The following is a 72,089-nucleotide window of genomic DNA, read 5'->3' on the forward strand; positions in this document are numbered from 1 at the left end:
GTGAGAGCAGCTCACGTCACATGGCCCACAAGAATTGATGGGAATTTCCTAGAGTTGATTGGTTCATGCAAGGTCTCGAGAAGCAACTCCCCAAACTATGGTAAAATTTTTCCAAAGGAAAACTTTCCAAACAAGGGAAAATCCTACTTTTCCCAATTCCTATTGAATTTCTCTGAGATAGATGCTTAGATTCTATTCACCCTTGGAGGTTGTGGCACTACCAATGGTTCTATACAATCTTGGAGGTTGCAACATTGCCAATGCCTTCTGCATAACTTGCAGTTGGAAATGCCTTATGTTCAATCATATTTCCAACCAAAATCATAACAAGATACAATGTACCACCATGAAGCCAAAAATGACAAAATGTATTTGTCAAACTCTGATCAAGATTGACACTATGTCCCAATACGTGCGACCTACTTTGCACATGCCCAACAACTACGGCTACAACAACAAACACACGTTGAGAACAGTATGCAGACGAAGGTCGAAGGTAAAGGCATACAAGATTTATAGAACCCACCTTTTTGGAGGAAATGGACACAAGACTTAGATAGACTAATTCACCATCTGTGTCACCTTGAAGGAAAATGGCCTCAACTCTTGGATGAGGTGTACGGATTTGAAGATATGTAGCCTAGAATAGAGTAATCAAACAAAGTGCTCCCTCTCAAACTAATCATCTAAGGAACATCAAAGAGCACTCATCGAGACATGGGAGTCTCTCACAGCTTCGCTTACAAAAGAGGCTTCCATCATGTCTTGTCTATATAAACCTTTTAATTTCTTGATTTTCTGCATTGAAAGTAAAAAGAGTCTTGCAGGTCTCTTGTGTATACATTTTTTAAATTTTGTGAATTTTCAGTTGCGTGGTTTTTCATGAATTTAAACTAATAGCTCGGAATTTTTAATTTAACAATATGATTCTTAAAAACAAGAAATACAAAATTAGGATTTAATAGTAGTTTTTGCATTATTAGTGCAACATTGTAGAGAGATATTTTGAAATGTATTATGTGGAAATGACAGTGCCAGACAGTAAACTTTTGTTTCTCGAATGACATTTTCATAAAGTAAACTTTTCATTTGGGAAATATTTTACAGAATAGTCCAAAAGTAGGCATATGAGTCCAAAATTAATGAAATAAGTGTTAGTGACCATAGGATTGATATGGACACCTACGACAATTTTATTTGCTCAGGAAGACACTCTCAAATATTTCAAAAAAACATTAATGCACCTCTAGCCCAATGGAGGTGGAGGATGGAAGCCCCGTATGGAGATGGGTGCCTCCTTTCAAAAAAGCAAGGACACTCAATGAGCCAACTTGGAGTTTGCAATTGGCTACTAGTTGGAAAGGACTCTGAGGTGCTATCTTTCTATCATTGGCTGTAGAAGACACCTCCCCAATGGAGCTGGAAAGAGTCTTTGCACGTATGTACTGGTTGAACTGAACTCTCTGCTATTGTAAGCTTATGCATGTTGTAAGTTGATGTCACCCATAGTAGCTAGCTTCAAGAAGGTCAATGTGAAAGTAGCTGCTTTTTTTGCTTGATAGCCGTATGCCTTGCACATTTTTTACTCAAGAAGGTCAAGAAAATTGCTTGATGGCCGTATGCCTTGCATCTATTTAAAATAGGTCAATTGTTGCTTCATGCCCCAAATTGTTTGAACTTCAGAATTATGGATACTAAACTGTTGAATTGTTTGTTGACAGTCCCAAATCTTGAGCATTGATAGAATTTCAGATCAAGAATTCCATTCCTACTCCCATTAAAGGCAGTTTTAGTATTTGCATCTATTTCGGATCTCTAGTCTTCTCTTGCTTCTATTTTGGATCTCTTTCTTGGATCTATGTCGAATCTTTTTTGGATCTCTTGCTTGCTTCTATTTGCGGATTTCTTCCTACTACACATGCGCATATGCCGATTTGCTTGATGGCCGTACGCCTTGCATCTATTCAAAATAGCTCAACCGTTTGCAAGGTATGGAAAAAAAAATTTAGCAGGAAAAGGATAGTGTCTATAGTTCTCATAATGCTGCCTGGTAATATGTCATTTGTGGAAAAATCACCTCGTTTTAGGAGGGCATGTGGGTGTATTTGTTGGTGTTCGATGAGGAGCTTGTCCAAAGATTTGACTACCTATATTTGAAAAGTGGTTCTTGATTTAAGTATAAGATGTCTCACAACCAATTACTAGATCCAATGTCCACGGATGATGATCTTGGGAGAGTGTGGATAGCCTTCAAAAGTGATTTTCTTACTATATTTTGTTATACTATTGACCCTCATCCCTCACCAATTGTTGACCAAGTAATCTCCCTTTCTTGTAGCCATTATCTTATTGCTGCTATAGCACACTCTTGTAGACGTTGTTCCATCCATCATATTTGGGATCTTTCTAGCCCCACAACCATCCCCTGAAGGCAATCTTCGGTAGCCCTTTCAGTTGCCCCAAAGCTTAAGTAAGAAGGAATCTTCTGTGCTACCCACATGGCAGCTCTCTTTCTAACCTCTTCTATCATTCTCTCAGGGTACATCATCCCTCCCCATGTCCTCATATGAGGGATCACAAGTGGGGAGGTGACCCTCATGTTCCAACAATTGAGCTATTTTGAATAGATGCAAGGCATATAGACATCAAGCATGGCATATGCGCATGTGTAGTAGGAAGAGATCCGCAAATAGAAGCAAGTAAGAGATCCGAAAAATATTCAACATAGATCCAAGAAAGAGATCCAAAATAGAAGCAAGAGAAGACTAGAGATTCGAAATAGATGTAGATACTAAAACTGCCTTTAATGGGAGTAGCAAATTATGGAATTCTTGATTTGAAATTCTATCAATGCTCAAGATTTGGGACTGTCAACAAACAATTCAACAGTTTAGTATCCATAATTCTAAAGTTCAAGCAATTTGGGGCATGAAGCAAAGGTATCTTTCTCTCTAATTTTTTGATTTCCATAAGCAATTAGTTTCTCATTTTCTAACGATCATGGCGAAGTTAAAGGAGAAGAATTTAGCAAAGCAATGTTCATCATGTGGAAGTGTTGATCATGGTCCGAAAGATTGCTATATGTATTTGTGCAAGCATTGTAAGCAATATGGGCATCAAAGGAAGTATTGCACTGATCTTTTGGAGAAAAAATTCTATAAAATATTTCCAGCTTTATGTGAAGAAAAAGCAATCCGAAAAGTCACAAAGCTCTTGGATAATTAGAATATTCAGTTTTGCTTGATAATGCAAAGGATTGGTATGCCAAATTTCATAAAGATGATCGTAAATCTTTTTTATATATTATTGATATCTTGGAACTTCAAGAAAGAGTTCAGATTTTGCAATCCGAATATTCTCATGAGGAAGATGATGATTTTGATTCCAATTTAGATTATGAAGATGATTCCAAAGATGAGCAAGGTATTTGCCATGTTTATTCAAATATTTTAGTTTCTAATCAAATTACAGATGTTTCAAATTAGATCAAATCAAAAAGTCATTCCAAACAGTCCGAAAGTAGTTTCAGACATTCCAACAGCAAGTATGTGTGAGGATTACCCAATGCCAATCAGTTATGGATTTTTTCATAGACAAATGGAGCAACATGATAAAGATAATTGCTTTCTGACAAAGAATGATGAGAATATTGAAGATTCATATGATGCTATGCCCATGTCCACTCTTCCCAAGGAGTCTATTCAATCATAGGGTAAGACCTACAACTATGTAGCTAATTACTCCTTCACTGGGCAAGTGTCCATAAAAGTAGGCACCTCTACAAAATTATTGGTTAAGCCATACCAAAAAATTTCAACCATTATCTTGTTTTACACCTTTGTTTTATATCTCAAGAGTTGTGGAGAATTATGTTAAAGTTGCAATCCATCTACTTTTTACAATATTTCAATGGGGATTATAGCTTGGCCTTTATGCTTGACTTTTGGCTCAGCAATGAGCTATGAGTTATGGGGCATTAGAGCCAAGCTACAATCCCTTAAAGTATTTAATTATCTTGGTCTTACAGAATGTAATCTGTCCATGGGAATTATGGCTTGAATTTTATGCTTGGCTTCTAGCTCATCATCAGCTAGGGGTTATAGGGCACTCACTTCAAGAAAGTTATCTTTGTCTTACATATTTCAATTTTCTTTGGGCTTATGACTTGGCCTTTATGCTTGACTTCTGGCTACATCAATGAGCTAGGATTTGTGGGGCATCAGGGTAAAGTTGCAATCCTTCTACTTGGTACAATATTTCCATATAGCTTGGCTTTTATGCTTGACTTTGGCTCAGCATTGAGCTAATAGTTGTGGGGCATCAGGGCCAAGTTGTAATCCTTTTAAGTATTCTAATTTTACATGATGTAATCATTACATGGAAGTTACGGATAGAACAATAAGAAATATATTTTGTAAAGGTACATATAGTGAAATCTAGATTGAGGACTGAAAAGGTTGAGATTTATTGATTGCTTGAAATAGCTTGTATCTTTTTTCAATTTTTAATATATTTTTATTAAGCATATAGTCCAATGTACAAGAGGATTTTCGATGCGGTGTTTCATAACTCCAACTATGTCATACACTTGATCCATTAGGATGAAATGCTGAAACCCAACAAATTAGAACGAGAGAAAACACTTACGGTAACACTTACAAAGAAGATTATAGCTAAGATTTTATGCTTGAATTTTGGGATACTCATGTTCACCTTCATGGTGCAATTTATATCTTCTCAAATTCAAGATTGCGTTTATAAAAAGACTTATGGGCCTTAACTTATGGGATATGGCAGAAGACTTCCTATCTCCTTCCTATACTCCTTTAGGTACATAGATTATCTTAACTTTTGCAATAATAAGCTTATATTGAAGTGCCTTGATCCACCATCTCAAGAAGGACACGTGATAACCCGTGGTGGGTTTATCCGCTTAACATCATTTTCTTAAAATCTACTTCAAATTTCATTGGGTCTACTACTCTCGACACTACTTTTCTCAATACTACATTTGTATTACAAAAACCTTTTATTGGAAATTATGTATCACCAATTACATGGAAGAAAGATAAACTACCAATCCCTAATGTATCCTTCATTCATCTACATAGCAATAGACCCAAGGACAACTGCTACAAAGTATGTTTGTCTCAGGTTGTCCCCATCATATATGCTACATCTAACCATGAAATGGCTTGGTTAGATTTGACTAAACTCATAAAACTATTTAGCGACAATGGGTTTCTCAAAAGCATGATTGAAAATCTAATTATTAAATTTATATCAGAGAATCAGTTTCCTGGTTGTCATATCAATACTTTTGCTTCATGCTCTTACGACCATTTTTGGCAATTCGGACACAATTAAGGACAATTGCAAAATATAAAACAGTTGCCAACTGAGTCACATTCACCTTGCCCCATCGCCCCCTCGTCTCTCATCTTCTCTCTTCCATGCCTTGCTCGAGAAAATCGTTAACTTCACTGGTGCAGACGTCAAGCTCCATAGAGTTTGAACGTACCGAGCAAGGTTCTCCGATGTGATCGCCACGCTCCCGTCTAAACTCATGCAATCAAACCATGCATGTGGCAAATCTCACGGCTCATCTCTCTGCCCGTCAGACATCACATTCTTGGCATCACTCCAAACCATTTTTTGGTACTATAGACGAGGACATCTATCTTTGGTTAGATCATTTCTCCAACCTCGCAGAATATCTTCACTATTCAAATGCATAGAAGGTTGAGGAGGTCGAACCTTCATTTCAAGGTAGGGTGCCACCAACTAGATGATGGCATTAAGCATTTTTGGCCACATTTGCTTCATGCTATTACAACCATTTTTGGCAATTCGGACACAATTAAGGACAATTGCAAAATTTGAAACAGTTGCCAAATGAATCCTGGTAGGTGTCTTGCTCTCTAGTATAAGTGATAACAAGTTGGGGTTTACAGGCATTACTTGTCTTCCCTCACAAAACTATGATGTTCTAACACATTGTTTTGTCTAGATGGTGGCAGGTAAGTGGACCCCAACCTTAGAGTGGAGATTACTGGATGGATTCGACACTTTGTACTTATTAGTATCCATATGTCAAATAATTTTGAAAATAAAGATTTTTCCACCCTTTTCTGAGCATCGTGTGCCATGTTGTTTAGAGGTTTCTTTTTTTAAAAACACACACACACACACGCATGCACACGCATAATATTTTTTGATTTATACCAATAAAATTTGAAACCAAATGCAAAATAAAGTAGAAAATAAAAGGAGAGTTTACAAAGCCATGTTAAAATGTAGCACTATTATTTATATTCTTATGACATAATGTGAACTCTAAATCAAATGCTATTTGCGTGCACACTTAATAATCAAATCTTACTAATTGAAGTCCCTTCTAGTACCCCAAAGAAGTCCCTTATGGTATCCCAAAAAGTCCCTTGGGGGACCCAAAAAAGTTTGTTATGTTATCCCAAAAAGTCCCTTATGGGATCCCAAAAGTTTTTCATGAGAACCCAAAAAGTTCCTTATGGTACCCCCAAAAGTCCCCTATGGTACCTAAAAAATTCCCTTGTGGTACCCTAAAAAATCCATTATGGTACTCCAAAAAGTCCCTTGTGGTATCCCAAAAGCTATCTTATAGTATCCAGAAAGTCTCGTGTGGAAACCTACAAATTACCTCTTGGTACCTCTTCAATGTACCTTTTGAAGTATCTTATACAGTCAAAGTGCCCCAACATACCATCCAAAGTACATTGTAGAAGTCAGAGTACCCCAAGGTATGTTTAATTGAACGTGTGAGCCTTTGATGGACATGATACTTTTGTGCATCTCATTTTCATCCACCTTAAAGACCGTGAAAAGTGTTATGCCCATCCGATATTGCCTGCATGGTCAGGGATGCATTATACCATGTTTTTCATGAGCCATCATACACAACAATAAAAGAACATGCATTGATCTGGCTTATTTATATGTGTGAGTTTCTGATGGACATGATATACTTTTGACATGCCTCCATGTTACCTACCCTAATGCACGTACAAAGTATCATGACCGTCAGATATGGCTTGCATGGTAGGGGATAGTACCATGTTATATACCACGTATCATGTACAAGGGTCAACTTTGAGGTTGCTTATTTGAAGATGAAAGTCTCCGATGGGCAAGATACTCTGCACATGTTTCCATGTCATCTACCAGAAGGGCCATGCATAATATCACATTTTCCATCATTTATGGTTTGCATGGTTCAAGATGCATTATACCATGATCTTAGCACCTGTCTACACAACGATCAAAAAACACGAGTCAAGGTGCCTTACTCAAGCATGGAGTCACCAATGGACACAATACTTTGCAAATGTATCAATTTCACCCATATTAAGACAATTTAAAAGTTATTTTTTCACTGGATATGGTTTGCATGGTTGAGGGTGTGTTATACCATGTTTTTCATCAACGGTCATGCATAAGGGTCAAAAAATATGTTTCAGGGTGTCTTATTTGAACACATGTCTTTGATGGGCACCATACTTTGCATGCACCTCCATGTCATTGAAATTAAGGCCTATACAAAATTTCACGCCCATGGGATATGGTTTTCATGGTCAAAAGATACATTATACCATGTTTTCCACCACCCATCATGCACAAGGATCCAAAAACATGCTTCAAGGTGCAATATTCAAACATTCGAGTCTCTGATGGACATGAAACTTTTTACATGCCACAAATTTGCACCCACTTTAGATCTAGTGCAAAATATCGTGCCCATCGAATATCATTTGCATGGTCAAGGACACATTATACCATGTTTTTTCCACTCATCATGCACAAGAGGGGGAAATTTTAATTGTGAGCTTTTTAATGAGAGCTTTTTTTGAAATTTATCAAAGTTTGTGAGCTTTTTTAGAGTCCCATAAAAAAAGGCCTACTAATAAAAAAATAACAAAGTAATTACTTATCTTGTATCTATGGATTTATCCTAGGAAACACCAAAGCAATTAGCAATTCTATGGACTAAAAAAGACAAAGCTATTAATCCAAGTAATTTATATTGCAAGTCAGTATCAAATGATATCATATATAAAAATGAGCCATCACAATACCAGCAAATATGTATTATGCATTCAAGTCTATGGATTGTTGCTAAGGCAATAAAGGTTTAATGAAACTTCAAGTAAGCATATGCCAATTTTCATGTAGTTCTATTATTTGAAAAGGCCAAAGAAATTAGTAAAATGTTCCACATTAAGAACATTGTGTTGACTCAACACAACAAATTTTGAGCAATATGTATTGCATGTCGATGCAAAAATAGTGTCACATCAAAAAGTGGGCTATCATAATACCAACCAAGTTTATATTTTGCATTCAGGTCTATGGATTGATCCTAGGTCGGCTAAGGACTTATGAAACATCAATAGTGGAAAGGGTTGGTTGATGAATAAGCATGTGTTGATTTGGATCCAATCCCAATACACAGATGAAGATGTAATAGATATGTTTGCATGCCAAGCAAGGTTTTTGACCCAACTCTCTTTTTTGAAAATCTGGACATGTACACATGGGTTCAGTCTTGATGTGCACATCATAAGACATCCGAGCCTTATCAGACCCTGTTGTTCTCTCAAATGGAAAATACTATGATGAAGAAGCTCCACTGTCATTTCTCCCATGACAACAGCATGCATAGATTGAGCACTAGCTATTCTTTATGCAGCCTCCTTAGATATGCCATGCCTCCATTTTGTGGTTCTTACCAATGTGTGTTGAGCTGGATTCCTTGGTATGGATGCCGACCCTCCATGTGCATCACAAAAATTAGTTGGCATCAGTGCCGATCCTTGAGGTACATTTGGTGTCCTCCAATTCACATGGGCTTGATCCACTATTTGCAGTCAAAAACCAACCTTGATGAGATTGCCTATCTCCTCACTTATGATGTTTGTTTCCACATCCACCTTCCACACAGATGAACGTTCAGGAACATGCATGATATTATGATCTGGGTGCCATGTATGAGTTATATCATCATTACAAAACCACATCCATTGTGCTTTTGGTCCTCCTACCCTTGGATGCCGCCATTCAGAGTAGAAACGGGGTGCCACCACTCCTTGTGAATTGCTTTGTATATATCGATTACAATTAACCTTTCCATTTATGAATCCAAGACACTTCACTTTAGAGTTTTTGGAGGTCCTTCGAATTGCCCAAAAGGTACGGTGGATAGGCACCTCAACAATAGAGAGGCCACTAGGAAGGCCTCCTTGTCTCATAGGTGGAGCCGTTGGGGCTTGTTCTCTTGTGGGCATGGTCTCATTCTGAGATCCTTCAGCTTCCCCTACAGTGCCCTCACAGTGCCATGTTTTCCCCATGATGTTTTTGTAGACTCCCCTTGAACTCCACCTTACTCCATTGTGGAAGCCCTAACATCCACTGGTTGGGTATTACCTTGCGGTTTTATTGAATGCCAATCTCCACCTTCTATCTCGAACCTAATTTTTCTCAGCCGCCCTCTTTTCTTACGATCTCTGGTCTCCATCACATACCCTGGCTTACGTGAGGTGTTTTCTAAATGTATACTTGATGACTTGCTTCTCTTTCTTTCAACTGTTACCTTATCCCCATGTAATGGTCTTGGTTCTTCATACATTGGTGTCCCTGCAACTGTTTCATGCACCATTTGTGCAACTTGTGCTGGTGAAGGTGTACTCCTTGAGGTCACTCTTTGCATTAAGGCTTCCAAGTTAGGACCATCCCCAACATGCCTGCCAATCATATATGCATATTGTTTGGCACTTTGTAATAGGGCATTTGCCATGTCCGAAATGCAACAATCATATAATTGTATCTTTGTCTTAAACCCTTCTCCTGCTAGACAACTACCATGCATGCTTTCAACTAGATTTGACCTTGGAGTGTGTGCCTCCTCCAAGGAACTCTTTGTTACCTATGGTAAAAAAGGAGGTGATTAGAATTGGCTTATTACATTTTATTTAGCTTACTACATTTATCTACAAAATACATATTGCACTCATGAGATTCCCCCAATGGGAAATCCGCACATCCCACCAACTAAACCATATGTCCATTGAAGGAATGTCAGCCTCACGGACATGTCTTGCATGCCACCACTTTTGAATGAGCTTTGCTTGGTTGGTTCTTGCTTTGTCTTACATAATCTCCAATTCTTACACATGGTGATATGCTCATTCCTCATATCCTCTTTGACGAATTTCCTTGTGTGCTTATGCAAGCTTTGTTCCCAATGGAAGAGACATGAGCGCTCTCTCCCAACAATTATATTGTTTGGACCCCCATTGAAAATAGTTCTCACAGCTATCGAATTCGCTCCAGCTTCATCAGCTTCATCAGACATGAAACCATGAAAATCTGCAGGGGGATACCCACATTGTTTCATTGTGGCATTCAACATCTCCCAAAATAGGATTTGGCTTTCAGCATCTTCATCTTTCATCTCACATGTGATGATGGTCATTAATTCCTGCACACTGGTAGACAAAGCCAACATTATTAAATATTATACCACAACTCTCTTGATGATAGCAACATGGATACATAAGGATGGAGGGAAGTTATACCTAGGATCATAAACATGACATGCCATTGTGCTCCACCCATGCAAAGAGCATCACTAATCGCATGATGCCCTGCATACATAGGTTCATCAAGGAGCTCATCATCACTCACTCAATGGGTGTGATCAAATTGTACCCATGAATTCCTCAAATCACCATTTCCTCGTCTTCTCATGTGATTGACAAGATCCACACCAGATGCTGGAACATTGGTTGACATTTTAAAAACAAAACATTTTTCATTTGGCAAGCCTTGCCCTGGAAAACGACTTCCATGGAAGAATGAATACATCGACCTTTTCTTTAGTAAAAGAAGGTTGTCATAGCCTTTCCCAACAGGTAACCTTGCCTTCTTCTCTTGTGCAACAATCCATTTGAATCAATAACATCACAAGTCAACTATTTAGAAGCTCCCTATGCCATTCTAAAGTTAAGTAAACTAAAAATCACTTAGCTACAAACAAACATACCGTTGATTCTCAACGAGGGGTACCAATTGCTCAAGAAAGTTGGTCAACTCTATATCTCCCACACTTTCCCCTTTGTTATTGTCTCCTCTCATCAAGAATGAATTCAAGAGCTCTTTGGCAACACTCATTTGAGCTTTGCGTGGTCCAGCATTTTTATCCACCTTCAAAACATCTGCAACAAGCTTCTTTGTTTTCTCTATCATTGCCTTAGATGTTCCTGGCTACACGGGGTGCTGATGTTCACCAACATGGACCATCAATCTAGTCATTGTTTCATCAAATGGCATTACATAATATACCATGCAATTACAAGTATCAATGCAATAAGCAGGGTTATGACAATAGTTTCTTGTTCCTTTCCTCTTCAGTCAAGAGTCCAAGAGCAATCTTCTTTTGTAGGTAGCCTCTAAAGAAGGATTTGTTAAACTTCTTATTGTTTGCAAAATAAGGGCAAGTAATCCTATGGCATTCTAATGAGCCAACACAATAGCTAAGCCTTACTGTACATGAGATAGCCATGTTTGTGGTTGATGGTTTGGTCCATATGTGGCCATCAAATTTTTGCTCAATGCCATTCATGCCATTGATGTTTCCAAAAGTTGGAGGAAATTCCAATAGCATACTTCCATTGTGTACCCTTGGTAATTCAGTGACTTGCTTCCTTTGCTTTATATTTGCAATTTGCGTTTTGAGTATATTGGCTTGCTTGTTCTCCATGATCCAAGGTATGATGCTTTTGCTAATGTGACATTCATCTTTTGACTAGTCCTCATTTGAGCCTTCAAGGTCAATGTGTGAAGTCTGCATCATCTCAATGTCAACATCAATCCTCGACTTATAAGAATTGTGGTACATACCAGGCTTCTCAATGGACATAACTCTTCAAGATCCACATAATGAGATGGTTGAGAGGTTTTCTTTCCTTCTTTGCCAAACTCTTCGGAGTAAACTCTACTAGCAACACAACGCAATGAACGAGGCTCTTCAAGATCACTAATAGTACTTGCTGCCATGATTGTATTATGGATGAGAGCATACCTTTTTGTCAAGGAGGCATCAATGACTGCCTTAAGGCAAATGAGCTTATGTGTATGGGGAAGAGGGCTTTGAAGGAAATGTGCACTAATAATCCTTCTTCCATCCTTGAGCAGGATAGAGTGTGATAGATTCTCTCCTTCAATAAGCCATTCAATAGAAGCCTCTTCTGTAGCCATTATGGATGACACAACAAAAGGTACCAAAGACAGATATATGTTAGGCCTTGCTTCAGTCAGACTGGTTATTAGTGGAGCTCAGAGAATATAGACAATCTTGAGAGCAGAGGGATGGTAATCCAACATGGCATTGAGAGCAGAGGGATGATAACCCAACACGGATCTTGAAAATAAGAAGGGATGAAAGAGAGAAATGCAATGTGATGCAAAGCTAGAAGGCAACCAAAGAGACTTAGAAAGTAATGGTGGGAGAGATTGAAGAGGAGAAAAGGACAAGAGAGTAGGTATATAAAAAGCTTTGATCAACTCAACGAAATTATCCTTCACCATGAAACACCAACTGGTTATTAACATCTTCATCCTCCCCCTGGAATGCGCAACCGTAAGCCTTGTCGTCCACTACCATATGAGTCCTAATACAATGTAGGAATTCATACTTACTTCAAAATGCTTCCGCCAAAATGCTTCTTCTCTATTCGACTGGCCTTCATGAACTGTAGGTTGCTATCCGTTGCCATAACTTCTGAACGTGTCCTGCCTCTATGGATGCGCCACAAAGTGAGGCCATGTTGGCTGGCCTTGTGTGTTTCGCTGGTCATGGTTCTTCAACATTGGCTACCTGACATTTGGCCGAGACTTTGAACCTATAGGACACTTGTGGCGAAATTCGATTGTATGCAAATGACGAGAAGATCTAAGAACGGTAAAGTACTAGAGCATACTGATTTGGACAAATCTTTAGCAAATCTTTGGCTAGCTTGTAGGCAATGACAGATGCACTACAACCCATACCACCCAAATGGATAGTCTTGATCGTCGATGATACTAGTTAATCTATCTGCGCTGTTAGTTCTCTCAGCAAGTCGTATTAAAAAAAAGGGGGGGGGCTCAACAGCCAACCAGAGTCTGCGCTAGCGCAGACTCTAGGGGGCTGCTGAGCCCCCCCCTTTTTTTGGTTTCATAGATGCCAGAGATCACAGAAACTGAAATTGAGACATCCCCTTTCTCTGGCATCCTTGGTTTCATGTCAAGAAATGGAACGTACTCATTGTGGTGGCGAGAAGGCCAATATTATTGACGGATGCCAATGGTGAGATTGGCACGAGTGAGGCTATTCCCATTTCGAAGGCCCTACTGCTTCACAGCGGTTTTGTGGTGACTGAAAAGAGTACCAGGTGTTGTGAGTTGGAAAAAGATAAGAAGCGCATGATAGAGCTAGAAGATAGTGCATGATGCTTTTTGTCTTTCAACCTTTCTCTGTAAGAAGCTCCAAGTATGTTGAGATTTCTATTAGCATTTTTTTCCTTTGAGTTTTTCTAGATCGAGAGGCATTTATTGCATATGCATGCAATGTGAGTACTTAAGTTCTTGATTTGTGCTGTTCTAATTCTCTTTGGGTGTCGTGCATGCGACTCTTATCTATCTCTATCCTTGGTATTTCTCTGCTTAAGATTGTGATTTCTATTCTTTTGAAAGATTGTCATTATTTATTTGCTGTTGTATGTTATATTTAGAAGTCCCATCGTCTTCACAATGGGATGCCTTTCTTGTATTCAGGGAGAAGGAACATGCATCAGATTATGTGCTCTAGGTGGGAGGCATATTTTGCCAGCAGACACAGACTCTGCAGTAATAGGATCTCTTAATGCAGTAGATTTAGGAGTCCTAGTGTCTTCACAATGGGATGCCTTCTTGTATTAAGGGAGAAGGAGCGTGCATTGGATTATGTGCTCTCTTAGGTTATTAGGTTGGAGGCATATTTTACCTTTACCAACTATGTTCACCATATTTGGGCTACCATCGTGAAAATGTCTCTCGAGGGAAGCCAAGGATATGAAACCAAGGATGCCAGAGAAAGGGGGGGTTTCATATGAAAATCTGCCCACACAGGAGATAGAAAATGGACAGCATGTACTGCTGAGATGTAGAGCCTACTCACATATCAGAGAAGGCTATGGGGTAGAAGAGATCTAAACAATCTTTTGGAGCACCAAAGTTTGGCAGCAGAACTCATAAGTAGTACTACATGCCCAGAGTGGAATAGATTCTCCCTCAAGCTCTCTGCAAGGGTGGCAGAGTTTGCCAATGACTTCGTAGCAGACCAGGGGTGGTACGTGACTTGCTCTCTCCCAGAACATTGGGGCTATATATTTGCACATGCGAAGAAGGTCGAGTTCAAGCTCCATCGATCATATATGGTGCTTCTTGACTTTGGTTATTTATGTGATGATGGAGAGGAGGTACATTAAATCACCTAAATGTTTGTTTATATTGGTCTAATAAGCACGATTTGGATGTATCTAACTTGAGGTGTCATCATCCACTAGGTTCGCAATCTACAAATGGGTATCTTTCGGCGTGGAAAATCTGACCTCCCACACATGGATCGACAGGCAGGTGCAAATGTCTCTAACAAGCTTTTTCCAGCAAAGACATTAGTGCTACATGAGTGTGACCGTAAACTTGTCGCAAAACGGACACAAGTTGCATCAACTTACTTACAAGGAGGGGCAGAAAGATCATATTACTTGCACGAGTAAGACCCTATACAAGCACAGATTGAATTTATGGGGTATAATTGAAGTTCTTTCAAGGAAAACAAATATGGATTGTCAAACATCCTCTGATCCCTTTTAGTGCTTCTTGTAGGTGGATACTCAGAACATTCATAGACCTTGGTGATTGCATCATTGATGTCTTTGCAGATTGTTGTGCTTGTATGACATCCCTAAAAGAGGGTCTTGTGACCCATGCTACCGTTGCTAGCAATGGATGGGAGTCAGATGTTATTGTGGGGAATGCCCTTGTCCATATGTATTGCAAGTGTGTGAACCTAAATGATGCAAGGGCAGTGTTCACAGAGATGTCATAGTGGAACGTGCTCTTGAAGTGACATAAATGCTGGTTGTGCTCAGAATGGGCATGGCAAGGCAGCCCTGCAACTGTAATCTGCAACTGTAATGCAGGTGAAAAAAAGTCTCTTGATCTCTTTATTTGTTGATAGTGCACTATGTGGATGGGAATTCTCTTCATGTTGGTTTTCGATTTCTCCTCATCTCCTTCCAATCTAAGCCGTGATACCTTCATTTTGATTTGAAACAAAGGTTTTTCCAAATTCCATGCACACATTATTGTACACACATAGTATTGCATGAGGATCCTTCCATTACTTCATAAGCCTTACTTTACGAAGTTGTCATGTGAGGTTCATTTATATCCATAAGCAAGGCCCTCTCTCTCTAGGTGACATCAGGAGATGTTGGCCTCTAACACCCCCTCTCAGCTCCTGGATGGAATAGAGATGCTAGGGAGATGGGTGAATGAAAAGCTCCCAATATTCATGAAAATTGAAAAAAAGCTCGTGACAAAAAGCTCACCAAAAAATCACACCCGCGCAAGAGTAAAAAAACACGCTTTGGAGTGCCTTATTCAAACATGAAAATATCTAATAAGCATGATAATTTGGACTTGACTCCATGTCAAATAAATTAAGAAGAATGAAAAGTATTGTGCCCATCAGATATGGTTTACATAGCTAGGGACGTATTATACCATGTTTTTCACCACTCGTCATGCACAATGGTCAAAAAACAAAGTTTAGGGTTGCTGATTTTGATGTGAAATTCTTTGATGAGAATGATATTTTTCACCCATCTCCATGTCACCTATCCTAAGACTCATGGAAAGTATGGTAACCATTAGATGCATGGTCATCGGTAACACGTTATACCATGCATTTCACCACCCATCATGCACAAGGGGGAAAAACATGCTTTTGGGTGCATTATTCAAATGTGTGTGTCTTTGATGGGGATGATACTTTGCAAGCATGTCCATATCACCTACCTTAATGCATGTGCAAAGTATCATGCCCATTGGATATGGTTTGCATGGTCAGGGATGCATTACACTATGTTGTTCACCACCCATCATGCACAAGGGTCAAAAAGCACACTTTGGGGTGCCAAGTACTTGAACGACCGAGTCTCCGATGGGCACAATCTTTGCATGAACCTTATGGTATCCAAAAACTTCTATTGTGGGACCTTAAAAGTTCTCTTATGGTATTCCCCAAAATGCTCATTTTGGGATACCAAAAGTCTCTTATGATATCCCAAAGAGTCCCTTGTAGTACCCCCACACATTCCTTATGGTACCTTAATAATTCCTTATGGTATCTCAAAAATTCCCTCATGGTACCCTAGAGACTCCCTTACGATACCCCAAAAAGTCCCTTGTGGTATTCCAAAAAGTCCCCTGTGGTAATCTACCAATAACCTCTTGGTACCTCTTCAAGGTGCTAGATTATACCTTTTGACTAACCTTATAGAATCAAAGTACCCCAACATACCATCTAAAGTACACTGTAGAAGTCAAAGTACCCCAATATATGTTGAACTAAAAGTACCATATTGTACTTGTGAAGTACCTTATGAAACTCAAAGTACCATAAGGTATTATTCAAACTACCCTCGGGTATGGCATTAGCCAGTCAGCCGGACATCCGAATTGAATTTTTGAATTTGATAGAGAATTTTATTCAAAAAAGATGTTTTAATAGTTTTTAATTACCAAATTAATTCCCATTGATTTAATTCGTCAGCCAATCCCTGCTCATCACGTACATGATACGACTTTATTTTCTTCTGCACAAAAATTAGTTTGGGACATGCAAATACAAACTCCCAGTCTACAAGGCTGATGTCTTTCAAACTTGTTCATATCTCCCTTGGATCTATTCCAACCGTACTGAGCCCATAGTCCTCATTAAACTCCCATATATACCGGCAAAATTTCTTTTATACTAGGACGTGCAATTGTGATATCTTCTTAGATGCCTTGCAAGCTGCATTAGCTGCCATGATCTCTACAAAGATACAAAGACTAAGAGTCAATATGATTCATTATGATTCACTACATGATCAATAGCAAAGAAATATAACAACCACTTTTTTTTTCCTTCATCTTAGTACTATGTATTTTGCTATATTTTCATGCTATATAGTGGAAAAAGAATTCCAAATTACATTGGTTTCACCCAATAACAAATGAAGACAATGAATGAATCATGTAAATATAACAAATGAAGATAATATAGAACTGATTTGTAAACATTATATGCACCTTTTTATTGTAGATAATGAGTGAGAATTATTTCAAAATACTGTCCTCTTTCTCCACATGAATGTCATGATGCAATTGGGCTAGCGTACAACACTATCCTATTGAGATTACACTTACCAATATTTCATCTTCATAGACCTTGATCTCCAATACTTTGTTTTCAGGGCCAAACAAGTTAAGGTCTTGGTCCATTGGAACTAATTTATTCACAATAGACCTACAACATTTGTTGTAAAAAGAAAATATAAAATTATGGCTTGCAATCATATACTTAATGGTAACCGTACTTGGCACCACCTCACAGTAGACCTTGTTCAATATTGATTTATCCCAACCATCATCCAAGAAGTCAAGGTTCTCTTCATTTCCAGTTGCTTTGTAGGTGAGCATTGTTTTGCACACCTTGAATGGATAGTTGTTAAACAGGTCAACAAAAACAGTGATTGGCATGCATACATTGATTTTTATAATTCTTGTAGCAATGCCTGGACGTAAATATTATTGAAATTTTGCGAATAGATTAGCCCTGTATGTCTCTGTCACACAACTGGGGGGCACTGGCCAGAGTCTATCATATTCCATGGCAGAAGATCTTGTTTCCTCAACACACCATGAGTGTTTGCTTTCTCCAACAATTCATTAAAATGGTCATAGAAGAAGATACCTATCTGTGCTAATTGAGTCACAGATCTACCTTGATATTGTAATTCTCCTATTGCTCCACGCAAGACATCCAAGAATCCCAAAATGCACTCCACTGGATGCAATTCTTCATATGATGATGGATACAGATCTGAAAATCAAAACATGTTTTAGTTTACATAGAAAATAGCAACGTTTGAACCATTCTGAAATTGAAAGGGTTAAAAAATCAAAATTGGGCCTGTGCCATGGAAGATAATCTGGCTAATCATGTAGCACAAGTTCAATATTGTGCATATATACATGCTCGACTAGTATTTCCTTTATACCTTTCTTACCATCTATTGTTATGAAATATTTGACCCTGCCTTTCCCAGAGGCCAAAAATATACTATTTGACCGTGGTTTTGTCCTCCTCGTTGGCTGCATTAGCACCCAAAGTCTTCCTTTTGACACAACCATCGTTTGCTAGTGACCATTTGCATTCACCCTATTGGCAAAATCTATAGATGATGTGCATGTTGTAGGTCGTTAAGAAATAACTATCACCTCTATGTCTTGGTCTTCTGCATCCTGAGTTACACACCGCTTTGCATTGGGATGCCTTTGGTTGCCTCTTGCCATGCAAGCAAGAGAACTAGGAGAAAAAATAGGAACAGAAATAACAAAGCTCGTTTAGGCATGAAAGATGCCCTAGGGTGCCTATTGTCATGGATGGAAAGTGCAACTGGGAGAAGTGGGGCGAAAAACATGCCCAATCCTAGACTCAAGAAAGAACATTTGAATCTTTGATTCGTACAAGAGGGAAAAGTTATTTAGGAGGGAAATCATATTTGAGTTCGTGATGTTTTTTGAAAATGACTCCTTGTCAAGTTTATACAGTTGTACATCCATAAATTTTTGTCTCTTTCTCTTATTATGTGAAACTATTTTGTATCTTCTCTATTTTCTCAATGTTACATCGGCCCTCTTGTGATTGGCGGAGAGGGATTTTTCATTTTGGCCAAAAGGCCCCAAAATGAGTTTCCCTTTTTTCTAATGTCTCTTCGGCATAGACAAAGTTCTTAGCACTAGGCACTATAGCATGACGGTTAAACTCCTTACTTTCCAAAGGAGGTACATTAGGGGTCTGAGTGATGTGGCATCCTCATCACTTTGTTTCCTATGAGAAGAATTAATCTTGCTTGCTGAAAGCACACAAATGCAGGCTTCTCAAGATTATAACAAAGAAGTTCACTCAGAATAATGTCACCACATAGACAATCCTTCACAAGTATTATGAACAACAAAGGGTCCTTTCAATGTCTTAAGCTTTCCATACAATCTTCCATTTGGTTCATTATGTATCTTGCCTTAAGAATGAAATCCATATTCTCATTGTACTAGGAGCATCGAAAATCATTCACGCAAATCAAGGTTTCAACGTAAGAAAGAAAAACAATGTGAGCAATAACTATTTCAGAAAGGTATAAGCACTTCTAAAAATATTGCAAGCAATAAACACATTCTGAGATCTCAACAATGCGCGGCAAGAATTAGGTGTGTTTATCTCTCCATGCCAAACAGTATAATTTCATTGACATTATGATTCTCAAAGAATGGACAATTCGTCGCAACGTATCCAGGGAAGGAAGAGTAGGAAGGGTCGCTTATGTTGTGCTGACTCGGGAGATGTAGACGAGTCAACACACTCACATCCCTACAGGTCTCCACTTGGTCCCGAGACCCAGTACCAGTCAGGTCCCTTGCCCTCTCCTACTCCCACTACTACTCCTCGCTCTGTAAGCGCTTGACTCTGCCACTACCATGAGTCCTCCTTACCCGGTTGAGGACCTGTCCTATGAAATCACGGTTGCTAGAGAGATAATAGAAAATAAAAAGGGCTTAGTAGTGCTGGCCACCATGAGGCTGTTGATGAGCTACCACTTCAGGAGTGGCATAGCTTTTACTGACTGGCGGTACCAAGATGAGGGAAAGAAGTAGGCAGCCATTGATGAATTTAAAAGACAATATCCTAACCCCCCAAATTGGGATTCATTCAGATTACATAAAAGAGCACATGGGGGTCCTCTTGAAGCATTGTAGGTCAACCTTGCGTACTTTCATCGCAAAGGGGAAGGCTCGGCAGACAAAACTGACATGAAGTTTTTCAAGAAGCAGTACAGGGACCATCCCGCATTGTTTGAGGGTCAGAGGAGGGCTGCGAGGAGATGGCTGGACTCCGTAGGTACTTCGCACTTTGGTGCAGGTGGACGGTTGGTGTTTGAGGCAACCGTGGTAAGTCTACTTCTTCTCATTTAATGTATTGTTCTTTTTTGTTTTACTACAAATTGCATGCACTTTATATAACTCTCGTAAATTGGACCCACAGCAATGAGCAGGAGGCGCTGGGAGCAACGGTCGATTCAGCTGAGGTGACTGCTCGCATGGTATAAGTCTACTCCTACTTGTAATCTCATTTTTCCCTCTGTTTTATTCTTTTAGTTCCAATCTAATTTCCAATTAACATGGTTTCACTCTTAGAATCAAAGCTCGAACGTCCCATCAGTAGAGGTGAGCGGTGATGATGAGGGATTAGGCTTACATGGCTTTGACGAGGGCCAACGATCAGGCGCAGCTCACGAGGGCCAGAGATAGGCCAACGCGATGAGGATGAGGACGAGGACGAGGACGACGATTCGGATGAGCAGTAGTAGTAGTAGTAGTATTAGTAGTAGTTTGCATATACTTCGCCATGTATATGCTTTTGTATGTCAGCTCGTTTGAGCGATTTTTCATCACCCTTTTCGAAAGGGTAATTTTGTAACAAACAATGTTGTATATCTTCGACATGTATATGCTTCTATCGCTTGGCTCGTTTGAGCAATTTTGTATCACTCTTTTCAGAAGGGAAATTTTGTAAGAAAAAACATTCTTTTGTAATTACTTAAAAAAAAACATTAGTGGGGCAAAACAGGGCTTGCTGTGGCCTTGTTTAGCCCCACTAATGTTTTTTTAAAGCTTCTGTTAATTGTCGCCATATAGCAATGTTTACCAGTGTCTCTATATAGCGACATTTACTAGTGTTGCTATATAGCAACATTTATTAGTGTTGCTATATAGTGATGCTTATATAGGGATCGTTCTTTTTTTACGCTTATAGCGACGTAAATACCGACCTTTGCGGCCGTCAAAAAAAAACTTTTTATTGTAAAAAAGGTTGGTATTTCCATCGGAAAAGGGCATGTGCCTTGTAGTGATATAGACTATTTAGATACTTATGTGATTTTGGATATTTACAGTCAGCATAAGAAAAAACTTTCATATCTCAATTTGATAAGACCCAGTCTCTTAACCAAGAGATTATGGATTAAAGTCGCCACTTGGTGTGCAATGGGTTTGCTATGCAATTGTGCTTAGGTCCAATGGATTTTTATTCATTCAACATGAGTGCCATTTTTGGCCATGTCGCGTGTGTAGATAGAATCTTAGAGATCATTATTTTCATTGTTTTAAAGAATAGATTTTCTACATGTGTTTCAAATCTTCTATCTTCATTAATTATTTTCCATTTTGCAATTGTTTGGTAGCTCTTCTCAGCAAGGTTAGAATATATTCATTTTTGGCTGAAGAATAAGTTTGGAAAAGATTCAAGACAGTTCCTCTAAACAAAAGGAAACCTTAAATAAGCCCAGTGGCCAATAGTCCCACCATTGGTAACCAGCAGCTTCAACCTAAGCCCACAATGTACCAATAGCAAAGATCTTGATCAAACAGTTATTGCGATAGTTGGTTATAACAACAATAGGAGCCTTAACAATTGTCCATTGGACTAACTTCTAATCTAAAGAATCAAATCCAACGTTTCTCATGGAGAAAATAAACTCGCAAATTTTTCAAGTAGCTCGAACCACAATGAGAGGAATGAACTGCAAAGTTTCTTTGTTGGGACCAATTGATGTAATGGGCCTATATCAAAGATTACAAGGTGTATGTGTACTTGTCTGTGACCACATGGTGTGTATGCATGGTTAGTGTGACTAAGTTAGGTGGTAAAAGGTTCCAATGGGTGTGATTGAGACAATATTGGACCTGATTGAGGAATCAGTGGAGAGATTAGTGGATCTGGAGATGCTCTCTCTCTTGGGCAAATGCGTTGTATCACTTGCCTACTTAAGGCAACTTCTAGTCATGAATAAACAACTCTTTCTATTAAGATTCCATTGATTTTCCTTCATATGATATCAAAGCCAGGTTGAGCCTTCATTCCTCACTATCCCACATCATCATCTCCCCTACCTCTCTCCTTATTTATTCCTTCTTCCTCTTTGCCTGATTTTTCCTTAAGCTTGTTCTCTCTCTCTCTCTCTCTCTCTCTCTCTCTTTCTCTCTCTCTCTCTCTCCCCCCCCCCTAGACCATACCGCAAGCCCTTTGACCTAAATACTCCTCGTAACTGGGCAAATCTCTAGTTTAGAGGAATTACGGAATGATATCATCTACTGCCCGTGCCACCACTTTTAAAGGTCGCTAATATTTTGCATAATTCTGCCAATTGGAGTCACCATTCCAAAATCAGTTCAAGCTACTATTGGGCGATAGTATGAGGAGGTTGAAAATGAATTTTGAGCACCAATGCTCTTGTATTTGAGGCGAAATTGACAAAATAACAACCAAAAAAGGCACAGTTCATACGGGTGACATTGCACAAATCCTTTCTAGGGGATCTTCTATGGTAATAGAGCTTCCTAACTGCTATAAAATCCCTTTGATTGCTTCTCTTTTTGGTAAAATTTCACCCTCCAAGCTCAGGTCTATTTTTGTAAGTATTTCTCCCATTTTTTGGTCTTTTGCAATTAACCAATCAACATAAATTTGGAACTCTTGACCTTGACTGCAAGTTTATTGTATCTTATCTGGAGCTTGAGCATTGTAACTTAGTCATTGAGCTCATGCATGTCATACTTGTTTGCATTTATGATACTACCATTGTAACTTAGTCATTGAGCTCATGCATGTCATACTTGTTTGCATTTATGATACTACCATTATTGGTAAGACCTTCCCTATGGCTACTAAAACAAAGATAGACAAGCTTGAGGGTGAGGGATTTCACATATGGCAAACCAAAATCAAATTTGTACTCATGAAAAGCAGGATTTGGAATGTTGCCAATGGAAATTAGAAGAAGTTTACCACTAGGGAAGGAGAAGAACAGCGAGTCATGAAAAACAACAATGAGTCATGAGTTGTCGTTTACAACAGGCTATTATGATTTTTCACTAGTCTTAAATATTGATCAATTTTACAATCTTTTGGAGACATTAATGAGAACTATTTTCATAACTTTTACAAAATAAGCATAGTTTCAAACGTCTTTTGAAAAATGTACATATTGCTAATTGAAAGATGAAAAGTTTCTACTTTTCACGTCAAATGACAAATTGAGAAAAACAAGACCAATGATACGATCTAATATTCTTTGAAACTACTAATAATTCATGCATGTCTAAGTAAAGTATAATTCATTATTTATTTAGTATTTTTTAGGTCATCTTTCACCTACATTTATTGAAGCTGCTTCTTTCCAACTCATATCAATGCGCTAGATAGAGCTCTAGCCTCAAATTGAGCTATAGGTGAAGCCAGCTTGTTGAAAATTCAATATCATATTTGATAATGTATCATAGCACAGAGAATGGAGGGCTTTACAGAATCAAGTCGTGTGGCTTCATCGACGATCACAACCTTCTCAACATATGCACGTCCATTTTGACTGCTCAACAAACTAATCATCTATAGGTTCTCTTAATTATGAGTTGCTCTTGCATCACTTGTGATAAAAATAGTGGTCTGGGCGACTAAAGAGCATGCAAGGATGACTCCACTAATTCCATCGTAATAGGAAAATTGATATTCAGGTTGACGAGGCATCCCATCAGCAACAATGGAGCCAAGAGGCAATCTCTACATGAGCTGAATGAGAAATCCATTGAGTATGAAAGTCTAAGTCCTCTAAAAATTTTGACACACATGTTCTGCAAGATCTTTACTCTCTAAGATACTAGCACTTTCCAGTTCTAGGAGGGAGGCTTCCTAGCTTTGGTAAATTCCCTACCAAATTCATCATCTTTTTAATTGATGTTCTAGATTGGGTGGAGGGTGTAGATAAGCTTATTATATAATTTTTTTAAAAAGATCTCAATAATGTAAATGTTTCAAGATTACCTTAAAGTGTAAGTAATTATGCCACTCACATTCTATACTTCACACACAAGACAACCTCGCAGACACTTGCTAACTATGGGTTGGAGTGCATCAGTACCAAGAGACTTGTTTGCAAGGGATTATATTGGCCTAAAAGGAAAGGGTCCTAGCAGGAGCACTCTAATGGTGATAAGCATGTAAAAATATGTGGTTAAAATACTCCCCTCTAAAGCTTTCAAGAATGTCACAAGACCCCTCAAGTTGCTTATTGTAGGCCCCTTTGTGATGCTTAACAACATGACATAAGTTAGCATCCTACCCCTAGGTCATTCCTTTTGTCATTAAGCTACATATCCTAGAATTTCATTCAATCTTAAGTGCTTACCTTCTCTTTGCCCTAAGAAACAAGGGCGACACCATATGGCTTGTTCCCCATGAAATTGACTAGTATCTCTGCCCATGTTGTATATTCTTATCATCAATTGCTCATGTTCTAGAATTATCACACACTAGCATCTACAATGGATTACAAGAGGATTGCCTGCTTTACAGATGTGCTCATTTTCATACTCTATATGGATTTTGTGTATTTCCATCTTAGCTGGTGCACTACTAGTACTATACGAGCACACAAAAATTTATTGTTTTGACATGCCAAGGTCTTAGATATTAGCTCATGTGTAGTGTACCCCATGGCATCTATGTATTTCCATATTTCATCTCAAGTGGAAGATGTCCTCAAGGGTCCAAAACACATTATACAGGTGTAGAAAGTTTGAAAATAGGTTAGAAGGCAACATCTTAGGTGGTGTACATTCCACTAAGGGTGCAAGCAAGGCAATTGCCCTCATAGAACCAATGAATCCTCTCATGATAAAGGGTGCTCCTACGTTCTTTTGGCAATTTGATATAAGAGTCAGCGTCAAGTTTCCTCCCAAGTCCTTGATTCTTGATTGCCTTCTATCATGTGAAAGGTTTTTCGCAAAGAAAAACTACAAGAAGGGGGCAAGCTACCTTAATCCCCCTCAATTCTTTTGCAACCTTGGTACTCACATCCACTTTCGTAGCCTCTTGCAACCCTATACTCCACCTTCTTGACGTTTTTAACCCACTTTCGAGAGCCTTACACTCTTGAATCTTAAGGATTCATGCGTGTAAGGGAAAGGCTTGGCGTTGAAGGTCAACCTTAAATGCTATGTTTAATCCACTTGCCATTCATGCAACACCAACATATTAGCAACCTTAAATACCTTCTTTAACCTTGCAGCTTGCACTAGCGAATGGAGGTATTAGAGTTCATAGCCTTAGATAGCACTCACCATAGCGCACAATATTTTAGACCCCTTTCTCTCTCCATTACAATTTACCCAAGCAATCCCATAAAGAACATTAGGTTGCAATTATTTATACTTCATTTGCAACAATGTCCTTGTGATTGGTGTGGCATATTGTTGGCAATGCCATATTTTTGTTGCTCAAAGTAATGTACTTTTGCTATAGCATGCCAAAACATTGGCTCTATTAGCCACAATCATGTGAGTGAGAAGGTGAGTATGGCACTGAAATTATGTCAATGGAGACAGGAAAGACAGATCTCTTGCACACTAGCCAATTGCCATGACAACCAAGTGGTTGACCAAATAAATCTACTTATCTCTCAAAAGTAGTGGAAGGTGGACGTTCGGTATATGGATGGATAGCAAGCTGGAAGGTTAAAATTGATTGCTATGATGTTGTTTCAGTATATTTATGCCATACATAAGTTATAAGAAAGGGCTTTCCTTGTGCATCTTGGGCTATGTAATATGAGGAAATTTTGTGGTGTTTGATGAATGATTTGAATTCCCAGGATGGATGATAATGGTTTGTTCTTTCCAAAATGTATATTTTACCCTTGAATTTTGAATGTCCCTTTTGATACGTATTCTTGCTTTTATGCGATTTCTCTTCTCATTTTTATAGATGTGGTTCATCACTTTGCTGAGGAGTCAAGATGGACTTGCCTATGTTGAGAAGGATGATAACCGTCGTCAGCGAAGCCACACGAAACAAGGTTGTTTTGGTTTTGCTAAGCCATCCATGCCTAAGCTATTTAACTATGTGATATGATATGCTATCAAATATGATATTCAATTGTCGACTAGCTAGCTTCGCCTACAGCTCAATCTGAGGCTGGTGCTTTACCGAGTGCGTTGATATGAATGGGAAAGAAGCAGATTCAATAAAAGTAGGCTAAAGACGACCACAAAAATAGATGTTCGAATATGATATCGTAGTAACTTTTCCATTCTACAATATGGAAGCGTTAGGGGGGGGGCCTTATGACTATTAAGTGCAAACAAAATATACCAAGAAAAATACTTGAGAATTGCTGTTTGTTGAAGAAAATTTACCTTGCAATGTAGCTCCACAATTGTATCTAGATTTGTCTAATATGACCATATTATTCTAAAAATCGCATTATTCAAATCACTTTTCGAATTATCTCATTTCCCTTATCCAAGCTTCACATCGTCGAGAGTGAAGAACATTTGGACAGCAGCTCAAAATACCTAGCATCATATGGTACACAAAAAATTGCCGACAATTGATGCTTTGTAAAACGCCCTTGAAAATTTGTGGAGAGAATTCTCTGTTCTAGGACCAACTTAATTTGGAAGGCATCTAGTGTTACAAATGAGCTGTATATTATTAAAGTATTAATTTCCATTATACCTATAAACAGATGTATCACATCCTGGCATCTCAAAAGATGAAGCAAATCTCTCAACATTTATTCTAAGCTCCTCAATTTCCTTATTGTTTTGCAGGCCTTTCAGAAACCCCTTCTGTGCATGCCCATACTCTTTCCGAACTTTCTGGGCTATTTGTAGAGCTTTCAAAAGATATCCAGCAATTGTTTCAAAATCATCCTCCAAGCAGCCTCTTGATGTCATGGCTGGAGTTCCTGTTAACAACATACATGAGCAATCTGTAAAATACCAAAGCAATCGTGTAGCAGAAAATAAGAAAGTAAGCTCTCCACTGACAAGGCGAAAAGTTGCAATGAAAACACATTCATTTAGCAAAACAAGTCACAAGAGTTCCCCATCCAAGTTTTAAACATAAGGTGAGAGTTCAGAGATGGAAAATCCTGTCAGCCCACTGCAAAAAAGGATGCTTTCCCATCAAATTCACTTCCCCAAAGTTTGTCCTTTTCTTAGGCTACATTTCATAGCTTGAGTGAGAAAAATTCAGCATGCTTAACTTGAAACCAAACGAGTTGTGAACATAAGCTTTCCTATTCAGCCCCATAAATCGTAGTAATGTGACATGAATATGAATACAACAGACTCTGGCGCCCTCTTAGGATTCAGCACGGGTGATGATGCTCGTTTCAGTAGCTCCACCCTTACTGTGATTTGTATCAGGTTTTCTTTCAGTCTCATAGACCCATCGGTCTTCCGAAGACTCTAATAAAATTTCTTTCTTTCTTTCTTTCTCCTATGAGCTTGCTGTCAATTTTTATAGGAGTTAAACATTCATATGTTTTTCTCGACAATTCTGATGACCAGCAGATGTAAACTCACCAATTCTAACACCACCGGGAGCCATTGCACCACTATCTCCATACACAGCATTTTTGTTCAACGTGATGCCACACATTTCACACACCTTTTCATATTGATTTCCTGCACAATATTCGAGAAAATTTAATAGAGGCCAAGGTTATATACTTCAAATTTGTAAACAGAAGAAAGATTTGGACTTCAAGTAGATAATTTCAGCAAGAGTGCCCTCCCAACATGTTAAAACCATCAACTCCATCCACGGAATATTCTTTATGTGGCAAACTTGCAATTGTTGGCACTGCACCCATAGTTAGGTGCATGTATAAAGACTTATCCACTTTGGATTTCTGACAGAATTTTCCAGACTTCTCAAAAATGGACAGCCAATACAACAAACTAGAGAGCCAAATGATGCCAAAAATAATTGACAAGTCACCTGCAAAAATGGATGAACAATCTATTAAATTCAGACTGCTAGTAAATATTTTATTGGGCACCATACATGTAAATCAGGATGGCAGTACGAAAAATGGGAGGGGCCGCAAGGGAAGCCTATGTGAGACACAAGCAAATAAATGCAAGTGCAAACACTTGGTTGAAACGAGCAGCTTTCCAGGATCGTATGATCAATGTGTTCATACAGGACATACGCACTCGCATATGCATACTGATACAAATATGATGTATTAAAGATAAAAAGTATATAAAGACTCTCAGCTATGAAAGAGAAGCAACAAGTTACTCAAACACGTAAAGTAACAAAAATTTGCTGACAGCTTCACAACAAGTTACCATTTCTTGGGCAAAAAAGCTGAGTCTGAAGCTCGATAAAAAGATTGTTTATAAAGCCTTTTCAAAATATATTCTCTGCAGATTGGTCACTTTGCTCAGAGCTGCTCCTCACCTTCATGTCAATCTAACAATGTGAAGGAAACTTTGCATTTCCCTCACATTCCTACTCCTGTCCAGTCTGATAAGCTGGAGCATCCCCAGCATTAAAAAGAATGGAGACGAGTGCACCCTCAAGGAAAATCTTCTATCACAGCGTCTCCTTTGGTTCCCTTGTCAAATCCGTTCCAGGCTCTCTCATTCCAGGATATCCTTCGAATCACAGTCTTTTTAACTACAGGTGGATCTATCTCCTTCAGATATAGTTAGTGATGGTAATGAGGGACCAAATGTGGATTTGAGAGAGCAAGATAAACAGGTATCTTCTCGTGAACCAGAAAGTAATATTTCACTTGAAGACATGCATTCTATCTATGTTGCAATAAGTTTTCAACCCAGTGATTCAAAGGTTGTCTTCCTGCTTATGTCAAGAAGAATCGCACGGGTCAAAGGAAATTGCATTTTATTGATGGTCTTTATGTCGCCACTTGCGGGCATGTAATCTATTTTCCTCGTTTTGCTTGTCCTTTTATCTTGACATCCTGTCTCCTTTGACAGATGAAATATTGTGTGTGTGTGTGTGTGTGTGCTCTCTCTCTCTCTCTCTCTCTCTCTCTCTCTCTTCTTACATCCACCCAGAGCCCTTATCTGCTCAATTAACTGATCCTACTGATGTATCAAACACCACTTCTGTGCCTCAACTTGGCAAGAAAAAAATATGTACTTAAGCATTTGTAAAAAATAGAGAAAGTCCTTATTGTAAGGCACAATAAAAACTACTGCAGAGTTATGGCATAAATCCCAAAGAAACCAAAAGATTTACAGAGCAATATTGCCCCTGATTTTCTACAACAGGGGATCACATTGGAGAATATTGTCTTTATGTCGCCACTTGTGGGCATGTAATCTATTTTCCTCGTTTTTCTTTTTGGTCCTTTTATCTTGACGGCCTATCTCCTTTGACAGGGGTTCTTTTGCCCTTTTACCTTTTTGTACTTCATGGTGGGTTTTTATCTCGTTTGAGGTTTCCCACACGGTAATATATAGTATTACCACAAAATCGTGTGTGTGTGTGCTCTCTCTCTCTCTCTCTCTCTCTCTCTCCCCTTACATCCACCCAGCCCTTATCTGCTCAACAAGAAGATCCTATTGATGTATCAAACACACTTCTGTGCCTCAACTTGGCAAGAAAAAAATCTGTACTTAAGCATTTGTAAAAATTACAGAAAGTCCTTATTGCAAGGCACAACAAAAACTACTGCAGACTTGTGGCAAAACTCCCAAAGAAACCAAAAGATTTACAGAGAAATATTGCCCCTTCGCAAGGACTCTCGTTCCTAATACTGCAACACGATATACGTGAACTAGAGATGTGCGGTCTACTATCCACAGAAGTCTCCGCATCAAATACATGAAACTTGCGAGGTATAGAATGGACTAAATGGCACAACATTCATAGTGACATCATCGAAACCAAAACCAGGGCTGCAGGTAACCCAGAAAAGATGTGTCTGCCATTTCTTTCACTTGTACGGAGGCATAGAGGAAGATTAAGTAATGATGAAGCTTGCCTTAGAAAGATGACCTTATTGCACTCAAGAAACATTGTAAACAGACACTTCGATTCAGCATGATTACTGAGGGATCTTGAAGGATCCAACTGGTTAAACGTGCTGCTAAGGATAAGAGAGAGACCATGAAGAACAGACCTCCTTTTGATGCAGATATCCAAAAAAGAAAAGTTAAATATGGGAAAAAGCATATATGCACATGTGCAGCTGTAAAAACATACAGCTCAAAATGCCTCACTATTCCATATTTGAACTAGATGTGTTGACTCTCATATTTAGAAGCACTTAATCCTATCTTTGCTTCAATCTTAGGCCTCTTAAAGGTTGATTCTTATTCATGCAGAGTGTCCCAAAAATATATGACACTTACTCTTCTTAATTTCAATCGAAGTATTCAAGAAGTGCATTAATCCTCAAAACATATAGCTCTCACGTGGAGAAAATGGATTTCTAGGTGTTGGTTCAAAAGGTAAGTGATGCATCCTTCAAGAACCCACTATGTAAAGGATGGGCATGGCTCAATATTGAGGCCGAATGAATTCAATATCCATCCCTTCTAGAGAGCTATTCTAGCTAGAAGCCAAATACAACGGAGCTCTATACACTTCGGAGCTACATTTTTTTTAACAGAAAAAGGAACTTTCTATTAATGCTTGGAAAAAACAGAAACCATACAAGTCGGCTGTCCACTGTCCCAAAGGCACCGACTGGAAAAGAAAACCCTCAAGCCTGGCAAAGGCCAGCCTGCCTCCCCAGAACCCAGCTCACTGCCTAGGGTATCTCAAGGACAGGGGCTAACAACCGGAAAAGGGGGGGGGGACTATACAACCAGCGTACCCTCGCAGCATGAGAATATAGAATATTCATGCAAGCCATGCCTTGCAAAAGCACTCCCGCCTTTAGGCAGCGGTCACTCTAGACTCCGATGCCCGGCACTTCCAGGTGGCATGCAGAGTACATATGATATCTTGCCAGATAGCCACCAGCATGGTTGTCGATGGAATCCGATGTCCCCCCATCACTAGGCTGCAACGCACAACCCATATGTTCCATGCCGTGATGCTGGCCACTATCTCCCACACAAGGCCACTCTGCAGGAGGAGCTTCCAAGGCTCTGCACTTGGGGTAAGGCCACGAACCACTAACTTGCCCAAAGGGGCTCTGCCCTACATCTCCGGGTCAATGATGCCCAGGCCTCCTCGAGCTTGTGGCATGATCACAATCTACCAAGCAACCTAGGCCCTAATGTTCCTCGTGCCATCCAAAATTGCGCACCAGGCACCTGAGTTGACCCATGCATCCCCTATGAAAACACCAGCACGGGGTGATGTACTAGGCTGTAGTTAAGAGAACATGGTTACCAGAGCCATGCCTGCTAAAGAGAATTTAGCTGAGCTCTAGTATAAGAGCTTTCGCCGAACGCTCTCTAGAGCTAGGGCGATCTGTTGCTCTACAGATGTCAATCCCTACTTGACAACCCAAATACCTCACTACCTCACCCTTGGGATCCACTGAAAACCAAAGGCGGCACCGCAAGCCTTGAGCAAGCCTTGAGCCTCATGGACCTCCTCTATCCTGGTGAAGAAGCTGGTCGACTTGGTCGAGTTGATCCAAGCCCCATAGGCCTCACAATAGATGGCTCATGCTCCTCTAACTGCCTCTAGGCTCGCTGTTGATCCCTCCACATATAGCAATGTGTCTTCTGCAAACTCCGAATCCAGGAGCTCCTCCTCTTGTCGAATCGGAAGTCTCATCCCAATCAATCCTGTTGCGTAGGAGCGTAGGAAGTAGCCTAGAGTCTCTACTACAAAGAGAAAGAGGGAGGCAAGGGGGCAGCCCTATTGTACAGAGAGGGAGAAAGAGAGGCCTTGATAGCAATGAGCACCTGGCTCGAGCTCCCTGCATAGAGAGCTGATACCCCCCGGATCCACCAGTCTGAGATGCCCACCCTACACATAGTGCCCTCCAAGAAGGACCACTCCAACCTATCATATGCCTTCTCGAAACCCAAGAGAAGGATAGCAAGTGGCTGTGACTCCTCACCTGCCCAGTGTATGGCTTCCCAAAAGGTGAAGATATTGTCCAAGATGCTATGCTCTTGGACAAAGCCGGTCTGCATGTCCTGAATGATGTCGGAGAGGTGGGGGCGTAACCACAAGCTCAAGACCTTAGCTAAGATCTTGTATGTGGTATCCAGAAGCATGATCAGCCTCCACTGGCAAATGTCGGATCTGTCTCCTCCCTTCAAGATCAAGCAGCCCCAACTCAATGAGTGAGGAATTGAGTCGGAGTCGAAGATCTCCTAGCAAGCTTGCCTCAGCGGCGTGACGATATGCTCCCAAAAACTTCGAAAGAAAGCTGGAGTCAAGCAATCCACCCCAAGACACTTCTAGGGAGGGAAGGCCTTGAGGGCCTTCCACAGCTCCTCATCCATGAATGGTGCCTCTAACTGCCTGCTCAGACTCGACAAGACCACTTTCAGAACCAGATCCCAAACTGCCTCCCAGGCTAAGAGGACCGTGGGAGTCTCCTCCTATCGATAGAAGTCCGCAGTCATCTCCAAGATCTCCGAGAGGTCGGTACGCATCCGCCCCTGCTCGTCTTGCAAATGCTAAAGCTGAGTCCCTACTGACCCGAGCCTCTTGGTCTAGAAGAACTACCTGGTCATCCTGTCTCCCCGCTACACCACTTGGCATGGGAGGAGTGGTACGAACACTTAGCTCGTTGTACCTCCGTAGATTGAAGGTTAAGCCTCACGCTCTCATATCTATCACTGAGCCACCAAGAGCCTGGATCCTGCTCTCTGGTCGCTTTATGGAAGCAAGATCCCGTCGTAACGCTCTCTCTCGCTCCTGAAGAGAGTGCCTCCTCGTAAGGGCTTGGGACTGCAACTCCATACTGCTCCTCCGTATAGCCTCCCCCATCCAGGAGGCCCGTTTCTCACTAGGCTCCTCATCTAGCTGATGCCAAATCTGCAACTACCTGCTACATATCCTCGTCCTGGAGAAGGACGCCTAGTATGTGAACCCCCCTTTGGCAAAGTCCTCTATAGGGCTGAAGCGCAATGGGGGCATGGTCTGACATCGTGGTACTTGCCAAAATCCCTATGGAGCTCCCTCTATGCATCGCCCAGTCTCCAACATAGAACCTATCCAGGCACTCCAATAAGCCGTCATGTCTCCACTGCCCAAAGGAGAAGCGAAGACTACCTAGGATTCCTTCTGAACTCCGCCTCTCTCCACGGGTCCCTACAGCTGACCGTGAAGATGAACTACTCCCACGTGCTCTCTTCTACTACCAGCATCTCTGCGTACGAGGCTCCTTCCTGTTTATCTTCTGCAAACTCTAAATTGTTGAAGTCACCCCCAACAATCTAAGAGTGAACATCTAGGAGGCCCTCTGTCAAGCGTCTCCGAAAAGCTGGCCGGTGCTGCCTGCAGGCTGGTGCATAAACGTCCAGGATGCCAATCCGGGACTCGCCCATGCGGAGGCCCATCCAAACTGCTTGACCTGGAATCAGCTCTTCTTGCTCAAAAACCCCGGAAGCCATTACTTGGGACGCCAAGATGCAAAGCCCCCCTACTGCGGCCTACTGCGGGAGACCATACCTCTCCCCAAAAGAAAATGATGACGGCGGTTGATATATCATGCTGAAAACATGTGCTCCTGAACCAAGAGGAAGTCCACTTACTCGTGCTACCGCGCCCCTACACAACTCCTGCCGAAGAAGCAAGTGTTATGGCTGACTCCTAGAAGAAGAGAGCGTGAACAAGGCTCGTCTATGTGCGGAACCTTGCACCATCGTCTCTGACTTCTATGACTTCAGGGGGGGTTTGGACGGGGAGTAGCTATATCTATACGCCTGCGTACCATGGGCATGACCGGCTCAATGCCAACCCTCCGTGCCCACTGCATCATGAAGGATACATCCACCCTAAACCTATCAGCACATTGCTGAAGCGACCAATAGGTCGGATGTGCGATCTCCACCTCTAGGGACAGACAGATCACGACCACTGCCAAGTCCTCTCCCGACCGTGCTGTTGAGAAGCCAAGCTAGTAGATAGCAATATCGTCGTAGTTGAGCCACAAGTCAATCCCTAGCAGACCCATCCACTGCTCCATCATGCAGTACATCTGCTCGCTCATCATGCAATCGAACAAAACCGAGGTCCATTGCTCCTCTCCAATCGTGGCCAAGTGGAGTCCCAGAAAGGACACGCACAAGAGCCAACCACACTGATGGGGCCCCCTTTGAGAGGCTGTAGAATCAGCACGGTCATCTCCAGAGCCAAAGGATATGCATCATGAACCACAAAAGAGTTTCAAGGCCCAACCTTTAGAACTCCCTCAGCAAGGGCTGCCCAGGACGCAGTCTCGGACACGGTGGCTGAAAGAACCGTCCGCTTGTCCCAAATGTGGTCCAGGAGGCAGTGTCGAGGGGAGAACTAGTCTGCTGCTAAAAGGCCTCAGCTTGGGAGGGAGGAGCGGGGGGTGAGACCCTTGCTTTTCCCTTGCCCGCAGGTGAAGGGGCCATTTCCATCCCGGATGAGAAACTGGGGACGGAGGAAGGGGCGGGGGGGCAGATAGTAACGGTGGCTGGGACGATAGGGGACTGGGAGGGAGGAGTGGCTAGCAGGGGGCGAGGGGGACTGGCGAGGGGGGGAGGGCAAGGCGAAGACGAACCTGATTGGTAGATCCACTGCAACTCCAGTGCTCCTAGGCTGCATCGGAGGCTGTGATCCCTGGACCCCTACTCTCCGAGGGGTGGGGGAAGTTGGGTAGGTAGGGAAACTGACACTAGAACCTCGGGGCGCACATAGGTTGCTCCCTGGCTGCTCTCCCTAAGCCTGGGAAGCCGCCTCACTCTCAGCCTTCACCTTCCTCTTGCGATTACGCTCACATTGCTTTCTTCGGTTTTTCTTTTTCTCTCCGACTTTGGCACACCTCTCTTTGGATGGCTCAACCCAAGGGGTCTGGGACTCCTGTTGGTGATGCAAGTGCTGCTATCTACGTGCATGTTGGGGTCTCTCTGCTTGTCCCAGACGCATCTGCGGAGGACGGGGAGGGACCCGTCTCTGGCCTCTGGGGCAATCCCATGCCACATGTCCCATCAGATGACATCGAAGGCACTGGCCCGGTAGCCCTAAGATCTCCACTCGCTAGCGAAGCTCCCCCCGTCTAGTGTCTCGAGATAGATCTCCTCTGGGAGAAACTCCAGGCTCTCCACCACTAGTCGAAGTCTGGGGACTCCATCATCCGCTACAACCGATGCTGTTGTATCTAGTGGGAACTCCAGCACCGTGCCAAAAGCTCGACCTACGGGAGGATGGCTCAGTACTTTCTTGGGAGGCCCAAAAGCAAAGCATCGCGGGGTACTCGATGCATCGTGTCCATGTCCTCTATTGTGACACCATGGTACCACGGGAAAAGATACACCATGTGCACGTCAAGGAAGATCAAGTTTTGCTCAACAAGGGTCCGGGTGGTCTCTGGTGAGCACAACTGCAAGAGAAAGACTCTTTTGCCATAGATGGTGACGTCCTGAGTGTGGTCATCTTCCAGTGCTAAGCTTGCCTAGATCCAATGGCACACATGCCGCCTCGTAGGAGTAAGACCCACAACCCTGCCTACCACTTCTTTATCCAATAGTGATTGAACTGCTTTTTGAACCTGTTGCTTATCTTCCAGTGAGAGGACCTTAACAGCCCTGGGATTCGAGGGTGCTGCCATGAGAGCCCCTCTGACCAAACTAGGGTCACCGCCAAGAAATCCTCTCCAAGATAGGCACAGAACCACCGCAGCTGTGAGAAGGGAAAGGAGAGCGCAAAAAGGTTGAAAAGAGGAGGGAAAGAAGGAGAGCCGCCTCCACTGACTAAAGCACAATCCAGCCAGGGCACGAGCTGTCAAAAAAGAAGAGGGGTAAAGGAAAAAAGTGACCTGAAACGGATGAAGAAAAAGGAGCTGCAAAAAAGTGGGTTGGTAAAGGAACTCCCCAGCGAGGGCAGCACCGGCAGCTCACGGCAATCCCATCCAATACACTTGGGAGCTACATAACCACACACACATATGTTTGCATATACACATTTACATTTAAACATATATGTATTTGTTCACACAACTCTCTTTTTTTTTTTGGTGAAATCTAGTTGTCGCTATATTACATAAAACAGTCCCAAGAAAAGGGACAGAAGATATCATTATACAACAAGAAGGCAGGATAATCTAAATCTTGTGCATGAAGACAATCACAAAATGATTGCCTTTAGGTGCCCGCAAGAGCTGATACTTAGCCAACGAGGGGCCACCGAAGACTTGATGATTACGGTCCTTCCATAGAGTCCATAGTGCCCAATAACGAACTTGGAAGAAAAGAAGATCATGGCCATGTATTTGTTCATACACACTTTTTTTTTTTGGTGAAAGTATTTGTTCATACACACACACACACACACACACACGCACGCACGCACGCACACACACAAAGAAGGAAAGAGTGTTTATTGAAATCTTCAAAAGACCGAAGAGTCTATGAGACTAAATAAAACCAAATATAATAAAGCTAAGGGATGGAGCAACTGAAGCGGGCATCCACCCCCAGGGCTAGTGAAGCACACTACGACGCCTATGTAGGAGGCTAGCAAAACTATTTGGATGAGAGCCATGGGCCATGGGAAATCCCTGCACAGGAACCAATCGGTCAAATGTCCACGAAGGTATTGGAACCTTTTTATGCTGCCTAGGACTCAGGAGACCAAATTTGTAGGCTGGGAACCTTTTTATGCTGCCTAGGACTTAGGAGACCAATTTTGTAGGCTGACGGAGGATACAAGAGAATATCTCGACCAATAGTGGCTATGGTGAAGTTGGCATGGTCAAGGGAGGAAGTTAGTGATAGGATGCCACTAATGCTACACCTAGGCAGCCTGCTTGGATCATTCTCTCCTCCTCTGTGGTCTTCATCGTTTTGGCAAGCCCCACCATCACTCCCGTCATCTATCTCCCCAAGTTAGCGAATAAGGAGGAAATAGCTATGGTCCTCATGTTTGGGTCAACAAGACGACGAATCTATCATGTCGTGCTCTTTGGATCTACACAACATCGTATGCCCTACGCCCTCCGGTTAGGGTCTCTTGAGTGAAAGAAACCTACGATCATCAACTGACTAGGCTACAACGGGCCCTCTTGGCCTTGCCTCTGCACTTGGAGAAGTCTATCTCTATGTTGTTAGGCCTCGAGTAAGAAGACTACCACGCATGGCTGATAGGGATAGGCCAAGAAAATTAATAGCAGTCCAAATCCGTTCTTAAAGAGGCAATGGTGTATTCTCCCCCTTTGTCGGTTAGAATGTTTTCAATTTCTTTTCTGATTCCTTCTCGAATTTGGCCTTTCATTCCTTAGTCAACAATGTGGCTTTACAAGGGTGGCATGTGTGTTGCGAGATGTGTGCAACTGTCTTGAATCCAAAAGAAGATCATTCTTGTCAAGTGTCTCACTACTAATAGTGAACTACCCCACTACCAAAGTACTAAGCAATGAGGTGGTATGCCAAATGTATGAATGTGAACACCAATGATAGATCCAAGGGGACTAACTCCATTGGGAATTAATCGTGTGTTTCGGACAATGACTCACTTTGATTGGTGGAGTTGGATCTCCTATAAGGATGTGCTAGTCTACAACTAGACTACATGTTGATACAAGAAATGCAACATAAGATTTTCTTCATTCAAATTTACGTGCTAGGTTGAAAAGGCTGCAATGGATTAGCAGGTGGTTCTGATTATAAGGCTTAATGATTGTGAACTATGGGTAAGTCAGAAATCAAATTGGATGTGACCAACATGTAGTGAATGAGTTGTTGGGCATATTTCTTTTTATAGCTATGCATGGATCAAAGGTTATGGCCATTTCAAGTTTCCTAAAATTTGTCTAAGGAGTGATCAAAATGATAATGTGACATGTAGGTGATGAATGTGTTTTGCCTTCAATTCGATATGGATATTTGGGGCAGATAGCCATTTCCGCTAGGAAATGGTGCGCTTTGCAAGCAACTGAGTGCTAGTCCTACCTAGTGAGGAACGAAATGTCGGGCAAGGGAGAGCACTTACTCAGAAACAAAATGGAAAGCAAGGAAAGAGAGAGTGCAAAACAAAATGGAAAAAAAGTATTTCTTGCATTACTCGGCCTCTATGGGCAAATGGAAATATACTCTTCAGCTTCATGCTATGCTAACTCCCTAACATCTACGACCTTATACACATGACTTTTGACAATGCGCTCTAAGTACTACCCACCTACGTTTACAACCATTTGTACCTACCCATCAAAAGGGTAGGTGCCATTAAGTGAGCATCAAAACTATCTTGACACCCTCCTGGCACAACCGTCGAATCTTAGAATTCGGTTTAGTGAAGACGATGATGATTTGTGCAAAGGGGTCGTCTCTTGCTTCACCTCAAGCAGATCCTTCATTCCTCCAATTGTTGTTCCCTGTGGGGCCTTTGTCCATTCATCTTGAGCCTTGGTTGAAGCCCACCTCGTTTTGCCCTAGAGGTCCAAAATTACCTCCAACTAATGCTCAAGTTGTGTCATCATAGCTTGGATTTCCCTCTACTGTGTCACGAATCATTGGCGGGTGTTGTTTGTCCACCAAAGTACTAGGCATTCATCATCATATATTGGTAGTTTAAGCATCAAGGAGATGTCAACTTCACTTACTACCATCTATTTTCCCTTCGCTTGAAAGGTTTGCAGTGCCGTCGCAAGTGCTAATGGCCTCAATCGCCATTCATGGTTGAATGCAGTGTTCCATGGAAGCTTGAAGAAATCTTGCAAGCCTAAGAGCTGCAACTAGTGTCGGTTGTAGTGGCCAGGGTCATGTAGGTGGGGGGTGAATATCTAGGCCCTTCGGCTTCACGGTCTTCATCACAGTGCCCTTTTCTTTCACTGGGTTGGTGGCCATTCAGTAGAGAATGCCTGATTCCTTGCTACACAAAAGACCCATGTCATCCTCTGTGCCCAATCTTGTGGTGCTACTGGATCTACTGAAAATGACCTGACGAAGTTTGAACTGATGACAACACACAAATCTTAAACTGAAATACAGCACCTTGCTGAATTTGAGTCTCCTTCCTAGAGGGATTCCTTTCTTCAACTCCTTGGAGCAGATTATGAGAGTATCACATTTGCTGTTATGAGTTGAGGGCCTACTGGAGAAGTAACCCTGCACAGCAGAATACAATCAATCTCTCTCAATGATCTCTCACACTGTCAGTGCACACACACACATGAATCCACACTCATAAATCTGAAGCCGAAGATAATGAAGCAGAATTCAGAACATATTCATCCACAGGCAGGGGGACAAAATGCTCAGAGAAGAGCCACAAACATCCAGCAAAGTGCTTTGGAAAACTACAGTCAGAACTTACCAAAATACTGAGAACTATGGGGAGCTATGATGCTCTGACTCCTTTTCCTGTGTTGCCTAGAATCAGGCTGCAATGGGATGGGAAGGAATGTGCCAATGCCCCTAATCATAGGGGTGGAGAGGCTGGATACCCCCCCTGACTGGGCCGACTGAAATCAGCCAACCAGGGTCTGAAACCAACCCTCCCACAAGCTGACCAGGTCTGTGACAGACCCGACTGGTCTGTGCACCTGCTAACCCGCCTTCAGCTTCCTGCCAGGCCTATAAATAAGCCCTGGCCCAGCTGGCCTAACAGTGGGCATACACCATCTCTGCAGCCCAGATCCTACCCAGGTCTCTACTGCACCCAAGTCCTCATGTGGGGGCTCACAGGTGAGTCTGTGGCGTTTTCTAACATATCCTCTTTCAGACGTGAGTAATGGCCAAGGAGAGAGCATTGCAATCATGTTTTTCTAGTGGCTGAAGGTTACGTGAGTTTTCACATAGAGAATAAGTTAAAAGGAAAGACTCTAAATTTCCACCAAAGCTTCCAGAAAGCAGCTAACATCAGTGTAGTGAGCGCTTCTTTCATGGCAGAGCTGGATGTCAAACATAGCTTTCTAAAAAAGCATTGAGCTATGTAAACCTATGTTATATGCTTATTTATGGGGAAGGAGAGAGAGCGACTCTCACTTGATCACCTATGTGATTCCTTGCTCGCCTTAATTTATTTGCATGATCCCTCACTCAGGACTTTCAAGTGACGTTTTCTATCAGATTTTGTAAGAAATCGTTGGCTCAAGCAAACTTGGACTTATAATGCGAAGGAAGTTGCAATTGGTTTCTAAACAGCCTAACAAGTGGTGAATTGTGTGTGGAGAAGCATGAGTGGGGCTGTTAGGTCATCTGGAGTCTGATTACATTAACATGTCGAACCCTCAAGAAATTGCAGAGATCATAGTGTCTTGGAACACAATGATGACCACAAGATAAAACCACTCCAGAAAACAAATTTATTTTTTCATGTGCAGCTATGGAAAGTTCTACAAATCTGGTTGACATGATGTCATGCACTACTATTGCATGATACAACCACCGTGGAATTGCGTGTAAAACCAGTTCAATTGACAGTAGCCACTTGAGCATCAATTTATATCCCTCAGAGCCATGAAATGAATATATGGTAAGATCCAAACAAGAATCTTATTATTCCATTCATGCAAAGAAATGTGCTAGAGTTAAAGCCACACTATTACTGAAAACTTAACAATTTAAAGTTGACGAAAATAGACATGAATTCTTATCATGGGTGGAATACAATTAGCCAATCAAAAAAAAGAGTGAGTCTGACTTTGGGATAGTAAAGTGTCTAGAAATAGATGAAGCCATTAAGATGAATTACATTTGTGTCTAGAATGAATGCAAGAATGTTTATGTTACAATGGGTGAAACTTAGCCTTTGAAGTTTGGGAGTATATTAATGTTAATTTCTTTTAACAAGTTTTGTCCTTTAAACAACTCTCATGACATGAGAAAAACTTGTTAATAGATTGAAATTATATACATGTGATATTTCCTAGCTGGACAAGAGTTTGGCTCTCTCTATGGACATGTATCATGTGGCTATTGAGCCTTATGTTCACCCCTATGTAACCACAAAAATGACAACAAGTCTGTCTATTCTTTGGAAAGAAAATCGATTTCCAGGAGATTACAGATAGTGTTGAAATCAATACAAATCTTTGAGGCAGGATTATCCCATGTTTACCTATGTGGATTCAAGATTATAAATGACATTTTATGGAATTTTCAATTGATCGGGGGTGAATGAGTCTTGTGATCGGGGGTGAATGAGTCTTGCGACAAAAATGAGTATTCCTGAGATAAAGTTTAGGAATCAATTTTTCGTGCGACAATCTCAAATACTTGTGGATTATTTCGAAGTATGATATTTGAAGTAAAATTCAGTTATTGTTGTATTAGGTATATTTTTTAGCATGTTTTACCTTTCTGAGGTCTTGAATATTGAGCTGTAACACATCATCTAGACATACTTCAAACAAAATTTTCTTTGGGTATATGCCCATTGTCTTGTCTTTCACATAGATTGACCCAAAAGAAATAGCAATTATGGTTATATAATTAGCAAAGCAATTTGATATTAATGCATAGGACTTGGCACATTTCTCTTATTGTAACAAGAAATAGTGAAATGTATTTGAGGTAACTTACTGAAATCTGGAATTAATCATATATGAAGGATGGATAGTCTTCTTGATTAGTAGAGTTTCTAGGGGGATTGGATGATTGTCCAAACCAAAGCTCTTATGAAAGTTTAAAATAAAGAAAAGTAGGATGATCAAAAGAGCTACTGGGCCAAGTTAGAATATGGAGGTGACCTTGAAAATCAAATTATGATGGCTAATGCACAAAGACGGACTACTAGCAAGGTGAGTAACAAATAAAATACCGAAGCTGATTTTATTTGTTACTATTCTCAAATCGAGCAATGCAAAGACCAAAAGGTATTAAGTATATGCTTTGGCCATTTATGGCAAGATATCCAATGCTAGCAAGTATGCAAATCCTCTTGGTATCTACAAACCTATAACTTGAGTGAATTGACAAGTAGGTGTACGTCTAGTACTATGTGATCACGTGTTGGTCAAGTCAATAACTTTTTAGTAGAGTACTCTAGACCAATTGACTTGCTTTATCCTCTAATGATTTCCTTAGGGAAGGTGAAAAATCTTTTCAATGTGATTGTCACATGGTTAACTGTCAAGCCAACAACTTTTTAGTAGAATACTCTAGATCAATTGACTTGCTATATCCTACTAAATTGATATACCTACTAGTCAAATGTTGGAATTGTAAATTATAGATTGACTAATAGTATACTTGAGAGCAAAGTTCGAATTTGGCTGGACAATTCCTAGCAAGCAGTTTCTGTGAGGGAAAACAAAGTCTCAGCTTGGCTGATCATCCTTAATTATTATGCAATTACTAAGGATAGATCATACGAGAAAATATGTTGAGGTCATATGTCTCAAGACAACCACTTAGATTGGGAGAGGTACATCCCAATAGTGATTCGTGAAGCTATAGGCCATAGCTTATTTAGGCTCAGATGGTCATATTAGAAATATCTGATATCCCTAGACTTTAGAAAACATGGTATTGCAAGTAATTCTTACAAGGAAGGCAGAGGCTCTTGCATATCTGAAAAAGGCTATCAGAAGCGCTGGAGATAAGACTAAAATGGAATATGATAGTGACGTCTTCCGATTGGTCTTCAAGGATTGAGATATGTATTGATTCTCAAGGGTGTACATATTGATGCTCGGAGATTTGAAAAGTATCCTATGCTATCCCCATGACACTGGATTTAGCTTTGCTCTTTGATATGTCCAGCTTATGATTAGAACTCTCTCTTGTTTTTAGGATTCATCTACTTCTCTTCTCTATGCACTAGAAGAAAGAAATGTGTTAAAAATGAAGTAAAACAAAATATATGGGGAATTATTGGATTACAGTTAAACGAGGCATATGTTATCAAAATTATGTTCCGTTCAATCTAATTACTCTCACTGATCACCAATGCATTCCAAAAAGCTGACCTTTGAGTCGCATGTGGAATATCATAATGAGGCGTTCCTTTTAAATTCATAGATGAATTACATAGTTACATCAATTTAAACAGAAGCACAATACCTGTCAATTTATGAGGCCGAAGATCCCAAAGCATCAAATGGTTATCTGTGCCACCTGTGACCAGCTTGCAGTCCCTTCTTTGTAACACAGCTGCCAATGCTTTAGCATTTTTCAGCACTTGGATAATATATGCCTTAAACTCTGGTGTGTCCACCTGCAGCAAGGCAACCGCAAGGGCAGCTGTACGGTTATTATGAGGTCCACCCTGCACTGAGTGGGACACAGCAAAGTTGATCTTTGCCTCAAAATCATAATGATCTGTATCATCTGCAGCAGACTTACGCTTCTGCCCTCTTCTGAAAAATATCATCCCTCCGCGCGGCCCTCTTAAGCTTTTGTGAGTTGTAGTTGTGACAATGTCACAAAATTCAAAGGGACTACTGCATTGCTGTAGGAATGAAGTGGAAATTCTAATCAGCCAATATAAGGAATCCAGAACAACTGTAGATCATTCACGCACATCAATTACTTCGAAACAAATACAAACCTCCACACCCATCCCTCTAACTCTTTCCGATGAATGTTTTATGCTATGCCACAGTTCTTTTTTTAACAGAAAGCTTTGCATAAAGAAATCTACGCAAGTGAGAAATGTAATCAATCCCTCCATTGCTTCAAACATGACAGTCCAAAAACTTGCCCACGATTCTCATCTGTAAGACCATGACTAAAAAGGCTTTTCTTCCTTATCAGCCATGCTACCATTACAGAGAAAGGTTACACCAGTTACCTGAGCTGCCACAATACCACTAATGTGAGCCATGTCACACATCAAAATAGCACCACATCTATCAGCAATGTCACGAAATTTGGCATAGTTCCATTCACGAGGATAAGCACTAGCCCCACAAATTAGAAGCTTTGGCCGGTAGGCAAGGGCAATCCGCTCCAGATCCACAAAGTCAATGTGACCAGTTGAGTCCACTCTGTATGGAAAGCTCTCAAAGAAAATAGAGGCAGCTGAAACTAACTTCCTATTAGAAGTATAGTAGCCATGGCTTAGGTGCCCACCAGAGGGTGAATCCAAGCCCATTATTCGATCTTTTGGCTGCAGAAGAGCCGTGTAAACTGCATAATTCGCGGATGTACAAGAGTATGGCTGCACATTGACCCCCCAAAACTTTGGTTCTAAATGGAAAGCCTTCAATGCCCGGTGGATGCACAAATTCTCTATGATGTCAATGTTTTCGTTGCCACTATACAACCGGGCACCCGGCATGCCCTCAGAGTACTTATTCGTAAGATGGCTCCCCAGTGCTTCAATGACAGCTTGAGAGGTGAAATTTTCAGATGCGATGAGCTCAATCCCCTTACATTGTCTGTCCTTCTCCCTTTCCATCATGACCCACACAAGCGGATCCACCGTTGATAAAGGCCTATTTCCCCAAGACTGAACTGTGAGCCGCCTGGCAGCTAAATCAGCAGCCTGTGAAGGGTCATAAAAGGCACTTGTTCGTGAGGACTGCAGATTAGGCGCAGCGAGAGGTGGATGCAGTGGCGAACCCTGCTGTGTGTTTAGACTTCCATTCCGATTATTTTGTGCAGACAAGTTCAAGCCTAATAGCGTGGGAATAGGCTTCTGAATGGGGGACTGAGGAGAGACCTCCAAAGGCATTCCAGCCGAGCTGGGGTTGAGGTTGCGAAAAGAGCCGGGAGTGCTCGAATGAGACAACTGAAAATTGTAGTGAAACGACTGGTCGCCGTTTTGAGAATATTGAAGCTGTGGACTCAGTGGACGAGTGGAGATAGAAGTTCGAAGCGAAGGAGGAGGACGAAATGAGTTCTGCATGTAATCTTCGCCATTGGAGTCCTCCTGGCGTTTCTTCAAACGTTGCGAATTTGCAGGGGACATCATAGGGCTGTCTCTGCTAATGTCTCCTGAATGAAAATGATTTCCTGAATATGTGAATGATTGTAGGGCAGGTCCAAGTAGAGCACTGTGAAGAGGGGTGTCGGGAAGAGAAGTAGCATGGAGAGGAATGGGATGCAGGGGCAAGGAGTGTTCGGTGGAGGTTAAAGGAATTCCGTCGATGCTAGAGTTTGGCAAGTGAGCAAAACGCTGGCCAAATGGCTTGGAAGCATCCATGCCGTGTCCGAATTTGCAGCTTCAAATTTGAAGCTTTTCAAAACAGCATTTCCGCCTGAAATCAAGGACGAAGATCCTGATTCCTAACCACAAATGGACGCAATTTTCTCAAAAAATTTCAATTGCATGCGTTTCAAATCGTTAAGCAAACGTTGAATTCTAAGATACCTTTGGAGAAAGTAGACGGGGCGGCCGGCAACTGAAAATGCTGAGTCCGCTGCAGATTAGGAGCCTCGAGAGCCAATTTTTGCGCTGAGTAGAGGATGGAGGAACGCAGCAAATGATGGAGGAACGCAGCAAATGAAGAATGGAGAATTTGAGGATTCAAACTCCAATTTGTTGAGGAAGAGCTCTATGATTTTTTGTCAAGATTGCTACACAGAGGGGCAAACAGACGGACTGCCGACAGCAGCAGCAGCAGCAGCAACTCGAATGCTTACTCTTCATAGCAGCAACTCGCATGCTGGCTCTTCAAAGCCGCAAGATTTCAATGCGATTTCTCGACTGAAAATACAAGAACGAGAAATGCGTTCTTTTCGATCAAGAATCAATTCCACAAAAATCGTTGGAATGGAGACTCCAAAAGCCGGAAATCGATCGAAAACAACACGAATGCGTTCCAATCGACCGACCGAGCAAGAATCAATCGAGAAATTCGTGGAATGGACGATCCAAAAGCCGATGCAACAATTGAAATTGGAACAAGAAACAGGGTTGTTAGCTGAGATCGAAGAGAGGCGATTGAGAATCCAACTACGCAAAATTCACCTCCAATTTTTCAATTTAGTGTTTTTTGATGATGACTAGGGGGTCTGCACCATACTCATTCTTGCCACCCTCACTAATCTCGCTTTCTTAATCATGCTTTGTCTCCTGTTTTATGTAAATCCACTTCCTTCCAAAGATTTTTTCCTTCCACCACCCACTTCACGCCTCGCATGCCTCCGTCCGTCAGGGTCCTCGTATCTTCTCTGCTCTCTCATTAGTTCCGGAGCAAGGAGTCCACCCTCGAGGTAGTCCACTCTTGAGGTGGCACCACCGACATGATGTGGGGGACACGAGCTCTCTGTTTGCTCTCTGGTGGGTATACGTGCCTCTCACATAAAAATAGCCACTTTGTGAGATGCCCACTTTGGCGATTCATCCACCACCGGCTCCAAAAAGCTCAAATTTTGATCTCACTGAAAATGGAAACTTGCTCTCCTAGGTGATAAGGGGCGGCTTAACGACATGCAATACCATGTTGGGCGCCTCCTTCGAGCCGTGGCAATTTAGCAAATATGAAGCTAGAGGAACAATGTGGTTTTTCATTACAATAGAATTTCTTCGAGAAGTTCAAAGTTGGTAATTCAGGAGATATGGAGTCAGAGGGACAAGATAATTTTTCGTTAGAGTAGAATTCCTATTGACTTCCTTCAACAAGTTCAAGGTTATCCGTTGGAACTGCTTAGTTTCTTCAGTAACCATTCAAGTGCCTTCAAGGCTTTGAGACATGCTGAGTGCTCTAGTTTGAGCTTGTCTTGCAAATTTCTTTTCTTTGTATATTTTCCTTCTTTTTTATTAATAAATCCTCCTTTTCTCTCGCAAACCCTTGTATTGCACATATATTTCTTTCTTGTTTCTCTTGCAAACCCTTGTATTGCACATATGTTTCTTTCTTGCTTCTTAAATGGTCCTAGGCCTCTACCAACCTCTTCCTGGTGTCCTTTCCTTCCTTCACCTTCAAAGTTAAGGTGTTATTTCCTTTCAGATTAGCAACTCTAATATGTGTTCCCTTCATATCAAGATGCTATTTTGTTTCTTATGAGCTACTCTAATACTCCAAGGGTAATTCATACACTTGAAACATAGCAAATTAGTAGAGGGGAGGGGTATTTTTTAAAATAAGGGGACTTAATGTATAAACTTTAAGATTGAAAAATGTATACATGTAAGAGGGGGTTAATCAATTACATGACAAAATGTAAAATGCAAGGATAGGGGTATACACATGCTTGCTCTCACGTGCCATGGGATCTATTAAAAGTGATCCTCCCCCCCCTCTCGTGCTCTAACAGATTAGCTATTCTAATATGCATTATTCCAATCCCCCTAATCAGCTACTCTCATCAAAAAGGGTAATATGCATTATTCTAATCCCCCCATCAAAAAGTCCTTAATATCTCCTCTATGTGCCTCTCCTCTGCCACACAGTGGCATCATCATGAGCATCACCCACACTAAGGAACACAAGTTAACAACTCGATGATTCAATCACATCGCCTTATGTGCATCATTTGCACACACTAGATAGAATCTAGGGTCAAAAAATAGCCATATGTCATGTGAATGGCCCATAAGAGGGTTGCACGTTTATCAAGTGGATGAGGGTATTTATAAAAATATTAGGTTAGAGTAATTTACATATGTAGATTTTTGGAGGGGTGTCTAAATAATATAGCATCGCCTCCCCTTACTCCCCCACGCCCTTCGTGGCCCATAATTCATTGCCGCAATTTTCTCTGATGCTGCCTCTGATGGTGGCCTGCCTCCATTACTACGATTGTCTTTGGCAACGGCCTCCTACAACTGCCTATGCGCTCTCTAATCATCTTAGCTCATTAAAGCTATTGGTCGTCCCCAACCTCTCTTGCCACATGGACTCCTAGGTAATGATGCTCTTTGGTCCCTCTTTAACCATAAAGCTCATGATTCCTTTTTTAACCCCCTTCTTTCCCTTCATGGATGTTTTTATCGAAGCTATGCCTATATATTAATATAAAATATTGACGAAAGTTTATGAAGCCCATTTTTTTAGTTTCACAATATTGATAGGATGCAGTCCTTTTTTATTTTTTTTCTTTTGAATTTTGAAGTAAAAGATGTAAATCTCGGCAAAACTTTAAATTTTTTTGCATAGAAGTTTCAAATCCTAGCGAATCTTTCAACTCTCTATTTTTATTAGGGCCTACAAACTTTCGACACCAATATAAACGTTTAGCTTCTTAAGGAAACTAATGGGAAAAAATCATCTATGTTTCCCTTACAACTATTCTCATTGTTACATTACTTTATCTACAATATACTCCCCCCCCTCTCATACCTTACTAATATTATGTGTTGCTTTTTCAAAGCTTGAAATTTATCATGTTACATTCATATACCTCCCCATCTCTCATACCCTACAACTTTTATGTCTTACTAGAATTTTACTTTATGTTTTTCCCTTGATCCTTTTATAAATGTTTGCCTTCTATATTATTGTGAATCACACTCCATTGTCTTATATGCAGTTAATAAAAACTTTAAGCATCCTTTATACTAATCTAGCTTGTAAATTTATTGGTTAGCATTTATTTTTATGGTTTAATTCTTAGTTCATTCCCCTATCCCCTCCTTTTTGGCTAAAAGTAAATTCATTCCCCTATCCCATTTCTTTCCCCTTTTTTTGCTTAAAGAAAGTAGTAAAACGTCCTTCCTTTTTGGTAATTCTTCTTCTCATATATTTCCATATGCATTCACACATAATTCAAAGTGTTTTTTCATGATACCTTCACTTTATCACCTCCATTATTCTCTTAACATAATTTCCATTGTCCTACACTCCTCCCCTAATCATACCATTACTCCATACAGCTTTGCACTCATGATTTTACATCTAACTTTGTAAGTTTGTGGTTAAGTGTTTAATTTTATTGTGACCCTGATAACAAGGAAGGGGTGTTTATGACACGTCTTCCCAACTAAGGTCTAACTGGTCTCATCATGTTTTTCTTGTTGGATGGTGATAGGTATGTAGACTCCCCTCTTCAATAAAAATGATGCTTGCTATGACTTGTCAAAGCTCAACCTTTTTGTGCAATTATGCATTCTGTAAGCTTTAGCAAAATGCTTACCTTTTGCCGATCTTTTTTGTATTAACATTAGTAGGCAATCACCTACATACTAAAATTGTAGTTTTCTCTTTTGAATCCATGGTCTATCTCCACTTTGTTTTCATTTCCCTATGGAAAGGGGTTTTTTTAAGTCTTTCACACACGAGCGCACACACACACACACATCCCCTTGGGGACCCTTGTGTTATTTCGGTTTGTCAACACTTTAATGGCCCTTGAAAACATTATTGTAACCTTGGGGACCCTTGTGAACACTTATAAGCCCTTGTATTTGAGTGTATATAATGATATATGTGCTATAGCCACTAGAACCATTTGTGACCTTTGGCACCTTAGATACGACTTATATGGTCACTGTACATTTGTATGGTTATTAACTAGGGCTCAGGTCTTATTGGTGCCTACTATAAAAGTTCTTGCCCAGCCTTCATTAACTTCCTGAAGTACTAAGGACTTTTTTGGAGAACTATATAGGGAGCAAAAGTTTAGGATTCCTACTATAAAAGACTAAAGTTCTTGCCCAACCTTCATTAACTTGCTGAAGTACTAAAGACTTTTTTGGAGAACTATATACGGAGCAAAATATTCCCACATAAGTTTATATTAATTTGGATTTGCCCACCAAAGACAAGCGCCTCTAGAGCCTTTGGTGATGTTTTTGGGAGCTCTTTATACTTGGTATTTTTTCATATAGAGGATTGTTTTAGTGTTTCCAAAAGCATGTGAAAAAGTATAAGCTCCTTAAGGATCTCTTTGTTGTTTTCTAATTTCCATATAGATTTTCATGACTATTAATGATATACTAATTCCTTTGAGATAAAGGATTTCTACATTGGAATATTGTTAGAAAAGAAGAGGTTTTCCTCCTTTGGTTTTTTGTATTCTGGAAAAGAGTAGGTTCTTCATATCTTCCTATTTAATGTTAGGGGAATAGAGGTATGAGACCAAAATGACAGGTAGAGCATGCGCTGAGTTTATGCATCATCCTAGTTGCCAAGTGTGTATCAGCATTACGGCGCTCACTTTGATGGGGCCTCTCTCACAACAAAGCGCGTGGGTTCTTGTGTTGTTGTACCTGAAGCGGGGGCAGGTTCTTGTGGTACCGCAGCCTTAGATTTGAAGGAGTAGGTCCGGGCAACACCGTGAGTGCTACCCTGAGTATGGTGACTTCTGATGATGTTCTCATGAGCTTGGAGGAAGGATCTTGTGTAGCTACCTTGTTTTTAGGGGTTGGTTCTTGTGTTGCTCCCTCGATGACCATGGCGACTTTCTCAGTGAGTTGAACTATACGTGGAATCATGATATTCTTTGGGCTCGCAAAATGGTCCATTGTGTTGGACTCGCGGGTAGGTTCTTGTGGGACTACCTCAAGAGTTGACACAGGTTCTTGTGTTACTACCTTACGAATCCCAGTGAGTTGAGGTTGTGTATTCTGTGTTGTTGGAAGCTTTGGGACCCAAACATATCACTCGCCTTGATAGTAGCCTTGGGCTTTCAGGAGCTTTGTTGCAACCCAATGCTTGTGAAACTTTTGCTTATGGAGTCTTGGAATTTGTCCTTGCTGGTGAGGCGATTGGCATCATCGAGCCCTGCTTTTTTATGGAATTTCTTGTGTTGGTGCGAGGTGATAAGGGACCAGAAATCCTTCCATGTCTTCGGTCTTCCAAGGTGGTTGTCCTCTTTTGGATTAGCATTGTGCATGAAAGACGGTCTTGTGCACCCATTGTTCGCGGAATCTTTGGGTGGTGCTCATGGCATTGGGCATGGGAAGTAAAGGCTGAGAGTAGTTTGCGGCAAGGGTGCGATTAGAGCTAGGACTTCGATTGGCATTGGGATGGATTTCCTCATGGGGATCGAACCAAGGGGCATTGGAGGACTCTGGCATCGTCGAGCCCTACTTTTTTATGGAATTTCCTGTGTTGGTGCGAGGTGATAAGGGACCGGAAATCCTTCTATGTCTTCGGTCTTCCAAGGTGGTTGTCTTCTTTTGGAGTAGCATTGGGCATGAAGGACGGTCTTGTGCACCCATTGTTCACGGAATCTTTGGGTGGTGCTCATGGCATTGGGCGTGGGAAGTAGAGGCTGGAGAGTAGTTTGCGGCAAGGGTTTGCCTTTAGTGCGATTAGAGCTAGGACTTCGATTGGCATTGGGATGGATTTCCTCATGGGGATCGAACCAAGGGGCATTGGAGGACTCTGGAGCTTTGTAATTTCCTTCGTTTAAAATTTCCTTGCCTCTTGAAGGTAGTCATATTGTAGGGGAAGTGGAATGGTCTTTACAAAGCGTAATTATTGAGGTTCTCCCACCATATGCGAGAGTGGAGATTCTTCCTCTCTAGTCGATTTGGCAATTGATGGCATAACACCAGGTCCTTCCCAAGATCATCTGTTCATCGATCATCTCTATGGAAAGAACATAAAAATGAATCTCTACCTCTTGGCAGACAATAATTAGTTTCAAGTCCACATACCCCAATGTACTTAAGATTTGACCATTGATAACCCAAATTGAAGCAACATTAAGGGTTAGGGGTACCTTTACTGCTTCCCATACCTCACGGGAGATGAAGTTATGGCTTGCTTCTAGATCCTAGGGTGCCAACTCAATAGGTAATATGAAACTACCCTCGTCCAAAATCTAGGGTATGGGGGGACAAGGTCCATATAGAATATGAATGGATTTCCTTTAAAATTTTCAAATATGCAAGGGAAAAATATGAAAATTTCATGTCCCCCCTCTCACAAAATATAAGGTGTATACCTTGAAAAATATGCAAGATTTTAAGATTTGTACATATGTTTCATAATATGTGAGGCCCAAGGGGTGGGGGTCTTTTGGATGAGGGGGGGTAAAACAAAAAATACACTAAAATATGAAAACCCATCTCCTTTCAAATTAATGTAACTTTTTCATGTCTTACCCAAATTTCAAGGTGTAAGGACATATTTGAAGCTCTTTTAGTGTAGAACACAACCATGTTAATTTGACTAATTTTTACTCATGGCATATTGTTAAATTCATCTCATACTCAAGATTTCAATAAGTTTTCTTAATAAAGGGAGTTGGCGCCCCAGGTTCTGGATCCACGAGTTCCTCGATGCTTGTCCTCGGGCCTTGCAATTGGACACTCAACCTAGCCAGATCTATCGTTAGTTCATCAGTCGGGGGCCTAGGTGTTCCATTGTTGTCTTAAACAAGGCCATTTGTTTTTGTTGTTTGATTTTGGCATTATGTATCTTGGCTTATTTGATGGCTCGGCATTTCATCTGGGCTACCTCGACCTTGAGCTCATTTTCCATGTGTATGGCCTGGAGGGTCTGTAGAGTGAGGGAACCATAGTATCTTTTCAATTTGCTACCATTAAGGTAGCCATCCTCTCGACTTTGTCTAGGGTGGCTATTCAGCATGCGCCTTGTGGAGTAATCTCCACTACACAGTAGGTACCCATGCCCCTATATTTAAGTTTGCGCTTGGTGTTGCAGACGCTATAGAGGAGTGCTAGATCCCCCTCCTCGAGGTCCTTGTTCTTCAGGTTGCGGTCGAATCATTTTTTACACCTTGCCTTCTCCACTCGAAGGAGACTCGAAGGCAATAGGCTACGTGCAATCTTGTCTTGCCTAGCCATTCAAGATCTATTAAGTGCTCAGCCAAAGCATTTTTGGTGAGCCTTTCCTTGACTGTGATGCAAAGGCTAGGCACTACATACTCCATCAGCATACTCACCTCCACCCCAAAGGCTAAGCTGAAGAAGGGTGCAGTTCGTTGCCACTTTGTAAGATGTTCGGTAGGCCCATAGTGCTGTGATGAGCTTGTGCTCCTAGTTGATATGACTTGGCTTTAACTGTACAAGCTATAATTGTGCAGCACGTTTTGTTCAAGCTTTCAGCTAGGTTGTTTGGTCTAGGATAATACGACATAAATTTCCTATGTATGATCATGAATTCATTGAGGAAATGAGTTTCTCAATTGCTGACTAGTTCCAAGGGACACCCAAACCGTGTGATTACTTGTTCATATAAAAACTTACTTATGGACCACGCATCAGCTTTCCTTATGGCTCGGCCCTCCACCCCACATGCACCTGCGCATGATGCCATCCTTGCCCATGCGGTAGAGTTGGCCTACAATTAGTTGGTATGGCGCTATGTCCTTCTTGAAGACTTTATCCATAGGTAACCCGGTTGCCAAGTAGTGGCCTAGTTCGGCAGCCCATTCTGGGATTATGTCAATGAGAAATAAGAGAGCATCTGGGAGGTCATCCTCAACTCCCATTGGAGCTTCTTCATTGAGAATCCTCAAGAGGTGGTCGGCTAGGTCATGGGTCTTTCCTTTACGCACGTGACTATGAAGTCAAACTCCAGAAGGATTAGCATCCACCTTGTTATGCATCCCGTCATCATGCAGGGCTTGTTAACTAGATATACTAGTGCCTGATGAGATCATTAAAAAAGATGAACTTGATGGCCAACAATTGACGCCTAAACTTCTTAGCTGCATAAACCATGTCTAAACCTTCCCTCTCTATTGTAGTGGAATTAACCTCAATATTGTTCAATTTTCGGCAGGCAAAGTACACGGGGTAGTCCAAGTGGTGCTTTCCTGGTTGGGCTAACACGCATCCGATGGCAAAGTTTGAGCCATCTATGTGGACGTGGAATATTTCGATTCTAGTCCGGGGCCCACAATACTGGTGTTGCAGACAAAGCTAGCTTGAGGGCTTTGAAGGATCTCTAACACTCCTCGGTCCACTCAAAGACTACTAACAACTTGTACAATGGTGGGATTATGTCTGCGTAGGACAGGATGAATCTTCGATAGTAACCCGTATGGCTTGCAAATTGTAGCACTCCCCAAAGGGGTTGCTCTAGAATGAGCTTGATCTTATTGTCATCCATGGAGATGCTATTCTTGGACACTATGTGACCGAGAAACACGCTGTGGTTGACCCAAAATTGACACTTGAGAGGATTTAGGGATATCCAGTACAACCAGCACCTCTCAAGGACGAGCTTTAGGTATTTTAGATGATCATCCCATCTCAGAAGACTTCTATGAAGTCCCATAGGTACTCCTTGAAGGGGGAGATCGTCAGCTCTGCTGAAATATGGTGGGCGCATTGGTGAGTCCAAATATCATCAATTTGGTTGCATACACACCCCACTCGGTTGCAAAGGTAGTTTTATGTTGATCTTCTAGGGCGATGGATACCTGATTGTACCCAAGAAACCCATCTTCCCAGCTACTCTTTCTAGAACATGTTCCGTGAAAGGCAATGGGTAGTGGTTGCGCCTTGTGGTGGCATTGACCTTTTTCAAGTCTACACATACTCGGATCTTTCCATTCTTCTTCAAGACTATCACAATGGGTGACACCCAGTCTGCATTCTCTATCTCATAGATTAATCCCGCATCTATGAGTTTTTGGATCTCCTCCCTCACTATGAGCACATATTTGGGATTTATAGGATAGGGATGCTATTGCACTGGCCTAATGTCGTGTCATGGGTATAGAGTGCTGCATGACTTCAGCGGGCACACCCTTCATGTCTGTGTACTTCTAGGACATGCAGTCCTTGTATTCTTGAGCAGGGCAAGTAAGACATGCTCCTCATTGGGGGTGAGGTCATCTGCTATGTATATCAGTTGTGGCTTTGCCCCTTCCAACGCTAGGCTCATTTCCTTAACTTTGGTTGGGCCGTCGTATCCTTGGAAGCACCCTCGAAGCATCCTTCTTCATGGGTTCCCTTGGCCTGCTGGTATAAAATTTTACGGTCCTCTATCGTGTAGTCCTTATAATGAGAAGGTACTTGTTGCAGGTCCTCCTTTTCTTCATCCTCCATCTCCTCCACTTTTTGGGTGGCTTCTCCCTTGCCTTTGGTGGAAGCCTCAGGCTTTTAGAAATTTGGAGCTTCAGATGTGAAGGGGGCTCTTCCATGGCACTCATGGAGCCGGCTAGAGAGGTAAGTCTACTCAACCAAGGTCCCCAATTGGAGGAAAACACATGGTGAACAATAGTGGCCCCCACATATGTTAGCCAATGGAGGTCCTATTTGACCCACACTGTCCCCCTGCTCACCTCGCAGGGTTTTTCTCCTCATTCTCCTTTGCTTCTTGTCATACAATTTCTCAATAATATTTTATGTGCATAAATAAAATGGTCACTTCCACGTTGCTTCCCTTCCACCAAGCTTCCTCTTCTCTTTTCTTCAAGGTATGTCTTTCTTTGTACTAGTTTGTTTTCTAACTATTTCTTTCAAGTTTGAGACATGTATTCTAAGCATTTTAGACATGTATTCAAATTGTTTCCTTCAAGCTAAGACCCATATCATGTTCCATTTTAAGTTTTAGGCATGCATTCATGATAAAATGAGACCTTTTAGAAACATAATTCCTCTTTCTTTCTTGAAAATGATATATTTTACAAGAAGACTCGAATACCATAGACCACATTAATTTTTGTCTCTCCTTTTGTTGCTTTGCATTGATTTGGCCTTGCTTGTTGCTTTGCATTGCTTTACTCTCCTTTTGTTGCTTCTCTTGTGGTTCTAATGAAAAATGACCTATTTCTCTTTTATAGGCATCCATACCAAACTCTCTACCCCTCAGACAACTAAGAAGTGTTTATGTTTTTGTTTGTGCTTTGCAGGGGTATAGATGACTGATATTGCTTTATCAAGGTAAGAAACTGCTTTTTTCTTCTCACATTAGTTGATGGTACATTTTTTATTTTCCATTTGCAATGACTTAAGGTTGGAAAATTAGATGGGATAAGAATTTTCTTTTCTTCTATCCCCTTCCTGTTCCCCTCTTGTTTTTGCGTCTCCTTCCCTCTACTCTGTCCCTCTTTCCTCTACTCATTAGGGGAGAGTTGGGGTCTCAAAAGAAATGGATTAATTCAATTATAAGTGAACCACTATGGTAAGCCATAGGCTAATTCCCCTTAGCATTTACTCAACTAACATGGTACCTTTATTTTAAATTGATCAACCTTGGCCTTTGGGTGGAGGTGGAGGTGGAGGTGGATGGTGGATGGTTCAAAGGCCTAAGATGCCTTGGAATGACTTTGGTGGGATCCAAGTGGTAAGATCTTGACCAGGGGAGGGCAAGGTTTGACTTTTTGGAGGCCTAACTAAGAGAGAGAAGGCACCTTTTAATGTGTACACTTGATCTAGATCCAAGATAAATGGCTAAGATGGAGGCACCTGTTTGGAGGGCTAGGATGAAGGCACAGTTAGATGGTGGAGATCTAGATCCAAGATCAACAATCTCCCCTAGTTCTTTTCATCTTTCCCTCTTTTCTTCTACTCTTTCCCTCTTCTCTTTCCATGTTCCTTTTCTTGTTTCTCTCTTCTTTTTGCTAATTCTTTTTCTGTTTCTCTCTTGTTTCCTCTACTCTTTCCTCTACTTCATTCAATCTTATTCATTCTACTCTTCCCCTCTTCTTTCTTCTACTTTTTCCCTCTTCTTTTTTATTTTCTCTACTCTTTCCCTGTCTTTTATGTAATTTCTTTTTCCCTCTACTATTTTTTCTTCTCTTTCCCTCTACTCTTTCCTCTTTTCTCTTCCCTATTTCCATCCACTAAAGTTTTATTAATACAACCTTTTCATGTAATTAATTTCACATATTCAATTCAAATTTTTATTAGTTTTATTCATGTCACATCAATGTAATAGTTATGTCTAGTCACAGTCTTTTGGATCAAAGAGTTGCTAGAGATCTGTATATTCATGGATCTTGTAGATGAGTCCAATCTAGTTAAATGAGTTTGTGAGCCCATATCAGTATATGCAGTCCAATGGGCCATCAAGTCTCACCAGCAGATGTCCATTTGGCCCTTTTTAGTGATTCCCAATGGAAGGCCATCTTGTCGTGGCCAGGAGTTGCCAACCCGTAGTCACACATTTCTACACAGATGGCCCCACCTCGACAACCTTCCACCACACCATCTAGTACCCCTATCACTACATGACCCACTACCATGCCATTCAGGGATGTTTTTATTGAAGCTATGCCTATATATTAATATAAAATCTTGGCAAAAATTCTCAAGCTAATTTTTTGATTTTCACTATATTGGTAGAGTTTACTCCTCTTTTGTATAATTTCTTTCGAATTATAAAAGAAAAAAATAAAAACTTGGTGAAACTTTAAATTTATTTCATAATAGTAGTTTCAAATCTTGGCGAATGTTTCCAACATTTATTTCTATTAGGGTGTACAAACTTTTAATGCTAGTATAAAATTTTATCTTCTTAACAAAACTAACTTGAAAAAATCATCCATGATGTCGTAGGAGATACATGAGCCACTGAGATGCCCTTTTGGTACCACAAGGCTCCCATCCACAACCTTCTATCATTCCTCAAATGTTCCATTAAAATATTATATGGATGAGGTATGAGAGCTCATCCTGGATGATAGAGGTAAAGAAGTCATAACTCGCATGAGGTAAACAATGAGCATGGTGTTTGACAGAGATATCATGGATACCTTGCCAAAGTAGCCTTCCTAGAAGAAAGATTATGAAAGAGTACCCTATTCTTCATGGTCACAAGTTCTCTACCAAACGGATGAAATATCACATGGAATAGTATTGAAACATCATCTATCGAAGGTACGGCATGCATTGATGGAAGACAAGGAAAAGGCCAAACATGTATACCCAAATCATTGGGAGTGAGTCATCCAAAAGGTGAAAAAATAGTAAAAAGTAGCACAAAACTGCCTACAAAAGAGAGGTACTTCACACCTCAGGAGTGATGAGAGGTTTGAAACCATGTATTTTTTGTAATTATTGTGCTATGTACTTCTTTTGTAGTTTTTAGTTTGGTTTCAATACAATATTTTGGTCATAGCTCTTCATCTAATGTTTTCAATTTAGGTTCACAAGAAATCGACAATTGACAAAAGATGAACTTTGCATGGAGCCGTGGCATGTATGCTATTTTCTAGATGTTGGAGGAGGGAACCGTAGTAAATTGGATGGCAGCCTAGGGTGATCACTAAGGAATATGTAAGATAGCACATGCAATCAATAGAAGGGATTTAAGGAGGATTACCATGTAATGTGTAATATGTGACTTCCCACATGCTTATATAATCAATGATATGAAATCTCTGAATAAAGCTCATCCATTTGACCTTGTCTAAGCAACTTTATAAATGCATCAAGCTTTGTCCATAGTTTTTCTCTCAAAGTAGAAATTTGTGGATGTGAAGCTTTGATTCGTAGTGCACTGACACAAAGCTTTCTAGTGTAACACTCCTTGTTAGATATCAATGCTCCACTCTTGTGTAACTACGCTGGAACTAGATAACTCTACTTATAAGCCCCCATATGAGGAGAAGGCATTTGAGTAGCTCGGTTATCCAGTAGGTCCTGGTTTGGACACCAAATGGGGGCCATGTGTGGCCTGATGGCTGGAGGACTTCAGATAGAGTTGGCACACTGCCAACTAGGCTACATGCGGGTGCGGGAAGGCATCCCATGACTGACCACACTGAGGGTAGACAGAGCACGTCCCGGGGCAGCCCACTCTCGGGTTGCGTGGCCAGTTTGGAGCCCCAGATGATCTCGGATGGCTCTAGGCCGAATGGTGTCCGTAGGTCAATTGCCCTATTCTGCGCCACGGTTCTATCATGTGGTCAGCCGTTTTGGGCGGAGGCTTTGCTTCATTCACCTGGTCGTTGTGTTGCAAAATTGGAGCATAAGTTTAGGAGGAAGTAGGACGATAATGCAGCTGTAACCACCCCATCGAGAAGGTACTAAGAGCAGTATCGCTACTATGCATGACCCTTCATTTTTGATCTCATAACACATTAATCTAATCACATGGTCGAATAACACACCTCAGAGCGTGTTTTTTGGTGGTTGTGAATGACACTTAGTGAAAAATAGGGTTTGTGGTGAGTTTGACCATCCAAAAGCATATCTGATGGGCATGATACTTTGCACAGGACTCAAAAAAGGTGAAATTAAGACGAGTGCACGGTATCGTTCCCATCCGGTATGTACGCACTTGAATAACACACCTCAAATACTATGTTTTGGCAGTTGTGCATAATACTTGATGAAAAACTCGATTTGTGCCGGCTTGTTGATCATCCAAAGCATATTCGATGGGGCAATACTTTGCATGCACCTCAACATAGGTTGGATTGATGTGTGTGAAAAGTATTCATTTGTGTACTACCTCCTTTCAAAGGTAACTTTTGTAATTCATCATTTATGTAGTGTTTTTGGCATTGTGTAGCTCTTTTTTGGTATGTACATATTCACTTTTGTACTACCCTCTTTTGAAGGGAACTATGATGTGATAGTTCTCAATATAGTGGGGCAAGATGGGACCGAAACAAGCCCTATTCTAATCCACATGGACACAATATTACAAAAGATAGCATGGGTATTCATGAACAGGCATGTCGATAGACATAACCGGCTATAGTGTACTGATGAGCATATTGACAAGCTTATCGATGAGCATATTGACAAGCTTACCGATGAGCATATTGACCTCATATTAACAAGCTTATTGATTAGCATCCCGAGGTGTCCATTATGATGAACATCACAGCTGACTAACCGATGTATCCAGGGTTTGAAAAAAACATATTCTAACGTATTTGACATCAATATGTGTGTCGAAGAGTGACCAGCTTCTTGTAATGCATGCAACCCTTGTGACCTCTAGTCCTTTCTCATGGTATTTCATAACTCATCAAGATTAGGTGCCACTGATGTGTCTCTCCATGCATCTTGGATTTGTGATGCTATGTACCGGATCTGTAAGGGTCAAGAAAGTAATGAACATCATGCTTACCAACATTCTTTACATAGCTAGCGGTTGCATCTCAACTTGTGTGTTTGGTACTAACAGCCACAATTTCATTGGTCATCACTAAATAAAATACCCCATGCATATACTAGAATGGATTATAGCACCGTCCTACATCCTAATGGGCCTTCACTATTGCTGATGTAGGCATCATCAATGACCCCATAGCCAAGGATATTTAGTTTCTTGCCAATTTTAGCTTCTCCAAGTCCCTTGCCATAGCTTTTGCTTTTATCGACAATCTCTTTATCACCTCCCTTGATTGTAAAGGTAGCTAGCTCTCTTTGCTTCCTACAGGCTCCATTCTTGTGTTCTTGCCCTCCTTTGTTTGTTGAATTTTTCTTTTATTTTGAGTGTCGACACATCCTTTACTATTATTGTAGAGCAATTTCAATCCCTCCAATGATCTAAGAAAACCTAGAGATTTGCTATTTCTTGAAGTGGATGCCTCTTGCATGTGGAAATGCATTCAATCCTTTGTAATATGTTGTTTAATGCCATTGTTTACAACTTTCCTCATGTTGCCTTTTGTGAACCACAAGAGGACATGAGAGCTATCAGGTCTTGTATTCTTTGTGGTTATGATTTTTATGTATCTTTTATATGTTGATATTCCAGAAGCATGCCAACTCGATGCTACATTTCCTTGACCCACTTTGATTCTATAGTGTGAACTTATGCTTGTGCTACCAATTGTTTGTCTTTCTTGATGGAATGCCCTTCTAGTATATAATGCAAGTCCTAGTGAAATATTTATTGCCCTTGTCTCAACATTGACTATGGTAGCATCATCAAGGGATGAGGTCATCAATTTGTGAGGGGGAATGAAGGGGCAAATTGATGTGTGTGTGTGTGTGCCTATGGGATTGGAGTCCTATGCAAGAAGTGTGTGTGTAGGTGTGCTAGAAGGTTCTAGTTAGGTGTGTCAGGTTGGTGTGATGAGTGAGTGATCATAGGAGGTGATTGATTGAGATAATCAGGGAGATGATTGTGGATCTGGGATCTACCTACATGGAGGCAGTTGCCTATACATGTAACCACTCTTTGAATAAACAACTACATTTGTGTCTCATTGTTTCTATATGGTTTTACAGTACATCTATAAAGTTTTGTCTCTTTCTTATAGTACATCTATAAAGTTTTGTCTCTTTGTCTTATTATGTGAAACTATTGTGTATTTTCTCTATTTTCCCAATGTTACGATGGGCCTCTTGTCATTGGTGGAGAGGGATTTGTCACTTTGGCCAAAAGGCCCCAAAATGAGTTCCCCTTTTTCCTAATGTCTCTCTGTAGACAAAGTTCTTAGCACTAGGCACTATAGCACAAGAGTTGAACTCCATACTTTCCAAAAGAGGTACATTCAAATGGGTCTCTCCTAGGGGGCCAAGTGATGTGGCATCATCATCACTTTGTTTCATATGAGAAGAATTCTTGCTCACTGAAAGTACACAAATGCAAGCTTCTCAAGATCACGACAAAGAAGTTCACTCAGAATAATGTCACCACATAGACAATCCTTCACAAGTACTATGAAGAACAAAGAGTCCTTTCAATGTCTTAAGCTTTCCACACAATCTTCCATTTGCTTCGTTATGTATCTTGCTTCATTAAGAAAGGAAAAAAATGTGAGCAATAACTATTTGAGAAAGGTATAAGCACTTCCACAAATATTGCAAGCAATAAACACACTCTGAGCTCTCAATAATGCATGGCAAGAATTGGGTGTGTTTATTTCTCCACGCCACACACAGTCTAATTTCATCGACATTACAATTCTCAAAGAATGGACAATTCACAACACAGCCCGCAAATGTTGTGCAGTATGTGCACAATTTGTAGTTTCCAAAGAAGTACCCTGAAGAGTGTGTATGTGCGTAAGACTGTGTATGTGAGTAAGACAAGCACAAGAAGATTCAAAAACCAATGATGAGAGGTAAGTTTAAGTAAATCTTGCTAACGTTCCGTGTATGCCTCCTTAGCCCCTTCGTGGAATGCATTCTTCAAGGACTTTCGAGGACTTTTCACAACAAGGCTATCCATCAGTATACCCTTTCCTTTCTCTGTGGCTCTTTTTGCACATCACTTGACCCCACTTGTACTCATAATATCTGAATGCAAGAAGAAAAATAATTTCAAATACGATGCAGAGATCAATGAATATGAAAGGAGAAACGTCTGTCGAACTCTATATACCATCTTGATTAGATTATCATGAATTGTCTTCGGGTTGTAGTAAGGGCAATCAAAATAGCATTTTGAATGGTAGGAGCTCAGGGGGTTCCCCTAAAAAAAGTTTAATGTACCACGTGATTCAAATGAAGGGGTATTTTAATTCAACTTTTTTCTTTTGAATGGATTACAATTAAAAAAGGGGTTTTTTAATTTAGCTTTAGGAAAAATCAATTAGTTCACAAGTAAAGAGGGGTTTTTTTATTGAGGGATTTTTAAATACCCCTTGAATGCACGTGATACATAGGGTTTTGTAGTAGTGCACTTGCTAAGGGAGGGAGGAGCATGCGATGAACACTGGCCACATTTAAACACAGTATCTTTGACCTTCATGACAACAGCATGCTCCGATGCATCATACATGGAGCAGTCCTGCTCTTTGAGTTCTTGTTTCATAGACTCCACCTCCATGTGAACTACACATCCACAAGAGGTTCACGTGATTAGATTAATGTGTTATGAGATCGAGAATGAAGGATCATGTATAGTAGCGATACCGCTCTTAGTACCTTCTCGATGGGGTGGTTACAGCAGCACTGTCATCCCGCTTCCTCCTCTGAACTTATGCTCCAATTTTGCAACACAATGACCAGGTGAATGAAGCGAAGCTAACCATGAAAGAATTGAATGAAGAAAGATGAAGTTAGAAGTTAAAGTAATAAATGGAAGGAAGTTCACAAGATGAATGAAGTAAGGCAAAATATGTTGATCATGGAGGGACCCAAACCTCTTTGTAAAATCTGGCTTTCCGGCTCTATTGATTCAACTGAGAGCTCTAGGATAGAAGGCATGGATGGAACCTATTGTAGAAGGAAATGATGACAAGAAAAATATGGCAATGATTGAATGAGAGGTGTTGATAAAAAATGGTGCGTCTTATATAACAACAAGAAGGCGATGTTGCACCACCCACTCACCACTTTATTGGAAGCCAACTGTCACCGAAAAAAAAAAGATGAGTAGATCACAAGGAGACCGGGGAGGTAGGAATACATTTCGAAGCTGAAGCTGGAGGTTTCCACTGGTGGCCTATGATTTCTCAACTGTTCTCCACTTGCAAGGCTGAAGCTAGAGCCGCCAATGCTGAATAAGCTACCCAAATGTTTCCCTAGAGTAAAAGCATGACAGGAAAACCAATAGGATGCAACGAGCTAGCAATTTGCTACCTTAGCATGTTGGAGCCTTACAGTGATAGTACACAATCTTTGGAGGACTCTATGGGCTACGAAACAATGACAACACCTATGGCAACACTTCTACGTGATGGTGCGCAACCTTCATTGTGCAACTAGGGCTTTCGGTTTGGGCTCTCAGCCTACATACTTTTGGCATAGGGTTGCCTCTTTGATTGATTCTCCACCGTCTCAAAAAGAATCACAAACTATAAACATCTCGAACACTTTGTATCATTGAAGTGAAATGTTCTAATTCGTCCTTTTAGCATAAGCAACAACATATTCAGACCACTACACCAATCGACTGTGCATCTTTGCGGGGGCAAAAGAAAAGATCTACAAAATGTATGGAGAGCCAGACGGACACCTCCAAAGAATTTGGAGAGCCTTTATTGCATGCGCGAGTTGCGTGCAAGAACAAATGGAAGCATGGCACCTGCAAAACTTCTCCAGTTGCAAGTGGAATTTGCGTATGCCTTTTGATATTCGAGGTGGATAACATTGGGATGAGTGCTACATAGCAGGCATGCATGTAACCAATCTCCTCCTCTAATGGCAAAGTGAGATTCATCATATATGAGGTAAGATTGGGAATAATAAAATTTTAAATGAATCTTGGGTTTCTCCAAATGAGCACCGGTCACTATACCCTAGCCCCCCAGGGCAAGCCCAAAAAATCACAAACTCAAATCCAAATAATTGCATAGCAAAATGAATGAGAAGGTTAAAATGGTCCTTTATATGGGAGGGCCACAAGGCACCCAGTAGTGATGATGAGATACTATTCAATTACTAATTTGAAAAAAAGGCATGTTTACTACTCCTGATAAGATACTACCAACTTTTGAAAAAAAAACTTGTGGGATAATGAGATTATAGAACCGCCTACTTTTGATGTGGAGCAAGGGTAAAAGATGTTATTGACAGCTATTCGCTTGAGAAGCATCTCCATCTTTTTGGACCAGTTGGCAGTACCAAGCAACTAGCACCTTTCTCTCTTTCACATTTTCTTTGTGTTTAGTCCAGTGCTGATACTCATCCAAGCTTGCAAATTGATCCAACCACAAGTGGATGTCTTCCTCTGGAATAATATTAAAAGCTATTGGATGAAGATTCAAATCATGGCCTCAATTGGAAGCTCTTGGGTACACAATGTGTGAAGTAATGTTAGTTAGCTAGATTGAGGTCCAATTGAATCAATTATGAAGAGAGAGAGAGAGAGAGAGAGAGAGAGAGAGAGAGAGAGAGAGAGTAGCTAAAATTTTAGGAGTGATGTAGATGCAAGATGAGATAAGTAGCATCTCTTGATCATGTTCCATTCTCAAGTGACATGTAAGGGCAGGTCATGATAGGGAAAGACTTACATGTGCATCCATCACAATGTGATGATGGAATCGTGGAAGAAGGAACTATAGAAGCATGCCATGAAAGACAATGAGACCAAGGAGGCCAAATAATGCCGCATTTCTTGATTCAAACGTCTATTTCAAGAGGGCTTTTCCCTAACGACCAACAATAGTCATGGAATTTTTCAACAAAATGACATGTGGATAATTATCCAATGTGGCCAAACATATGCCATGTCATCCTACTTAGTCATTTGCTACCTACATACGCACAATACTATAAACATACAATCTAATGGCTATGACTTTCTAATGGATAGATGGACTTTAGATTAATGTGTAGTGGCATGAGTTCAATTGATTCTTCCTAAGCATCTAGAAAAAAAAGCACAAACTCAAATCCAAATAATTGTACTACAAAATGAATGAAAAGGCCAAAAGCCGTGTGAGTTCACAAGTGCTTTGCTTTAAACGTTACTACTCCTTATAAGATACTAAGTTCAATAGCCAACTTTGGAAATGGGCAGTTCACAGATAAATGGGCCAAGTCAAAGATGTTACGATACTTGGCAATAAAAGATCTTCGCTTAAGAGGCAGGCACTTGCCGAGATTGCCAGGAGAGAGGGAGGTCAGCCACCAAGGGGCCAGCCCCACACCGCTCACAAGCATGAGTGGAAGAAAGCAATGAAGGCAACGAAGGCATGGACCCTAGTTTGCAGCACATGGAGGCACGAAGGATCCAAATGGAGCAATATGGAAGCGTGCATTTTGGAGCAGGGGGTGTTGAATCATGGGAGGCCCAATTTGTAAGTATCGATCTCAAATTATATTGTATATGTACTTTTTTAGGAGGTTGTTTCTTTGTACTAACCCCTCCGCAAATTGTGTCATCTTGCAGCTTGATATTGTAGGCAGGTACCCTACTCCTGTTGAGACAGCCTACCACCACCACCATCGCAGAGGAGATACATGGAGGCACTTCTATGATGATGGGTTGATTACTGAGGAGCAGTATATCTGGGCTACTAGAGCACCCCCCAGGTATTTAAAAGTAATTAAATAATGTTAATATTGTAAATAAAGATTTGATTTTTCATACATTGATACATGTTGTTCCTTGTTTACAAGGCCCTACGGCTGATCAGGAGAAAGAAGATGAGGAAGAAGGGAGCGAACAAGGGAGCGAAGAAGGGAGCAAGGACGTGGAGAACTTAGATTAGTCGTAGAAGTAGTGCTAGCTACTCTTTTTTGTACTTGAAGCCAATGGCTTAGCTTCGTGCCTCTCTTGTATATACACTCCTCTTATTTTTTGTACTTGAAGCCACAGGGCGTGGCTTGCCTTCGTGGTATATGTATGTACAAGCACTTTTTGAGCTATGAATTAATATACACTCCTTTTATTTTTTTAGCTTTCAATTTCCTTGTGCAACGTTCTATCAACGTTCTGGAGTTGTAATGTTTTATTCAAAATTGTAATCGTCGACTATAGATGTGCTTGCAATCGTGCTAATTAAAATGCGGTTGGCTATAAGAATTGAATTGCACAATGTGGAAATGGGATTCTTGTAACTGTAAGAAAACAATACAATGTCTGTGCTCAACAGATAACAGGATCTCGTATGCAAGAGAGAAAAGCAGATAGTATGGAGAATCAAAAATTTGATTACTGTAAAATTGATACAATAGATGGCGTTGCCTCCCAGTCGTGCGCTCTTGTGTGAGAAGCTTCCATGGCATGCTGGAAATAGTAGAGGACGGAGGCTGGATGCTAAGGAATCAGGGTTGCTGTAGCCAATGATGATGATGGGCTTCACGAGCTTGCTCTTATATAGCCACCAGTCATAGTTGGTTAGACCCAATTGGGAGATTGACCCAGTCCGCCCAAAATGGCCGACTGGAGGTCGGTCCCAAAATAGGCCACCGACCACACGATAGAACTGTGCGCAAAATAGAGCAACTAACCTACGAGGTCCATTTGGCCTAGAGCCAATTCGGGATCATCAGGGGCTCCAAACGGGCCCTGCAACTCGAGAGTGGGCTGCCCCGAGAAATGCTCCGTCTACCCTCAGTGCAGTCAATCATGGGATGCCTTCCCGCACTTGTATGTAGCCTAGTTGGTAGTGTGCCAACTCTATCTAAAGCTGTCCAGCCATCAGGCCACACATGGCCCCCATCTAGTGTCCAAACCAGGACCTGCCGGATAACCGAGCTACTCAAATGCCTTCTCCTCATATGGGGGGCTTACAAGTAGAGTTAGCTGGTTTCCGCGTAGTTACACGAGGGTGGAGCATTGATATCTAACACCCCCCCTCAATGTCCACCTGTAGGTGAACTTACTTTTCTTTAGTTTACAGACTTTACCTTCTGAATCGGGGATCACAAAACCTGGTGGTTATTCCACATATACCTCCTCCTTGAGATCTCCATTTAGAAAGGCGGATTTTACATCCATCTGAAACACGGGCCAACTTTCCTGTGTTGCTAAAGCCAAAACACTGCGAATTGTGGTTAGTCGAGCTGTGGGAGCAAAAGTAACCTGATAATCAAAACTATGTACCTATGCAAATCCTTTTGCCACAAGCCGAGCCTTGTACTTATCCAATGTGCCGTCGGACTTGTACTTGGTCTTGTACACCCACTTGGTGCCGATTACCTTGCGTTTTGGTGGTCGATCCACAAGGTCCCAAGTGTTGTTCTTCATTATGGAGCCATACTCCGACTGCATAGCCTCCATCCACCTATCATCACCATGTGCCTCTTCAAGACACTTGGGTTCTTCAGCACGGATCACCTCTGTCATCAAAGCGTAGTTGACCAAGTGTTCCTACACCCTTCTTTGCTCCTCTAATCTCTTGGACCGGTGGTGTTCAGATGGTTCCTCCTCAATGGCTGGAGGTTCTCTGCCGTCCAAAAGTTGCTTTACCCACTTCGGGAATGGCCATTGCTATTGTGGTTCTGCAGGCTCTTCTTCCTCTTCTTTATCTTGAATCCTCCCAAGCACCATTGGGGGGGTTCGGTCTACTGTTGGTGGTTGTATTGGATGGATATCCTGGTCTTGGTTGTCTGGGAAGGAAGCATCCTCCTCCAATTGATGCGGCCGTTCTGAGAAGACCACATCACGACTTACTATTACCTTCTTGGTAACAGGATTATAGAGATGGTAACCCTTTGCCTCTTCACTGTAGCCTAAGAAAATACACTTCCGGCTCTTCGGTTCCCATTTGGTCCTATTAGCATCAGGGACATGCACAAAATAGTCACATTCAAAAACTTTGAAATGTGCAGCTGAAGGTTTCTTACCAGAAAAGGCCTACAGTGGAGTCGTCCCATTCACAGCCTTCGTATAGCTATGATTCATAATGTAAACTGCCGTGTTACATGCTTCAGCCAAGAAAGTCTGGCAAATCTTTCCCTTTCATCATACTCCTGAGATGACGCGCATCTTGCACTCTACTACTCCATTTTGCTGTGATGTATGTGGTGAGGGTTTTTGCCTCTTGATCCCGTGACTTTTGCAAGAACTTTCGAATTCACTTGATGTGAACTCTCCACCTCTGTCTGATCTCAACTTCTTTACCTTCCTCCCCATTTCTTTCTCGACCATTACATGCCATTCTTTGAACTTGCTAAAAGCCTCATCTTTAGTCTTCAAGAAGTATATCCATATCCTTCTATTGTAGTCGTCGATCAGTGTCATGAAGTAGTAGGAACCACCCAAAGCTTCCGTCTCCATCTTTGCACAGAGGTCTGTGTGAACGAGCTCTAGAGGAGCCTTTGACCTGCTAGCCTCTTTAGGAAAGGGCTGCCGATGCTACTTGCCCATCATGCAAGCTACACATACATCGGGCAAATCTGTAATTTGTGGTAGGTCTATAATCATTCCACTTTTATGCATCTCCTTTAAAGAACTAAGGTTTAGATGACCAAACCTCTTATGCCATAGCTTAGTGTTGCTCACATCGGCTCGAGCACTGAAAGCTGAGAGTTCATAGATGTTGTTCCACCATGTACCTTTACCAATGACCTTCCCTTAAAGATCCAAAATCTGTGTGCCATTCTTATCGAAGTGAACTTTGAGGTTCCGATCTGTGATTGCAGAAACGGACAACAAGTTCCTCATGATATCTGGCACATAACGAACATCAGACAACTGTTTTACAACTCCATCTAACTTGAGAGCAATCGTATCTTTTTCTTTTCTTGGACATTTTGCATCATTGCCGACTGCTACCAGGATGTCATTCCCTACCAGATGTAGAGAGGTATACAATCCTTACGACTGGTCATGTGGTGCGATGCACCACTGTCAATAATCTAAGGTTCATCCGTAGGTACATGAACTGCCTCCGTGCAAATCTCCTCAATTGCTATGAACAGCTCTACTAGTATTGCCTATGTGCTTTTGCTGGACTCTTTCTTTACTCTGTTCTTCTCATCTACAATCTTCTTCCAACACTCATTCTGCTTGTGCCCTGCCTTGTTGCAATAGAAGCACTTGATCTTCTTCTTTCTCTTTTTATCATCAGAAGAAGATGGGTTAGCAGAGTCCTTACCCTTACCTTTCTTTGATCTAGCTGAGAAAGCCGAATCTTCTCTAGTCCTCGTCTTTTGACGCATCTCCTCCTCCAAAAGCATCGCGCTGAAATCCTCAAAGTTGAGGGGCATATTTTTATTCTGCGTATTCAGCGCCATGACAAGACCGTTGTACTTTGGTGGGAGAATCCGTATGCACCTTCGTGCTAGATTCTCGCTGGTGATGGTGATGCCAATTGCAGTCATTTGATCGCACAGATTCTTCACCCTGGTGATGAACTTCTCTGGCGTTTTAGACTCAGACAGTTTCTCGTCTGTGAGTTGAGTCTCCAGACTCTGAATCCACCTCTGATTCATGGTCTCGTACTGATTTTTCAAGACCCCGTCCATGCCTCCTCCGATGTGGTGACATGTTGAATTAACGCCATGACAGAATCACTTACACTGCAGACAATAGAACACAGCGCATTTGCATTTCTTCTTGTCCACGCAAGAATCTCGTCCGCAGTAGCAGTATCCCAAAGCTCGTATGCGCTTAGGATGGTCTTCATCTTGAACTTCCAGAGTGGATAGTTAGTGCCATCCAACCTTTCGCTTTCGCCGAACAGTGGGATTCGCAGTCTTGCGGGCTGGGCCATCTCTCACAATCTGCTTGCAAACAGAAACACACTACCAAATCTTCTTGCTAGAGCCCAAGCTCTAATACCATGTAAGAAAACAATACAATGTCTGTGCTCAATAGATAAAAGGATCTCGTATGCAAGAGAGAAAAGCAGATAGTATGGAGAATCAAAAATTTGATTACTGTAAAACTGATACAATAGATGGCGCTGCCTCCCAGTCGTGCGCTCCTGTGTGAGAAGCTTCGATGGCGTGTTGGAAACAGTAGAGGACGGAGGCTGGATGCTAAGGAATCAGGGTTGCTATAGCCAGTGATGATGATGGGCTTCACGGGCTTGCTCTTATATAGCCACCAGTCATAGTCAGTTAGACCCAATTGGGAGACCGCCGACCCAGTCCGCCCAAAACGGCCGACTGGAGGTCGGTCCCGAAATAGGCCACCGACCACACAATAGAACCATGGCATAGAATAGAGCAACTAACCTATGGGGTCCGTTCGGCCCAGAGCCCCATCCGGGATCATCTGGGGCTCCAAACGGGCCCCGCAACCCGAGAGTGGGCTGCCCCGGGAAATGCTCCATCTACCCTCAGTGCGGTCAGTCATGGGATGCCTTTCCACACTTGCATGTAGCCTAGTTGGCAGTGTGCCAACTCTATCTAAAGCTGTCCGGCCATCGGGCCACATATGGCCCCCATCTGGTGTCCAAACCAGGACTTATCGAATAATCGAGCTACTCAAATGCCTTCTCCTCATATGGGGGGCTTAGAAGTAGAGTTAGCTAGTTCTCGCGTAGTTACACAATAGTGGAGCATTGATATCTAATAGTAACTACATAGCATACACAACATACACAGCATTCTGTTCAACCACACAAAATTCAGCTTTTATTTTAAAAAAAGATTCTGTAGAGCATCTATAAGTGCGTCTATATACGTATCTTTCTATTTTTTTAAAATTTCTACCAGAGCGTCTATTTGCGCATCTATAGGAACGTTTGTTTGTTATAGAGACATGCCTATATACATGGGTCTATAGACGCGCACATAGATGCACCCGTAAGTTTTTTTTTTAGTTAAAGAAATGCGTTTGTGTGCAAGTATGTGGGTGCTTTGTCTTGTTGTGCAAAAGCCCATGTGGGTTTTAGAACTTGCCTTGCTTTTGACATGGATCGAGGGTAAAACATCTTATTCAAAGCTATTCATCTTACCGACTCAAAGGTAAAGGATGGCAAACAAGTAAGGTTATAGAACCGCCTTGCTATTGATTGGATCGAGGGTAAAAGATGTTAGTGGAAGCTATTCAACTTACCAACTCAAACATAAAGCTATTCAATCTTACGAAGTCATAGGCAAAGCTTGACAAGCTCATTCAACTTACCAACTCAAACATAAAGCTATTCAATCTTACGAACTCACAGGTAAATCTTGACAAGCTTGCTTCAACGGCCCCCACGAGAATGGTATGTTGAACAGGTGCATTTTCTTACACGACAATGTTTATTGTGGTATGCATTTGAGTTAAGGGGTTTCAAACTCGGTAGCATTGAATACCACCAAACGGATCTTCTTGGATGATATTGCAGAGCAAGTACTCCAGCACGACTCCAAAGGTTGAGTGAACTACAAATACTCCAGAACCGTGTTCAAAACAAGAGAGAAGACTTAATTCGGTCATGAAAGAGACTTGTGGAATACTCCAAGGCAACCTATAAATCCGCATCAAGGCATGTCCAATTGCTTCATTGCATCTTATGTTTAAATCTCCATATCTACACATAGAACAGTCTATCGATATGGAGGTTGTGAATGCATGCAAGTGGATTCTCCTGATGACTTGTCTCCTTTCCATATCTGGTTTGTCTTGCTCAATGCTCTACTCCTTAGACCTGCACCCACGTTACTATTCTGTGATTGCCTGGCACAGATTGTTGATTTATAGAACTCCCCAGAAGTTCAAGATCATTATTTAGATATGTAATCAACAATTCACGAAATATTCATCGTTGAGAGA

The 72,089-nt window shown here is 41.3% G+C and overlaps 1 protein-coding gene across 3 annotated transcripts; it reads right to left on the bottom strand.

Annotated features, from left to right (window-relative positions):
- Positions 1–26,789: 26,789 nt before the first annotated feature.
- Positions 26,790–46,199, bottom strand: LOC147886201 (serine hydroxymethyltransferase 4-like). Of its 3 annotated transcripts, XM_087395117.1 has the most exons (6): positions 46,096–46,199; positions 45,632–45,967; positions 44,108–45,518; positions 43,378–43,765; positions 27,811–27,912; positions 26,790–27,188 (listed from the first exon to the last, which is right to left on the bottom strand). In XM_087395117.1, the coding sequence occupies exons 3-6, from the start codon at positions 45,461–45,463 to the stop codon at positions 26,941–26,943; spliced, it is 2,094 nt and encodes a 697-aa protein (XP_087251243.1). In that variant the 5' UTR covers positions 45,464–45,518; positions 45,632–45,967; positions 46,096–46,199; the 3' UTR covers positions 26,790–26,940. The 3 variants fall into 3 exon arrangements, with proteins under 3 accessions (XP_087251243.1, XP_087251244.1, XP_087251242.1); XM_087395118.1 differs by having other exon boundaries at positions 44,108–45,539; positions 45,632–46,199; XM_087395116.1 differs by having other exon boundaries at positions 44,108–45,546; positions 45,632–46,199.
- Between the last annotated feature and the right edge of the window lie 25,890 nt (positions 46,200–72,089).

Source organism: Dipteris shenzhenensis, chromosome 24, assembly GCF_047967505.1.
Source record: "Dipteris shenzhenensis isolate YYH24624 ecotype China chromosome 24, Dip_SZ_1.0, whole genome shotgun sequence".
NCBI lineage: Eukaryota > Viridiplantae > Streptophyta > Polypodiopsida > Gleicheniales > Dipteridaceae > Dipteris > Dipteris shenzhenensis.

Excerpts from the sequence above, each read along its gene's own strand:
- LOC147886201 (XM_087395117.1), bottom strand. The coding sequence starts at position 45,463 with ATGGATGCTTCCAAGCCATTTGGCCAGCGTTTTGCTCACTTGCCAAAC. Across the intron at positions 43,766-44,107 it reads GTGGTATTGTGGCAGCTCAG|CAATGCAGTAGTCCCTTTGA; the intron begins GTAACTGGTGTA and ends TCATTCCTACAG. Across the intron at positions 27,189-27,810 it reads TCCCGGTGGTGTTAGAATTG|GAACTCCAGCCATGACATCA; the intron begins GTGAGTTTACAT and ends TGTTGTTAACAG.